General features: G+C 37.1%; 6 protein-coding genes across 6 annotated transcripts in view; 1 reads left to right on the top strand and 5 right to left on the bottom strand.

Moving 5' to 3' along the window:
• Positions 1 to 21,895: 21,895 nt before the first annotated feature.
• Cbr-tag-97 lies at positions 21,896 to 29,156 on the top strand (the record flags this gene model as incomplete). The annotated part of the gene is made up of 9 exons (XM_002645882.2): positions 21,896 to 21,961; positions 26,767 to 26,876; positions 26,925 to 27,134; positions 27,181 to 27,304; positions 27,767 to 27,884; positions 28,070 to 28,570; positions 28,626 to 28,782; positions 28,864 to 28,983; positions 29,033 to 29,156. The coding sequence occupies 9 exons, from the start codon at positions 21,896 to 21,898 to the stop codon at positions 29,154 to 29,156; spliced, it is 1,530 nt and encodes a 509-aa protein (XP_002645928.2).
• A 1,457-nt stretch (positions 29,157 to 30,613) lies between these two features.
• On the bottom strand, positions 30,614 to 34,031 carry CBG07690 (the record flags this gene model as incomplete). Its single annotated transcript, XM_002645881.1, has 6 exons — positions 30,614 to 30,817; positions 30,866 to 30,954; positions 31,168 to 31,345; positions 33,573 to 33,699; positions 33,745 to 33,895; positions 33,944 to 34,031. 6 exons carry the CDS (start codon positions 34,029 to 34,031, stop codon positions 30,614 to 30,616), a joined length of 837 nt encoding a protein of 278 aa, XP_002645927.1.
• A 627-nt stretch (positions 34,032 to 34,658) lies between these two features.
• Positions 34,659 to 37,713, bottom strand: CBG07689 (the record flags this gene model as incomplete). The annotated part of the gene is made up of 6 exons (XM_002645880.1): positions 34,659 to 34,895; positions 34,949 to 35,043; positions 36,760 to 36,937; positions 36,984 to 37,125; positions 37,171 to 37,321; positions 37,635 to 37,713. The coding sequence occupies 6 exons, from the start codon at positions 37,711 to 37,713 to the stop codon at positions 34,659 to 34,661; spliced, it is 882 nt and encodes a 293-aa protein (XP_002645926.1).
• A 2,814-nt stretch (positions 37,714 to 40,527) lies between these two features.
• On the bottom strand, positions 40,528 to 48,282 carry CBG07688 (the record flags this gene model as incomplete). Its single annotated transcript, XM_045240473.1, has 12 exons — positions 40,528 to 40,701; positions 40,747 to 40,812; positions 40,858 to 41,031; positions 42,747 to 42,860; positions 42,906 to 43,109; positions 43,156 to 43,297; positions 45,775 to 45,973; positions 46,771 to 46,886; positions 47,062 to 47,185; positions 47,425 to 47,686; positions 47,914 to 48,066; positions 48,142 to 48,282. 12 exons carry the CDS (start codon positions 48,280 to 48,282, stop codon positions 40,528 to 40,530), a joined length of 1,869 nt encoding a protein of 622 aa, XP_045093464.1.
• A 10,972-nt stretch (positions 48,283 to 59,254) lies between these two features.
• Positions 59,255 to 59,896, bottom strand: CBG07687 (the record flags this gene model as incomplete). The annotated part of the gene is made up of 2 exons (XM_002645878.2): positions 59,255 to 59,391; positions 59,782 to 59,896. The coding sequence occupies 2 exons, from the start codon at positions 59,894 to 59,896 to the stop codon at positions 59,255 to 59,257; spliced, it is 252 nt and encodes an 83-aa protein (XP_002645924.2).
• An 11,103-nt stretch (positions 59,897 to 70,999) lies between these two features.
• CBG07685 overlaps positions 71,000 to 72,089 on the bottom strand; it is a gene marked incomplete at both ends in the record, with an annotated part of 3,251 nt that continues 2,161 nt past the window's right edge. Inside the window, 4 exons of the mRNA XM_002645877.2 lie at positions 71,000 to 71,021; positions 71,242 to 71,347; positions 71,397 to 71,545; positions 71,621 to 72,089. The exon at positions 71,621 to 72,089 is cut by the window's right edge and continues 32 nt beyond it. Of these exons, the coding sequence (XP_002645923.2) occupies positions 71,000 to 71,021; positions 71,242 to 71,347; positions 71,397 to 71,545; positions 71,621 to 72,089 (746 nt within the window). The remainder of the gene's footprint in view (positions 71,022 to 71,241; positions 71,348 to 71,396; positions 71,546 to 71,620) is intronic.

Raw genomic sequence — 72,089 nt, forward strand, 5'->3', positions numbered from 1 at the left:
GTTCTATCTTGATTAAACCAGCTTGAGCCAATGCTTCCTGAATCAAGGTGTTGCAATCTGCGTCTAACGTGCCAGACGACGTAGATGGTTCGGACGTCATCAGAAACGATCTGAACATGAAGGAATGAAAAATTGAAAGGATGGGAATGCCAAAAGATATCAGAGTCAGAGAAAGGTAATAAACCAAGATGGAGCACTGCCGGAGACGAAGAACACAGAAAGGTGGTTGTAACGAGTTGTGAAAACAAAGTGACATGTGGTTTGGATAATAACTGACAGCAGGTAGAATCTTTTTTCTACTCCCTTCTTGTTACTCCTCCCTTCTGTCCCTTCCCGATGGTGCGTCCACCCGCCCCGACTCCTTCGTTTCGTATCGCCAATATATGCGCGTACTTGTGTCGGCTGCACATCAAAAGAGCCTCCCCACGGCCATAACGGTAGTAAAAATTCGGAGAGGTAGGAAATGACTGGGTACCCCGTCCCGGCGGGAACAAGAAGGCGACAAAGCCGCACCCCCGTATATCCACTGGTGGACACCTTTTTAACATCTTTGGATGTCCAAGGACGGTCTAAAAGGATACGGTTAGGTGATTTGATTACAATGTTATCATCACTGACCAATTGGCGGGACATTTGACAGACGGCAATAAACGGATCACGCCGACAAAGTACCGTAATCCAGTAGAGGATGTGCGCGAAATTTAAGGAGGTGAGATGGGTGAACGGATTATGGTTGGAGGGTCCCAAAGACAATGAATGGGAAAATTGATAGTTATCTCAAAAATACTGTAACATCTTTAATAGAAGGACTCACTTACTTTCAACTTCTAGCCAATTTTTTTGGTTCCTGTCGAAGATATGAAAAAGTTGTCAATTGATACATTCTTATCAAAATATAATAAATTTCTGTCAGTTGACACATTTTCGATATCTTGTATAGGAATTAAGATAACTAAGCTCAAACTTGACAGTGTGGGGGCACAGCTGTTACAGGCTTTGCGGTGGTTTCATCTCTTCGAAATTTCATTCATTGTCATTTTCAGCTTCACTAGAAAGTTTCGTGTTTCTCCTAAAAATTCACATTTCAGAAAAAAGCAAACATATATCGAATGAAAAAGGGAGCTTTCTTAACCTAGTAAAATAAAATCTTGTCCCAAAATCTTCAAGGAAACGAAAAAAAAACCAAATTTATCTAAAGTAAAATATCTCCTTTGCGTCAAGCTACATAAAAAATCAAGATTTTTTATTCAGCTATTCTTCTAATAAATCGAAAAATGAAAAATTGCCATCAATCATTAAAAAGGGCAGTGGGAACTAAGAATAATCAAATTTTTTACTCTAAAATGATCACATCCAGAATTTAATTCATCACCTACTCAATTTTTTAATTATCTAAAACGAGAATAATGATGAAAGAAGAGTGCATTTTAGAGTCAAAACACAAAGAATAAAAAAAAAGTAAAGCACATTTCTAAATTTTTCGAAACAAAAGCGGTGATTCCGCCTTAGCAACCCTTTGGTTCATATAAAGTAATAAATCAAAATTGTATACTTTCTGTTGAAAAATGGGAATTTTTGTGAAGTACGCTTGAAAATCTAGACAATGAAGTTAGAGAGAAACTTTAGGACGAGAAATATATACTCTTAATAGCTGAAAAATATAATAATGAGTTGCTGCTTAACGTTCCTCACTTCCTATTGAGAAAGCGCGGGAGAATACTTTGGAAAATTTGCCGGGAAAATTATTGTGAGACTTTTTAGTTATAAGTTCGTTCAATTCGTGAGAATGGTTTCTAAGAAACCAGTTCTCTCTCTGGAAAGATTTTTAGGCATAATCGGTGAATTTCAAAAAAGTTTATTTTCGAAAGAGAAGGTAGAAACTAAACATTCTATTTGAAAATTGGACACAATTGAACAGGATATATGTTTATTTTTGAATATAAACAATTCTATGATAATAAATTAGCACAATATTCCAATATATCCGTTATCCTGAATAAACTGACATTGTTAAAACAAACAAAAAGAAAAACTTTTGAAAAAAAATTGCAACGTATAGAGAAGAGGTAAAAACCGAAACTGACATTGGGTTGTTTCCTGACTGTCAAATAAGGGGACGAAGTGAGGAGTTAATGACAAACGAGAGACTGGGGTAGAGTATATATGGCGGTTGATAGGCAGCGAATCATAAAACGATTTACGGTTGTGTCGCGTCCCTCTTTATAACCCTACACTTCCACATGTTTTACCTCGCTTGTGTCCGTATTTCACATCCTACCTTGGAACGTCGTCTCGCACGCTCGTAACTTGTAATTAACATCCTCCGCATTTTCAGAATGTTTTTTGGTTGAAGTTCCGGGAATGTCCTTCTGATCTGTTCCTGTTCATTGCTCATCTGGTCAGTCTCTGTTCTGTCTCTATCAGAGTCAGAAATATTGTGCTTAAGATGTTTTTTTGCTCTTTTCATGCTACCTAGTCTAATAGAAGTCGCATGTGATCCCTTTCGTGAGACCAGTAGACAGATAATCTCTGCCAACGCAATTACATCTATGGGGTTTTTTTGTTCATGGAATTTTGTTTTGTTCCTTCCGGACCTAAAAATAATCATGTTTATGGAAAAAAAGGGCACGGCATTTCCTGATTCTATTTGATCCATTCTAGCAGAAATGGGTCTGAAATTAGATTAAAACCCAGTTTGAAAAGATTGGTCTTGTTTTTTAAAAGATCGGGCCCAACACTAAAAACTATTATAAATTTTTCTGGAATCGACTATTCTCTAAAATCTGCTTTTTGGCGAAATGTAGTATATTTTAAATTCCTACCTACTTCAGCTTATATATTCATCGAAGCTTCAAATTTACGGGAATTACATATTTTTTCTTTTGTTATATACTTACCAAAATATGGATGTTCTTAAATGCATATGACAGAAAATTATTTCTTTGAACTTTTCTAAAAATCTGATGTCTGAAACCAATTATTTTTTGATTCTCTGATTCAAATGTTCTTAAACTCATAATTTACTGTGTTGGCTGAACTATGTAGCTAAAAATCTGTCCCACAAAACTGAGAAACTTAGAATTAGTCAGACAAAAAACGTTTTTAATTTCACATAGTGATCTGTCAATGCTGTCGAAAGTTTGATTTTGCTTCTGCTTATAAGTTACTACATAAGCTTACATTTAGCAAAATTTTATATAACTTTATAATGCTTCAAGATTTACAAATTATAAACCTAATAGATTTTAAAATTCAGCGTATCCATAATTTTCAAGTTTTTTGATCCCAATCTACTTTCAATTCTCAAATTCACATATTCTAAAATGTATAATTTACGGTGCTCGATAAACTAAGAAAAAATCTGACTAAAAAAATGGGGGAAGTATACATTGATCAGTCAAAAAACTTTTTTTCCGTTTCAAATAGTATTTTGTTAATGCTACGGAGAGTTTATTTCCCAAATTTTCTCTCGCAAAGTTTGCTTCAATTTTTTTTTATTATTCTTGTGCTCCTGATTATCTTTTTTATTAGCTTAACGAAAGTTTGATTGGTGAATGTTCTAGGATATTTAATAATTTATTCCTCAATCGCTAACTTTCATGTGTCAGAAGTACCGTACCTTTTAACGAGTGAATAAATAGATAAATAAGTAGTTCACAAAATTCAACTTGATGATATTTTTCAAATTATTTTGGCCATTTTTTATACAGTTATCCTCAACAAAATATCTTTAAAACTGTTTGGTTAATTCGCATTTATTTCGACCATTTTCAGAAGACTGGAGCTTGGTTGTCAAGTATCCAAAAATTGTTAAATGTTGAAAGGCGTAAAACAGACCTAGATTGAAAAACGTAACAAATAAATTTCTGAAAATTCCCAGTTTTTCAATTATTTGCCGTTATTTCAAAGACGCCCACTTTTTTCAGTTTTTCAGTGCAAAAACGGGAAAAAAGAGTGACTTTCAGAAATCGACAAATAGCTGTAAACTAGAAATATGAACAGAATAGAATTTCTGCCTATTGTTCTAAACTTTTGAAAATGACATATTTCAACTACAAGCTCAAAATATCGCCTTTTTGATCACCTCCTGAATTCTAAGTATATCTTTGGAGCAAATCCCTCGTTTATTTCTTTTTTCGGTTTTAAATTGCTCTCGATCTTCGCTTTCTTCTCGGTCTCGTCACATCGGCAGCCGCCTCCGTCTCCTTCCTCACATGGCGCTTGAAGTTCATTCATCCGTCGCGCCTCGGTTTTTTTCGTCGTTGTCACAACTTGTCGTCGAAAAGAGTCTCTTCCTTCTGTTCAGATGAATAAATTGAGTTACATCCCCTTCCTCCCTTCATCCCTTCCTTCTTTTTTAGTCGTCTTCTTTTGCCCCACCGCTTACGAGCACATTGCTCGATGGACTTTGGTCATCAAGGATGAAGACGAAGGAAGAAGACGGCTACTACCACCAACTAACAAACCATCTGATTCGGAAGGAGTAGAAGAAGCAAATTCTGGAGACGGGGTCGATGCACCTGCCCACCAAACGCCATATCCTCTCTCTCCCCGGAGCAGCAACCAAAAACTTTCTTCTGCAGTGTATTCCGGTCACCACATTTTCCAGCTTCTTGGCTCTCTTCCCTCGACCTTGCCTGACACGGAATAAGAAGCAACCAGTGAGCACATTTGATCGATGATCATGCATTCATAACGAGTGCATAAGCGTTTAAAAAGTAAAGGAAGACGACGATGTAGGGATAGCAAAGAAAGCTGGAGAGAAAATGTTTCAAACAAGTTTCAAAGATTATCGACGCGTCTTGAACTTTTTATTCTTCTTCGTGAGAAAGTTTCCGGAAGACGAGGACAGATTTGGTAGATCAAGCATGCACAATTTGCTGCAGGATTGCGAAATCATAGAAGTTGAATGTTTGGAACAATGGACAACAACTTTAGTCACTTCCTCTGTCCTCCACAAATGACGCATTTCAAAACGACGAACAAAAGTGCCAAAAAATTGAATAAGGAGTATTGTTCTCTTTTTTCTTTTCTCACACTAACGGGTTTCTTAGCTAATCCTTAATCAAATCCTTCCAGAATTCTGAGCTGTGGACAGTCCCATGATTCTGGTGGTGGCAAGATTAGTTTTTTATTCATATTTCCCACTGGTGTGGGATCTTTAAATATTAGTTTATTGTGGAGAGTGGAAGAGAATTTTAGATTAGAATACAAACAAAGTGGGCATGGAGATTTTTTTTTGTGAAAACAAGCGTCATAGTCAGATATTTTCTTCTAAGATCATTGAAATAGGTGCTGCATTTAGAGCATTTAATGGTTTTATTTTGACTCTAGATTGAATTTATAAATTACGTATTGTTCAATTAATATTATTCTCATTTACAGTGCTGGCCAAAAATATATATGAAAAACGTGTTTTTCAGTTAATTTTGATTATTTTCAGGATTCTAGAACTCGGCTGTCAAGTATCCAATCACTTCGAAAATTCTGAATGGTGTGAAACAGGCCTCGATTGGAAACTTTGCATTAATATAGTTTTTTGAAAATTCCTAGTTTTTCAGTTATTTGAAGATTTTTGAAAGACACCATTCTCCGCCTGTTTTCGTACTAAAAACGTGTATAGAAGACATTCTTCAGAGTTTCAAAAAATTTGTGAATGCAAAGTTTTTGAACTTAATCTGTTTCAAACTCTTCAAAATTTTCAAACTGATAAGAAATTCGAGTTGTAGACTTCTGAAAATGTTAAAAATCAATGGAAAACGCGTTTTTTAATATATTTATGGTCAGCACTGTATGTATAACAAAACAATGATTATTCAATTGTAAATATTCTCGTTGAATACTTTTTTCCTAAACAAATAATTAGGAGAATAACTTTGATTTTTTAAACTACAGTACTAGATGAAAATTTGAATAACGTACGCAAAAAATATAGAAAAATGTATATTCTTTAGTTTTCTGGCCTTTCTAATGCCAAGATTTACATGAATAATTCTAACTGTAGCCCGTCATTTTAGCCAAAAATTACCGTAACCATGCTGAGAGATTGCCTCTTCTGTATTTTAACTTTGAGCCAATTTATCTCAATTTCCGTGAAAGATATCAAAAAGTATATCACAATCAACGTGTTTTAGGTTGACTACTTTTTTATATCTGTATTAGGAAACGAGATACATAAGCTGTAAATTGACAGGTAGCGTGCATCTCTATTACATCCAGTACGGTGTGTATTAAATTTCTGAATATGAAAATGAATATCATAAACAAATTTTTCTAATTATCGAAATTTTCAACACTTTCCTACAATCTTGATGCGACTAGTTTCAAAGTGTAGCCACCGTAAATTCAAACCTTTTCGAGACTGTTCCTATTTCTTTTCAATTTAATTAGGTCTGAAATTGTCTGCTTCTTGATTCCAATTTAGTTAGTTAAACAACGAATTCTCGTTTCACTTAAACTTTCAAACGAAACATCAAGAACACCTCCATGTTTTTTTTCTCTGGGCGTTAAGGAGAACAGTATCCTGCTTTGGCTGTATGTCTATGAAAGTACGGTCACAAGCGTTCAATGATCTCGCTTTTTATAACGCGTTTAGTTTTTTTTTGTGTCAGAACGAGGATGTGATGTCTTTTGTGTTTTCATTGTGTTTATGACAGAGAACATTTCTTGGTACTATTTTGATTAGATATTGCTCTTCTTCATTTTTGTATCATTTCAGTGTGGGGTAATCGAGTTTCAGACACTAAAATATTTCGAATTGAAATCCTTCCGCTCATTTTTGGACTCTACCGTGATCCTCCAGATCCATGTTTTACTTCAAAAATCTGAACTGGGAGTCCAGACTGAAACTAATATTTTTTTTGTTGTCAAGATTAAAGTTCTCGAACTTGCCATTTGATTTATTCTTTCTTTTTTTTCCGCTCATTCATACTTTTTTTCTGAATTCCAGACATTTCATTAACTCAGCCTAAGCTTTGATTTTCGAAAAAATACGGTAGTCTGGTAAATAAATTCTCGGGCGGTACGAAGAAAAAACTTCTGTTCAGAACTCTTTGATTCCTCTTATTTTTGCTTCTTCCTCACCATTTTCTTTCGTTTCTTTCCGTCACTTTTGTCTCTCTCCATATTTTTTGACCACTTTTGTTGTTTTTCTTCCTCTTCGTGCTCTGAATACTTGCTCAGTTCCTCCTCCAGGCCATTTCCAGAGTGTTCCATTTTTTCTTCTTTTTTTCTCACTCTTGTTTTTTTTCTTGTTGACAATATATTTTCAGCTCCATTTCCCCCATTTTTGTCTTTTAAAGTTCTACTAGGTAGTAGAATACAGCTTTTTTCTATTTTTCAAAAACCACGGTGAGTGCTTCGAATCATTTTTAAAAGATGAACTACAGTAGAAACACCAACAAGAGTCTTATCGGTCACACTTGCTTGAATAGAGCCCATTGTATGGAAACTCTCACATATCTAATCATATCTATTCAAACGTATATTTCACAAGTTTTTTCACTGATCGTTGAAAACTTCCTTTTTTGTATTGTTCGAAATTTTCTTCTTGATGTTATACTTCAGGTTTCTAGGTGTCTGGAACCCCTCCAATATGTTATTTTCCATATTTTAATGTATTTAATCATATCTAGCTTTTGACTACAATTATATATCCGATACGATTACGCTTCTGTAGTTTTAGTAGTTGACTAACCAAAGAACATGACGAAAGAATCTACAAAAATGCATGTCTCATCCTTCCTTCCAGATCACACAGAAAAAATATTGCATTAGCATATATGCTGAAAAAAAGTTGTTTTCCGATTTGTGGTCGAATAGAAAGGGGGAAGAAGGCAAACGAATTTCCTTCGCACGTCCCTTCCTGAAATGTAGCTGTCAAGAAAACAGGAGTTACAGAAATCCAAAAAACGAGCCTAGCTAGTCCCATGAATTCATTATGAATTCTGAGCGTAAACTCCAAAAACCACTTTTTCCCGTTGATGTCATATATCTGAACTGAATTGAACCTGAAACTGACGCGTTGCGTAGAAGGGCCTGAAACTTCCGATGAACTCTCAATGTCTGACGATCAGAAACCGAGATTTCGAGACGTGCACTTGACATCTGGTGATCTGATTATGTTACTTACACCAAGAACAGAACATCAAGCACAAATCGGATCAGATGATGTTGCTTATAGAAATTTCTTCTAGAGTTTCGCTACAGTATTCTCAAAGTACTGTAAAGTCTGTATTAGATTCTTCTATTGTTCCAAAGTATCTCTGGAGGGCCGTTCTATTTTTTCGACAGTTTTTTTTCGAAATTTTCGCCAAACGATTCGGCGCATTTTTGTTCAAAGTTCATGAAAATTAGTTTCAACAAAAGTGAGCAAGTTTTCCAACAAAACAATTGTTTGAACGAAATTCTGTCAAATTGTGAAATTTCCGGAATATTTTCTGCTGAAATCGTTTGCAATCTTTCAATTTCCAACAACACATTTTGAAGTGCTTTCTTATCCCATTTTACTTTTCAAGCCCCCCTCAAAGGGAACTTTTATTAGAGGAGCCCTTCTATCAAAGGCGCACTTTTAATACAGGTTTTACGGTATTTTTGATTTTATTCCAGTTCAGGGGACCTTTAGAGAAAATGAAAACCCCTATTTAAAAATTTGTTTTTGGTGATTTGAAAGGGCTAGGAATTTTTCAAGATGAAAAAAATAACGTTGGCTGTTTAAATATTTAGAAACCTTGAATAAACTGATTTTTCCTATCTTAGAAACTTCTTAAGGCCCCCAATTTTTCTCATAGCCCCTCAAAATTTTGAGAATCCTAAATTGAAATAGAGCTATAACAATTTCCCCTTCATCAATACACGCAATTCTTATACTACCAGATCTAGAAAATTATGTACTTCCTCTTATTCTATATATGATGATCTTTTTCAGTTGTTCTTAAACGCCAATATCAAATTGACATAACTCAAAAAATACTTTCAATTTCCATGGTACCACTTGCCAGCTTTTTTGCTGAGTGCACACACTTCCGCAGACAGAAAAAACATAGCAAATTTGTGGAAACGAGTGAAGCCGCTTTTTCTGGAAGTTCTGGATCGAGTGTGTGCCGACGCAATTACACCGGTTCATTGGCAATTCTGAGAGTTTTGTTTTCCGCTATTCCCGCGCGTAGCTTACAAATGTGCCTTCTTAGAATAAACTCTCTGGGAATTTCGAGGCCATCAAAAGAAAGATTTCAGAAATCACATTTCTTTTGTTTTCCATTCATCTGAAATGTTTTTGATATATTTCTCGGGATAATTTCATTCCATAATCTTTTTTTACTCCGCGAGAACGATCAGACACCGTTGTTAGAAGCGTCGGTGTCAACTTGGATTAGATTTGTTGTATTCATTCGTTTTGAATACTTGAATACGCCTCCGAAAATGAAAATAGAATCAAATCAGTGATTCTTGACATTCAGAGCATTTCTTTTCCTTCTTTTTCCTTTTTTTCTTTCCTTTGAAGAATTGCATTTTGATCTTAGCTGCTAGTATTTATTACTCATATATTACCCATTCTGCCGTTCATTATTATTTTTTGTTATTTTTGTAGTTTTTGCGTTATTCGTCATTTTTTGTTTTTTGCGAAGAAGACCACAAGTTCAATTTTACTCTATCGAAGGCGAGGAAGCACAAAAAGACTAGTAAAAAACCGAAACGAGAAACAAAAATAGCATACAAAAAAAGGGAGAACCGACAAATCTTGTTAGACTGACGAGGAGTTTATGGGATGTTTTTTCTAAAAAAAACGAGCCATCACCATGACAGCCCATCACGAGGTACGGAAATGTTTGAGCGAGGAGAGGGACCCGGTGAGTGAGACGAGGTGCACATTTCCAAACATAAAGGAAAAACGGAAGCTGGATCATTTTTCTGCTGTGGTTTCCGCTTCTTCAAAACATACTAGTACACTTCTTAGGTCTAACAGGCAAGCAAAGGAGTCAAGGAACGTGAGTTACGGTTTTTAGGAGAAGCTGGAATTTACTAACCCGGATTTAGTGAAGTTTCAGTTATTTAAAGGATGAAGAAAGCATTAGAATACAGTTTTTCTCACTCTCTATTTTTTGGAATAGGAACCACGATTGGTTATTCAATTCAAATTTTAATTAGGACAAATAGGTATTCTCCAGACCGCCTTTCCTAAGATTTTCCGTCATTTTCTTTTTATAGTTTTCGGAACTAGCCATGCCAATTTCAAGAGAAATGAATTGGGGAAAAAATAAATATGTAGACCTGTCAAAAATTCCTGGAAGTTCTGACAAACTAGTACTTTATTTCCTCTTGTAGATTATACTCGTACCCGGAATATGTAGCTGTACTAGGAAATGAACTACCACTTTTGTCTCTATTGAAAGCTAATCTCCTCTGTCTGTTCCCACTGGCTAGAACTTCTGGTTTAGCAAACTTTCTCTGTCTAGCACGATCGAGTTTGTGATGAAATGGACTGTATGAGGTGATTGGATGATTGGTACGGTTATCCTATTAATTCGAAGTTTGTACAATTGGTTTTTTGAACGATCTTATTTAGAGTTCCTCATTTGAATCGTAAAATGAGTTTTTAGTCTTTCCAGGAAATGAAACAGCAAAAGAATTTTTGCGGACAGTTTGCTGATTGAAATCGCGCCAAGCTTATGTAGGTAATCATCGGTTTCGTGCTCGCGTAGCGGCGCTATACCCCTGGTTTGTCTTCTTAGGAGTTCAACTCCCCATGGGGCTTTTTCAGGCAAAATATTCGGAAAACGTTTTTTTTTATGTCTTGCCTTCTTTTGAAAATGATTAAATTGTTTCTCTTTCATTTTTAGGGTCCCCGAAATTTCTAAATAAAATATAGACAATTCCTGATTAATTTTAGCACTAATTAGCTTTATTCAGTTCCGAAATACTACAGTACCGGCTAATAAGATACACAAAAAACTGTTTTCAGTTGATTTCGGTTATTTGCCGGAGTCTGGAACTCGGCTGACAAGTTTCCGATCATTTCAAAATTTTAAAGGGTGTAAAACAGATCAAATTTAAAAACTTTGCATTCACAAAAGTTTTTGAAAATTCCTAGTTTTTCAGCTAATTGCCGATTTCTGAAAGACACCCCGTTTTGGCTTTTTTTGCAAAGAAAACGGAAAAAAGGTTCTTTCAGAAACCGGCATATAGCTGAGAAACTAAGAGTTTTTCAAACTTCTGTTTATATATTTTTTTCCAATTCAGGTCTGTTATATATCCTCAAAAGTTTTCAAAGTGATCGAAAACTTGACAGCCGAGCTTCAGTCTCCTTGAAAATGATCAAAATGACCAGTAAATGAAATTTACGTTTTTCATATCTTATTGATCGGTTCATACTGTAGGTTCATACTTAGTTTGGAAAAATTGATTTGATAATATCGACCTCTATTTTTAATCCTGCGATGAACGTCTAATCTTTTCCGGAACCTTTAATCCTACTTTCTGAGAAAAAGAAAGCCAAAAAAGCTTTTCCTCGTCTAGAGACCGACATAGCTTTTCTGAAAATTCCATTAACCTTTTGATTTCTTTTTCTGCAGAAAAAGATCAGGTTGAACGAACTATAGCTCAGTCTATCTGTCATGTTAGTAGGTCAAATGTCACTTAAAATTCATAGTTCGTTTTTTCCTGCAAATGGCTTCCAAAGCGACTTTGTGACCTTTTTGGTCTCGAAAATAGAATTCCGAACGTCACTTCATCATGCCATTCCGGCTTTGTTTTCAGCAGTTGACTTTTTTCTCTGAACGCCTCACAAAACGATTAAATTCGAGCACGTGAAATTTTGTTCTCTTCCTTTTCCAGCTAAAAGGTGCTTAATTGCTGTATTTCTTTTTCTTCCCTCTTTATTCTGGGAGTCTCAAAAAATAAGTGTCCAGTGTGGCTCCAAATCTCTCTGTTTTGTCACCTCTCGCCTGTTGTTTATCGCCGTTCGTCGTCGATTGTTCATTACCAGGGGAAACGCAAAAATAAATGTGACGCGGAACGAAAATAAAATGATTTCTGATGTACTAAACCTGCATTTAGTGATGATCGTGTTGTTTTTTTTTCTGTGAATAGAGTAGAAAAAACGAGGAAGAGTTGAATCGAGAGAGGAAACAGGGGGACAGGAAGAGACCGGCCACCATCATTTGAATCAAAACATGACGACGAGCATCTAGAAGAGAGACAAGGTCCCCCACTAATAGTCAACTGTTCGGAAACTTGGGCGACCACTGTGTAATCACATGTAACTTGTTATCAAATTTCTCTTTCTTCTTTCTGTTTTCTTTTTTTTGTTCATTTTAATCACTGCAAGAATGAACAAATTGTGTCCCATGAGACCTTTTGATAACCAGTATGTGGACTTGTCAGTCTTCCTCAAAAATAACAGACACTTGAGGGGGCGTTGTCTATTTCCGGATTATAGAATTGAATACATGGAATATTCGCGTTCCGGTTTTTGTTTGAGTCGCTATTGGTCCCATCTTTTGATTTTTTAAGATCTCCCCTGGGTGACATCAACATTCTAATCTTGAAAAACTTGTTTACAGTAGTCCTTGTTTTCTGAAAGTACTTTGTTGTTTGCCACCTTAAGATGTTTAGACTTCAAATTTTTAGACTTTGATTCTTTTACATGTCTCAAATACAGTACCAGCTTAGGCGCGTTTTGATATAATTTTTTCTGGTTTTGTGGCTCTGCTTTTGAAAAAGTATATATAAAGAAGATTTTCAATGGATGTTTTGGCTTTTTCAGGAGGCTAGAGCTTGGCGGTGAAGTTTCCAATCACTTTGAAAAATTTTGAAGAGTGTGAAATAGACCTAAATTCAAAATTTTGCATTTACAGAATGGTTTGAAAGTTCCTAGTTTTTCAGCTTCTGTCAGTTTTGGAAAGAAGCCCCTTTTTGGTCCGATTTGTACTAACAACGTAAAAAAAGAGGCGTCTTTTAAAAATGGGCAAATATCTGGAAAATTAGGATATTTCGAAAAATTCTTTGAATGCAAAATTTTCAACCTAGATCTGTTTCACATCCGTCGATATTTCCAAAATAATCAAAAACTTGACAGTTGAGCTCCAATTGGAAAGTTTCTATATACTGTAACCCATGACTACCTTTCAATCTTGTGTACAAAATTAATTTGAACATCACAACTAAAATTGACACCTATATGACAGTTCTGTGACATAGAGCCTCCAAAGTTTCGTTTTCTTGCGACACAATTTCCAAAATTTCCTTGCAATCTTCGGTCTCTACATAGACTTTGCAGGATAGGATAGTGCCCTTTTTCTTAGGACTTTCTTGAAAACCACAGAGTAAAAAATGAACGTGTCCCTCTTTTCAGAATGCCCTCTCTATTTTGTTTTTCCCAATTTTTTTTTCGGCCACCACTGGATGAACCCATGTCACATTGAGTGAAACGAAACAAAACGAAAAACAAAAGCAAAAAGAAAATATACTGACTGACCAAATTTCAAATTCAGTTTGTCCCTGTTCCTCCCCATTCATTGTAAAACCCAACAAAAAAAACAAGAACAAGATTCTCGATGTTTTTGGTCATCCGACTCATCTCCATTCGGTCTGATAAGCCCCCATCCCTCTAAACTTCCTTCCCTCTTCTCCGTTTTTTCTAGTCCCCATTTGTCACGCCTACTTTTTTCTCTTCGTCCCATCTTCTTATCGCAGCGTCGTCTTTTTCCGGGGCAATCCATCTTTTTCCTGCCAACTTATTCAAGTGAGACGACGTCATCAACGAGCATTGCTCAATGTAAAAGTTCAGGCAGTGCCCTCCTTCCTCTTCCTTGTCTCTCAGCACTTGAATATTATTTTCTATCGTCTCCTTTCTTCTTTCTTCATCTTTTTTTCTTTGGGCACAAACTTCTTTTTGTATTGACCCCCCCCCCTCTTTTTTTCCTAGGGACCACTCACCAAAAAGTGGTTCCCTTCCGCTTTTCTTCCTTCTTTCTTTCTTCATATTATTCGTCAAGTATGGGTCTAGCCGAAACTCTTGTGAGCCTTCTCACATTTCAATTTCTTCTCTCCTTCCTCCTGTTTAAGGCATCTTCGTGTTTTTTTTTTTCGTCTTTTCTGTATAATTAGCCTTTCTTCTGACTCACACGGCTCTTCAGTTCTTCTTCAAGTGTTTCATATCTTTATGCGAAAAATGACGGAATTGAAGAAGACTTTCTATATTCATATCTCTTTTTTTCTTCATTTTTTTGTTCAAAAAAAAAAACAAAATTTGGCGAATGATTCTCTCGAACTACTGAACATCCGTTCTTCTGTGTCAAATGATTTCTCTTTCTCACTTTCTTTTCTCTCTTTCTTTTACCGACAGAGAAAAAAAAATAACTTCCTCACTTCCTCCCGCATTGACCAATCAGTTGTTCACGAGATTTCTGAGTTTTCTGAGCTTGAGAGCTTTCTTGAAATTTCAATTTTTCGAGGGAAAACATGTTTTCATTGTGAGAATTTCATGTATCTTTTCTTCTTCTTCCCTTTCATTTCGAACTTTTGTTTTCACTTTTTTTCCGACTGATCCTTAAACTATCATTGTAATGCGATAAACAAGATACCGTACTACTCGTTCTTCCGTCTGATAAAAAACTGGCTGAAAATCAAATTTTTTAAAGAAACAAACTAAAAACTGTATAGTTAGACAAGATTTTTACACACTGCCTTAGCCTCAGTCTTGTTTAAAAATGTGACTGAAGTTCTTGATAAAGTTGCTCTTCTGGTTTCGTTCTTCTTCCCCTATAGTCTTCTCGTCTCTTTCCCATGGGACCATTTTGTGAAGGGGTCAATGCGCAACTCGTTCTTCCTCTTCCTTTTCTATTTTCAGCAGATGTTTGTGTCATCATGTCTCTTTTTCTTCGTATTTTCCCCTTCTCTTGTTCTTCAAACCCTGGTTTTAGGGAACCGATCACCATTCTGAGGAAAACAGAAAATTCGCTCCTTCTCTCTTTTCGATTGGTCGGTTATTAGCAATAATCAAATCCATTATTTCTCGGTTTTGTTCTGTGTTGTTCGGCGCCTGGTATTATTTGAATGACGGGAACGTTAGGTAGCAGATATTTGGTTAAGCAGATTTGATAAGAAATAGCCTCGTTCTTAAATTTAAAAGCATCCGCTTCTATTTCTCTTCGTCACTTTGAAATCTTTTGAGGGTAGAAAACAGACCTAGATTAAAAATTTTGCATTCACAGAATTTTTGAAAATCACTAATTGTTTAGCTTTTATCCAAATTTCAATCACACCCGTTTTTCAAGTTATCAGTACAAAAATTGGCCGAAAAAAGAGGACCTTTAGAAATCGACTAATAGCTGAAAAACTGGGAATTCTCGAAAAGTTCTGTGAATGCAAAGTTTCCAATTTTGGTCTTTTTCCCATTTTCCAAAAGTTTCAAAACGATCGAAAACTTGAAATCCGAGCTCCAGACTCCTGTAAATGATCGAAATGGATGAAAATGAACTCAACAATCCGTTTTTTATGTCTTATTGACCGGTAGCTTAATCTCAAGCTTTCGTTTTTATTGTTTTAATCGCAGAATGAAATTTTCAACGTTTTTTTGATAATATAATTTTTCACTTCTTCAAGTAATTTTTTTCAAAATTGCCGATAGATTCCTATTACTTCAAATTTACAAATTCATAGTTTTCTAAGAAGACGCTTCGAAATAAACTCTTTCATAGTTTGTAGACATTGTAATATGTTTCTTCCGATCTACTTCACCAGCCGTGGGAGATAGAAGATGAATAAGCTACAGCAAGAAGCGAAAAAAATAACTCGGATACATCACGGCTAACATTCATTCTTACACTGGAATTTTCGTTCTCTGATAACTAGCCAATCAGTCACAAAAAGTGCACTGGGTCGCTTTCGCGTAAAACCCAGGAAAAAGAGGACGGTGAGAGACAAGGAAGAGACCGGAGGAAACTTCCTGGGGCAAAACTTTCTTATCTCCTCGTTCCCGAGACCCTCCTATTTATACACTCTATTCGCACTTTTTTCTTCAATCATACCGCTGCTCTTGCTCTCTCACATTCTCTTTCTTTACTCATATAAATGTTGCAAACAATTTTATTTTTGCCCTGTTTCCTTACACTGATCGTCGTCTTGTGTTGATGTGATTGGTGGTTCGTGAGTTATTGGTAAGTGGTGGATGGTGGATGGATAATAGACCACTTGAAAATCTCAAAAACCTCTTTCGAACAGGTGATTATTTTTGTAAGATTCAAGTTTTCAGCTTCCAGAACATGCTGAAATCTTTTGTAGACGTCATTGAATGATCAATCCAGATTGTGTTTGATTTCTAAGAAGAAAGGTGTATGATTCCACTTTCCTTTCTTCTATCTTATCAAACTTCCTGAATTTAGCCCCATGCCCCCCGATCAGACAAGGGGGATATTTTTTCGCCATAATCTGGTGTAGGACTTGATCACAAATTGTTTGAGATTAAAACAAATCATGCGATGTTTACGAGGTTTCACTCTTTGGGATCGTTGAGAAAGATAGATGGGTGTGAGCAGAGTCACTCAGAGCAAGAAGAGCCATGTGTAGTTATTTATAATTTTGACCTAGATCCATACTAATGTAAGTGCCAAAGATGAAATATTTGGATAAAACATGAAGCGGTTAATGTAGTGTCTAAGAATTGAAGATCGCAGAGTTGAGATATTTCCGGATGAGATGAGATACGTAAGCGTAACTTCCTGAGTTTAGTAGGAGTTAGAAAATCTTAGGAATCATTTTAGCTCATTTTCTCAACATAGATTAGTTTATTGAAACTTCAATAATCAATCAAATTATTTACTTCTTGAAATCTAGTTGTGTCCTTGTTTCTTTTTCAGCCAATAAGACATAAAAAAACGTAATCCTAGTCAATTTTCGATCACCATTTTCAAAAGCCTGGATCTTGGCGGTCAAGCTTCCAATTACTTTGAAAAATTTGGAGTGTGTAAAACAGACCTAGATTGAAAATTTTGCATTAACAAAGTTTTTTGAAAATTCCCAGTTGTTCAGATATTTGCCGATTTTTAAAAGACATTCCTTTTTTGCCGGGTTTCGTACTAAAAATTTGAGCAATTGGTGTATTTCATAAATCGACGAATAACTCAAAAACGAGGAATTCCTAACAAATTCTGTGAATGCAAAGTTTCAAAACTAAATTATTTTTATAATTTTTGAAATTTTGAGAGTGATCCGACGCCTGACAGCCGAGCTCCAGACTCCTGAAAATGGTCATAATCAACTGAGAAACTTGTTTTTGAATTTTTTCAAATACCGTACCCATCGCTCGCTAACACTTCGTTACCGATCTATCACGTATGTTCAGAAACAAGAAACAAATAAATAGGAGAAGTGGAGATCCCGTAGTCTATGTAGATCAGAAATTTCGTCTGTCCCAGACAGATGACTATCTCCTTTATTCGTAATGCTACAAATCGTACAGCGGCTTGATTTTCGATGTCAATTTATATTGATAATTGTACTATGCCTTTTTATCATATGTATATATAATGAAAAGGTTTCAAACAAGGAGTCTTAATTTTAATATTGTCCTGGAACTCCAGAGAGTCTTGGATAGGAAACAAAAAAGTACAAAACTAATTTAATATTGGTGTCAAGTTGCTATGTTTTTAAAAACAAAACGTATTAGTATATCTGAAGCCGTCCGCGCTTTTTTTGTGTTCCTTGAAGTATTTCTAGTTGATCAAGAAACAGCTAGGAAACAGGAGCTTTTGAAACTTTGAGCTCACATATCCTGGTTTCTGTGACAGATATCAAAAAATGGCTATTTAATAAAATGTTCATTATAAATTAAAAACATGTTGTCCATTCACTAATTTGTGATATCTTCCACAGAAACCGAGATAAATTGGCTCAAAGTAAAATACCGAGTAAAATGATTACGGTATCTTGAAAATTCTTCGCCTCTAATTTTCTGTAATGAAGCAATCGGCCCGAAGCAGTTTATAGTGTTTTTTCTTTTTTCTATTTTCTTGGAAAATAAGCTTGTGGACATCAAAATTCGTTCCAAGCCAAACCAAAATAAGCAATCTTAAATGGTAAGACATATAAGGAAAAAACGCTATAGAGCACTTTGGTCCACACTTCCGAAAGCAATTTTCCCATCTTTACTTCCACAGGGGTCCCTTTGGGGTGCCCTTAAAAAACCAGGAAACCACTTCTCCGGAACTCATGGTCCCCAGGCAGCCCCACTCTGTTCTCTGAATAACCTTTGAGACTTTAGTAGAAGACGGCCCCTTCGATTCATTTTTCTTCCCAAACATCTAAGAAGGCGTTGGCTGGCCCGATCTCCCAAGTTTCAACGGACCATTGAGTTGTTGGTTTTTTGTGCGCCACTTTCTTCTTTTTCTTTTTTGTTCAAGAACTCTTTCCGAGTTCATCGAAACGAAAGATTTTCTGGGACATTCGTTTAGTCGTGTAATTCCTAGAACAATGACTGACTTGTAATGAGTATAGTCAGAAATTTTTTATTATTATTATACCAGTTCTAGGTAATAAGTTCTGTTTACCTGAAACTAAAATTCTCAAATAAGTAGATCAAAGCAATGCGATTCTTTAGAAGAAAATCTTGATTTTCGATAATGAACAGGATTACTCTAGGTTAGCATAAACACCTCAAAGAATTGAAACTACAACATTGAGCTCAATTATTTCGATCATTGTGAAAGATATTAGAAAGTTGTCAATTGACAAAATGCTCTTGATATTATGATAAACAATTTATAAGTTGACAATTTTTGTTGTCTTTGACAGCAACCAGGATAATTGAGCTCAAAGTTGACGGTTTGGGTAGTCTTCTAGTATATGAATTACGGTTTTGTTGGTTAGAGCTCAAATTATCTTTTCATCCGTAAAGATTGGCTATCTTCTCATTGAGCCGTTTCTCCAATTTATCACGGAACGTGCTAAACTCTAGTTGTCTAAAAATAATCATACGCTGAACGTCAAAAGTGCAAATTCCCGTCAACCCATGGATCCAGATTGACAGTTGGTCGTACCCCGTGGTCCTCGATTGTAGGAGGATGAATCTTCAATTTACTTTGATCAACGTCTGATCTTTTTTCCGTCCTTCTGTCAGCTTCCTTTATTTTTCATCACCCACTTGTATCTTCCCACTTCTCACATATAAGATCACACCGTTTAGTCGCTTCTGTACACGTTTTTACAGATCATGAACTTTTCTCACACAAATCAGCAACACGGCAACAAGGCCGTGTTGTCTCGTTGGAGACAGGATGTCCTCCTCCTTCTCCCACCCAACACCCTGCATTCATTCGTTTCTCCCCTAGTGAGGGCGTTGCGTAAAAGTGCGTGTAAAATTGATGTCAAGCGGGAAGATCGGCGGGAGGTACAGAATCGGTTTGCCCTTCTTTTTCCTCGTCCATTCTTCTCATTTTCTCACCCACTACAGTTTTTTTCAGTAGTAGCTGTACTAACAGAAAAACATGTTTGTTGTAAAGTTCAAACGATTTTTTGTACTCTCGATTTGACTAGTTTGAGGTAGAAATGAGGAGAAAATTAGATGCAATTTTGGAACTAGGTGATGTTTCTAGAAAACGAAGGGTCAAAAAATGTCCGTTTGCTATCACATTTTGCATCTTTTCTGTACTGTGATTTGCAGAAGTACACAAAGAGTGTAAATTTCTAAAGAATCATGTCATGTGCTACGATTTTCGGTATTGCGTACTGTAACGGTCGATAAGATATGCAAAATCATAGTTTTTTGTAGATTTTCGGAACTTTTTCAGGAGCCTAGGGCTTGGCTATCAAGTTTCCGATCAATTTAGAAATTTTGGAGGGTGTAAGACAAGTTTAGATTGTAAAATTTGCATTTGGAGGATTTTTCAAATAATCCTAGTTTTTCAGCTATTTGCCGATTTCTGAGGGACACCCATATTTAGTACCAAAACGGGCCAAAAAGGTGTTTTTCAGAAAACGGCAAATTTCTGAAAAACTGGGAATTTTCAAAAAATCCTGGAAAAGCAATCTAGATCTTTTTCACATTCCCTGAAATTTCAAACTGAACGGAAACTGGAGAGCCAAGACCCCTGAAAATGGTAAAAATGGCCAAAAATCAACTAGAATGTACATCTTTGCATATCTTATTGAACAGTATTGTCTGTCTGGTATTTTAGTTTGATTTTAGTACAAACACAGACTGTGTTTTCGATTAGGAATGTTATCAATGCATTCATTGGTCTCTGAAAATTTGCATATCAATATATCCATTGTTCGGCTAACATCAGGAAGAGCAGTATGTCATGATACACCTATCTTGTTTGCAATTCCATATTTTTCCTGGTAGAAGTCCTTAAATCTAATCTATTGCCTCTGTAAGTCTGTAAAAACAGCTGCTTCCAAATTGTTCTAGGCTAAGGAAACGGCGTGTTGTCTCCGACCAGCCATCAAATCATCAAGTTAGTTAGAAATATATATTTCCGTTGACATTTTAGATTTCCTGATTGAGAATTGAATCCTTGGAATCCGGAAATTTGAGCTTTCAATAAGTCTGATGTTTTTACTCATTGACTCACGTTGTAGATGTTTTGCAAGTCCTGAGAATTCCATGCTTGATTTTTTAATGAGATTCTCTGAGAGAGAATTTCGGAGGAGCAAAAAAAATCTCTAGAAAACTCTGGAGCATGAAAAAACGGCTCTTTCGCTCGACCAACTCCTTCTCTCTTCTTGATACTAAGTCCTGAGTCACACTCTCAGACACTTTCTGATACTCCTGAAAGCAGGAGAAGAGAGAGAGAGAGATAGAGAAGGAAGAGGTTTAAGAAAGTGCAATTTGCTTCTTCTTCCACTTTTTTTTTGTGTTGTTCCAGTCTTAAATGTGTCCACGATAAAGCTGTCCCGTAGTTTTAGTCAACAATCGAGGGGCCAACAGCTGATTTCGAGTTGGAAATATCGAAAGTTGGAAAAAGCGTGCCAACTGACTCGTGATCTTAAATACATCAGGAATCGAAGCGACATACACCTGAAAAGAGAAGTTTGGTTGACATTTGCAAGTGAAATCCAGATGTTAGTTAAATGGAATTACCGGTAATTTCTTTTTTCAGACATGTTTCCTGAATGTTTGTGATATTTAATATTTTCGAGCGTAGAACAAAATGGTTTGGAAGTAACATTTTGATTCATTTCGGTTCCCTGGAATATTTTTTATGGAAAATGATGTCCAGCCAAGTTACTAGCTGGCGGAGCTATTCATATATCTATATCTATTCAAATTGTTGCCAATTCAAAAAATCCCCGGCAGCACAATAGCAGCCCGTACCACCTACACAAAATCCTCATCATTTTCAGGAAAAAGGCAGTGCCGCCTCTTTTTTTTCCTGTCCAACTTCATTATTTTGCCCCGCTCGCCACCGAGACTCACTCTCGACGCTACTTCCTATCTGATTTTTTTCTGCATTTTTATTCCTTCCCTTTTTCCTTCCTACTTTTGATTCCATTTTGAATATCGTGGCTGGTTTTTTTTAGTCTCACTTTATTTTTTTTCCAGAGAAAAACTTTGAGATGACGTTATTTTCTTTTTGAAGACTCCTTTTTTCTCGTACAACTCATATGAATTTGTAAACGACGGCTGGTTTGTGATCAGTAGATTAGCATGAATAATTAGAAAGTTCAGTCCAGCGTTTCTTGTTTCCTATTCCTCATTTCTTTTTCATACTTGCTCTTCAGATCCTCAAGAATTTATAAAACGATGAAACTTTTTTTTCAGAATTCGTGATATGCTCACACTGACAAAACTTGGATAAACGCAAACAACTACACAAAAGTTTTCAAAACGGATTCCATAACGACTAACGCTTTTTGGGAAAATTTCACTTTTCCCAAAATTTTTGAGCTGCCCGTAATGCGAAAGTACGAGCCACGTATCAGCGACGAAGAAGAGGAAAGCACTTCGGATCTGGATCAAGCGGTGAGTGCACTTTTATTTATTATTAGGATAATATTCACTTTTTGGTTTGCATGTGAATGGCTTCTTGTATAATTTTTGTTTTCGATTTGTGGGTTTCTTGAAAAATCATTATTTTAAAAATGGAAGCCAATTTCTTGGGACCAAAAGCAAGCTAATCATTGTTATTCCATTCTTTCATAAAGGTCATGAAATAAATGACTGAATTTTTTTTCGAAAATTTGCATATTGTGTTGTCCTGTTCATTTGTTGTCTACTGTACCTTTATATACAGTATCGGTCGATAAAATATTTAAAAAAAAGTATTTTTAAGTTAATTTTTGGCTTTTTCAGGGGTCTGTAGCTTGGCTGTGTTTCCGATCACTTTGAAAATGTTGAAAGGGGCCTAGATTGAAAATTTTCATAATTTTTTTCGGATTTTCCTATTTTTCAGTAATTATTTGATTTCTGAAAGACACCCTGTTTTTGTACTGAAATCGGCAAAAATAAGTGTTTTTCAAAAATCGGGAAATAGCTGAAAGAGTAGGATTTTTAAAAACATTCTGTGAATGCAAAGTTTTTAATCGAGGTCTGTTTCACATTTTTAGAATATTGCAAATTGATAGGAAACTTGCCAGCCGAGCTCCAAGCTCTTGAAAATGCTTAAAATTGCCAAACGATGGCTAAATATTACGTTTTTGCATATCTTATTCACCGGTACTGTACATTTCTGGTTTGCAAAATACCAAAAACCAACAGGAAATCTTTCAATCAATATCCCTCTGCTCCATAACACCCTGACATCATCCTCTTCATCATGTAATCTACAACTCCTCCAGTTTATCATAATTTGAGCTCACTTGAGATCATGAATAGATTCGTGAGATCCGCGCGGATTAGATTAGGATGTCAGCGCATTTTTTCTAATGGATAGAAGTTCTTGACGGATAAGAGATTAGGTGGGAGAGAGAAAAATCTGGCAACGATTTTCAGGGATTACGATGTACGGATAAAAATAGAAATGCTCTGGATCTTATTGATTTGGATGGATGGGATTAAAAAAAGAATTTAGAAATTGATCGAAGGGGGTTTTTCGGAAATAAAACAATAAAATACTGTAAATAACTATAAACTATAAACACAAAGAAGTGTATTTAACAATTTCAAAAATAATAGGTTCAACAGTCTTAGTCATTGTGCTCTCTGCTTGGGTAGGAACCACCCGATCAACAATGCTCCTTTCTTTCTCATCACATACGAAAATTTCTTTACGTTTTGCCTGTATGTGACACTCCGCCGAACGTGTGCTGTTTTTGATTACCAGTCTGTCTCGACCGACCCCGCGCTCACACGGCACGCACAGTGGGGCAAAATGGGGAGGGAAGTTATGAAGGGAAGAAGAGAACTAGAAAGAGCCAGAGAGGTAGAGAGAGTGAGTTTCTTTATTTACTCTCACCGTCATTTCAATTCAATGGGTATTCTATAACTTTCTATTAGAAGATTTTTTAACGCCTAGAGATTCCAGAATTGCACTTACAGCTCGATAACATCTACGAGAACGTATTTTTCTGTTGATTTTTGGCAATTTTCAAAATTCTGGATCTCGGCTATTAAGTTTCTCATTAATTTGAAAGTTTGGGAAGTTTTAAAGCAGACCTAGGTTAAAAACTTTGCATTTACAGGATTTTTTGAAAATTCCAAGTTTTTCTGATCTTTTTCGTTTTCTGAAAGACCCGCTTATTTGGCTTCTTTTTGTAATGAAAACATGAAAAACAGCTGCCATTCAGAAATTAACAAATAATTGAAAAACTAGGTAATTTCAACAAATTCTGTGAATACAAACTTCTAAATCTAGTTCTGTTTCACACCTTCTTGAATTCTCAAAACAATCTGAAACTCGGCAGCCGAGCTCCAGGCTCCTGAAAATGGTTAAATTAGCCAAAGATCCACTGATAAACACGTTTTTGTATAGATAATTTACACTTATTATTTCACTATTTTACTTATCACTATTATCACTATTATCTTTTCACTATTATTTCACTGTAGATCTCTTAAAAGAAATTTTTTCAAAGTACAGTAACCTTTTTTGTGCCAAATCTAGTTTTCGCTAACTACGATTTTTAATACTTTTTCCTGTGGTGAGGGGAACGACAAAAACAATTTTGATTTTTGAACACCTTTTTGTGTAATCTTCTCACAAATCTATTTTTTTTTCTTTTTTTTTTGCCAACACGACCACACACAAATTTTTATTGTAAAAACAATTTATTGGAATTTCTCATTTTTCTTCTGCCCTCTTATCTCTTATCTCTCATACAAGCTTTTGCAACAAGCTGTTGTAACATTGACCTCCCTGAAAATGCAATTTAACAACTGTCTCGGCCAATTTCAAAGAGCAAAAATATTTTTTTCAAAGAGCAATCTCAGGGACCACGCCTTGCAGCAAATGTTCTTATCACCTGCGAGCACATTCTTGAGCTAACACAACTTCTGAATTATCAATGAATAGAATATGATTTCTTTTCAACCAGCTGCAGTCGACCAATGCTCAGTTGTAGTCTCCGTCTACTAGTGAAAAAAAGAAAAATTGGAACAGAATGAACTCTATCTCTGATCCCTGAACCTTTAGCATACAATGATGTGTCTTCTTTTTTTAATTGTTACACCACAAAACTCAAATAACAAGGAAGTGTTTTTTATTCATTTTTCACGTTTTACCCTCTTCTGTCTCTTCGATTCCTCCACTTTGTAGCCATCAAAATCGTTATCTTTGCCGCCCAATCAGGCAGATATACGAGGGCAGGCGTCTCTCCTTGCGAAGGATGTGGGGGATATGAATTATCGGTTGCAACAAAACGGGGGGAGAAGAGTGTTGTAGGACTGTAGAGACAAAAGGTAGGAAAAGTATTCCCTGTCTTTTTTTCCTCCTTTCATTCACCAAAATTATTCCGGTTTGAAGTTTGTTGCATTTCTTTTTGTTTCTCACGCTGACTTTCCTTGTTCCTGGGTTTTATTGGGATTATACTAACTTCCTTTAAATTTTTAAGAGACTTGCTTTTTGATCAGCTGTAAACTAGAAAAATCGCTAACCTGAATTTCGCCCATCTTCATATGTTTATCTATTATCTCTAGTCATCACTTCACAATTCACTTCCCACTTCCGAATCGGGGGTTTGAGGTCAAATGAGAGAACAACAAAAGACATAAAAATTAGAAGAAGACGCAGAAATTGTTACAAGATTGAATACAAATTTTACAAGTTTCCATTGCTTTTTCAAAATTATACGCTATTTGGCCTGCGAGCAAAGAATTCTATATTTGAGTAGTAACTAGAGCCAATTTCATGGATATTACGTCAAAATAATTAAACTTGACCGGTGTTTCAAACTATGTGCCTTTGATGAAAGGGCAGTAGTATTACGAAGAAGCACCCATCAGAAAGCCAGAATTTTCTCTTCAGAAGACGTGTAGTGTTAGAAGAGAGGGTGTACGCCCCTCAGAATGCACGCTTCCGGCACCACACACCCCGACGCAGGGACCTCTGTCTTGTCCATCTCTTCTTTTTCTTCTTCTTTTTGCTCTGCTCTGCTATACTTTCTTTTTGCTCTACTCCTCTCTCACTTCGTCTTCTCTTGCGTGTTTCCCGTGTCTATCAATGTCTGAATGCATGGATGTGTCGTATAAATATTCTGTATTAGTCTACAATGCTCAGGACAAGAATTTTTGAAAATGAAATATTTTTCGACCTTCCTATAGTTTTTCGACCTTTAATAGTGTACAAAGTATTCCAGACGTTTTCTACTGCCTTTTTTAATTTTGTGCCTTATCAAAAATGTTTAGTTCCTCTTCCTTATCAATTGCGTCTACCTTTTGTGTACGTTTAAATGTTACAAACAGTAAAAACACGCAGACACATACAAGGAAAATCGAGAAAAAGGAGAACAATATTGATTGAATAACTGAAAAAAAAGTGTATTTAATTCTGTCTTCTTTCCATCCATCCGTCTCCTGTTTCCTGCCTTCATTTTTTTTTTCATTCGCTGGTATATATCTATCACACACATTATATTATATAACATGTGGCAAAACCAGACTGGCAAAACAGCAGGAGAAGAAGGGGGAGAACAAAAAATATACATGTATCAATTTTTTCTTTTTTTTTCTGCTTTTTGAAAAAAATAATCATTGTTTTTTAGCATTTTCTTGAGAGTAGAGATTTGTTGCTTTCAAACTGATCATTATAATTTTTATTAACTGTAGGATATAATTAATCTAGACATTCGTACATAAGACGTATTTTCCAATGGATTTTCGGCCATTCGAACATTTTCAGGAATATGAAGCTCGGCTGTCAAGTTTCCGAACACTTTGAAATTTTTGTAGGGTCTAAACAGGGCTAGATCAAAAGTTTTATACTTACAAAATTTCTTGAAAATCCCTAGTTTTTCAGCTTTTAGCCGATTTTTGAAAGACGCATTTTTTCACGTTTTAAGTACAAAAACAGGCCAAAAAAGGTGTGTTCCAGAAATCGGAAAATATCTGAAAAAACTAGGAATTTTCAAAAAATTCTGTAAAAGGCAAGTTTTTAATCTTGGTCTGTTTCACATTCTTTCAAGTTTTCATAGTGATCTGAAATTCAACAGCGGAGCTTCAGACTCCTGAAAATGGTTAAAATGGCCAAAAATAACTGAAAAACACATTTTAATCAATTTCATGAACTGGTACTGTAGACGTTTGGTTTTTTATCATTGTGAATTGTAATTAATCTTGTTATCTTGATATAAATATCTCATGAATGTTTTTTTTTGACAATTCATATTTTTCAGAATAGCCCGGCTTTGGCGTGTCCTGCGCCAATCTTCGCCCCAGCGCCACAGCGCGGTTCCCCCTGGTCGGCATCTTTGGGCTCGCCCCAACCACTTGTCACATTCAACAGGTACCTACCTCAACCAAAATATTGTTGATCTGATTCTCTATTTTTCAGCCCCACCGGTCTTTCATCATCTGGTCCGTCGGCGTTCACAGCGGTCTCACCGACCAACCCGGCCAGCTCACTGACAACATCAACGGCCACCATCTACGATCAGTTAATGTGCATACCGAAACTGTTGCAAGAGATCTCGAACAACAATCATAAAGTCCTTCGGACCAGGATGAACAATACCGCCTACAAGCCGATTCCGAATAGTGAGAAGTGAGTTGGACCCATATCTTTTTTTATATGAATTCAAATTTTTTAGAGTCGATCTTGCTCGATTTCGGGTGAAAGACCCCAATGAATGGTTATGCGACGATGTGATGGCCTGGGTTTTGGATGTCGCCAAACGGCACAATATCCCTTTTGACCAATTGAATCTGCATGGAGTGAGTTTTCATATTTTTTTTTCCTATTTATTTATTTTTATAACTGATCAAAGTTCAGGTTTTAGAAGGCGGAGGAATTGTTGATATTGTTCTGGCGAACAAAGGTTGTATTTTTGGCAGATCATTCCATTTTCTTGCTCTGTGAACACCTAGTCGTCATTTCATAAAGATTAGGAATCAAATTTAGCGTACTAGAAAATTAATTATTCCGCTAGCCCGCGCGTACGTAAGAAAAAGAAAATTGGGTTTGTTAGAGCGCAGGTGAAAATTTCAACGAGTTTAAGCTCTACGCCGCCCGATTTCCTATGATATCAAAATTGGATTAGTGTTTGAAGTGTTGCTCACTGGTCAGCTAGTTCTGGCATTTTAAATGGAATGAATACATAACATCTTTTTGAGACCGATTTCAAGGGCAGCAAATTTTCTCTTCAATCTTAAATTTTAAAAAATTCTTTTTTTCAGTTCTCAACGGTTTCCGGTCAAGAGATGCGATTAATGAGCGAGCAGGCATTTATTGAGAAAGATAGCTCGAATGGAAATTTGATTTTCAACGAATTCCGAAAATTCGTTATCAATGCAGGTGAGCCTGGCTCAGAAGCCTTTATGGTTTATGACCACTGACTTTGATAAGACAGCAGAACATTTCTCAGAACTGGTCAACAAGAGTTCACGTGTAATTCAAGAACGATTTCAGATGTCTTTCAACAGTTTATTGTTTTGAATCAGGACTACTGATTTACTATTTTATTTTGAAAAAAATTTCAGAAGACACCACTCTGGACACAGTGATCAGTAAATTCGTCGATGATGAAATTGCAACTACAAGTGCATCAGCGCAGTGCATCGATATGTCCTCTTTGGGATTAACACCAATGATTAGCAACATCACATCTTCGATCCAACCACCAATACCACATCCGGCTTCACAGCTTGGCCAACTTCCGGTCATGCAACATCAGTTGAACAATTTGAGCAGTTTGACACAAGTACTAACCCAACAATCATTCAACCCAACAATCCTGACGCCTCAGCAGACCGCCAACGCCGTTCAATCGCTTAACCAATCGCTAACCCTCAACAATCCCTTGAATCAATCTCTGGCTTCGAGTCTTGCCGCTGGATTGACAAGCGGTCTTAGTCCACTGGGCGTCAATTATTTACCCAATGGCTTGAATCCGACGTCACCTCTTCTAGCGACCCAAATCCCGCAGCCCAAGATGTCACCAATGCTCAAATATTCGTGCTCGATCAACTCTGAATACGAATGTGAGTTTCTTCAGTTTCCTCATGTTTTATTCACAAATATCATTTCTATTTTTAGTACCCGAAGAGAGGTCAGCAGAGAGCTGTGATCTGAAAATCAAGAAAAACAAGGATGGCAAGCCGAGAAAACGCTCGCAACACACCAAGGGAAATAAATTATGGGAGTTCATTCGTGATGCGTTGAAGGATCCATCAACGTGTCCGTCTGTAGTGAGGTAAGCGCTTCTGAATATTAAATAGTGATTAAGAATCTTCAATGAGAATCACATCATGCTATACACACAATTCTTTTTCAGATGGGAAGACCCGATTGAGGGAGTATTTCGTATAGTGGAGTCCGAGAAGCTTGCCCGATTGTGGGGCGCTCGAAAAAACAATGAGAAAATGACATATGAAAAGCTCAGTCGAGCAATGAGGTAGCTTTATTATCATTAACACATCAAACCATAAAATTTCGTTTTTCAGAACCTACTATGAAAAGCAAATACTGGTCCCCGTTCCTAAAACCGGTCTTTATCCTAAAAAGTTGGTTTACAAATTCGGACCAGGTGCACATGGATGGGAAAATGTAAAAATCGAACGAATGTAAACGGTGAGCTTTAGAGCATCCACTTTTCATTGAAAATTCTATTTTCAGGTTCCAAAGAAGCGTCTTTAAAAAAATCAAAACTCAGCAGAAAAATCCTCAAAATGATCTCATTTGGTCCTATTAATTAATAAGCGGTATTTTTTGTAGTGTCATGGGAACACAATTATTTAATATGGTTTTTTCTCTTTTCTTCTGTTATCCTTGTTATCATCATCATCATCATTCAGTTCTACAGACTTCTAAGAATTCGAATTTTGTGATTTCCAAATTTCCTTATCAACTTGGTTCCTAGTAGTCATACTTTGTTTTTTCCCGCCCCGTTTTTTTTTCATTTTTTGTCTTCTTTTGTCTCTCTCTCTCTCTCTCTCTCTCTCTCTCTCTCTCTCTCTCTCTCTCTCTCTCTCTCTCTCTCTCTCTCTCCTCTCTTCTTCTCATCTCCTTTTTCTTAATTGGTCCTTTAAATTCTCCTCCACTCCCAGTCAATTCAGCGTCATTAAAAACTTATTTTCATTTTCTTTGTATATTAATAACATTTTCGTTCAAAAACTGTGTTTCCATTGGTTCTCCATAAAAAAATGAAACTTGGTTAAATTTTTATTACATTTAAAAAATGAAATTCGTTGTGACACGAGTAATTGAAGTGAATTTTGACAATGTAGCACCAAAAATGAAGGCTACCCATTCAGAAAACACAGTTCAAGCCATGAAAACACACAGAACAAGGAGATATGGGCAAAAAAAATTATGTAGGAGTCACCAAAATTTTTGAACTTAAAAAGGGCACATAAAACGGAGGGTACAACCATTCGGGGGTACAATAGGGTACAGGGGGCACACTATCTGCGATTCGGCGGTACGAAATTCGATTTTTCAGGTATTTTATACTCCCGAATTAAGAATTTTCAGCTCCTCAATAGGTTAATACCTAAAGGACCCCTAATTTTTCGTACAATCCACAGTTTTCATTACAAAAAGAGAGAAAGAGAAAATAAGAAAAAAGCAGTATTACCGAGAATTAGTTTTTTTTTCAATTTGAAGAATATTTACAAACCTGGGACAATTAAGGCTCTGAGACATTTCGCCACCTCCCATTGCGCTACCATACCTTTTGCTAGTAATACAGGCAAATGGATAAGTTTCAAACAATACAAATAGTTTCAGGGTTTTATAATCCGTTTTTTTTTTGAATTTACACTATCTGAAATTCAAAAATTCAAACACCGTTTTGAAAAAATTCGAAAAATTAAAATTAGAGTTTTTTGACTTTCAAATTCCGCACTACTGTATCAGAACAAACATATAAAAAAACTCCTTCATTATTTTTATAGTTTAAAACCTATCCATTTGCAAGTGTATATAATGGTACCGAAATGTCGCAGTTACGAAATGTCTCGGAGCAAAAATTACAATTTAAACGTTTGGGATTAATCGATGAATGAGAAGCGAAACAAAGACCATTAGAGCATGTAGCGTCTCCTACGGGCTAGGAAGCTGTTTCTCGCGTTTTGGAAATTCGCGTTTTGCGGAACGACGAACTCGCAGGAGAGGAAGTAGAAGTAGGTGACTTTCTCCAATTCCGGCGCAAGGGTGATGATGAAGATCATCTGGCACAAGACACAGAACCACTGGCTGGTAGCAGAAATTTGGTGCATTTTGAAACCCTGGAAACGAGTTTTCGAATCATTGTTTAAAACGAACAAAACACATACTGGCTGAGTTCGGTTACATGGTGGAGGAGTTGGAACTAATGGGAAGACCGCTTGGAACTGGTTAATTGCAATAATTTCGCAGGTCACAGCTGAAAAACGAAGCTCATTTTGGATGATTTGATAGGTGAAGGGGCATCAATTATATTTTTTCTCGATTTTTCGTTTATAGAAAGTTTCAGTGCTTTGAGATCGAAATATTGAGGGTGCCACGCCTCTACTGGCTGAGCTACAAGTACAAAAAATGGGCTGCCTAACGGTAGTCTCCTCAGAAAACTGTCCTTAAAAACGTTTAAAAGACTTACTTGAAATAAAAAAGATGACCGTCAACCAAGTCATGTACAGGCGGGTGTAATAAATGCTTTTCTTGATGTATCCCTGGTAGACGAAGTACGAGATATACGACTGGATAATCATGTAAACTGTGAATCCTCCAAACGCCATGTAAATGCCAACTTTGTGAACGGTGACACATGCGGTTTCCTGAGAAATATTTTCATTAATTTTTTTTCTCAAAATTTCTAATTTTAGATTTTTCGATACCTAGATTATAAGATACAGCTGTTCCTGGATATCTTGTTTACCCGAGTTTGAAATCCAGAATTATTAGATTTCTAAACGTTCCAAAAATGTCCTAATCACATGCAAATGAAAATTTTTCGCTTTTTCTGAAATGGTCTTAAGATGGACCGCCAGCTCCATCGTAGGAATGCCGGTCCCTCGATAACGGTCCCAACGTTCCGACCATTGTCCCATTAAGTACCAACGTTCCGGAAACGCTTTAATATTGATAACAAATCACAATGAAAAGTGTATTAAGTACTTTAATCGGAACGTAGGGGACCGTGAGCAAAACAATAGTAAATTGTTGGGACTGGCGTTCCAATGATGGGACCGGCGGTCCCAGCTTGAGACCGTTGTTACCGGAAAGATCCAAAATCTTCAAACAATTTTTCAAACTTTGATACTTCTAAACTCTTAGGGCAGTATGGTTTAGAAACCTGTGTTAGTTGGCGTTTGAGATATATTTTGAACCCAGTGGGTGAAGCGTTTTTAACGTGCCAGTATTTAACGTGCCAGTGTTTCTGGAAATTCTAATGACTGATAATTCATACAATTTCATCGAGAGCACCTGAACATCTATTTCTGGGTTTAGCTTATGTCCCAAGTTTTGATCGTCGGTCTCAAAAAGATATCCCCGGCCCATAGATCGTACAAGCGGTATCAACATTATGTCATGGTCCTATCTCTCTGAGTATGGTCCGATATCTCTGTACATGGTCCCATTTTTCGAGCATGGTCTCATCTCCATTTCTCTGAGAATAGTTCCATTCCTCTGAGCATGTTTGTATCCCATGATCTGAGCATGATCTAATTTCTTTGTGCTTAGTCCCATTCCTCTGAGCATGGCTTATTTTTCTGAATATCGTTCCATCCCTCTAAGAATGATCCAATCCCTCTAAGCATGGCCCTACTCCTCGTAGGATGGTTGCCCGTTGCTCTGAGCATGTTCCTATCCCTCTGGGCATGGTTCTATCCCCTCTGAGAATGGTGCTATCCTTCTGAGCAAGGTTCCATCTCAATAAGCATGGTCCCATCCTTTTCAACATGGTCCCATCCCAGTGAGCATAGTACCATTCCGTTGTGATTAGTTAAGTTCTTCGGAGCATGATACCATCCCTCTCAGCATGGTCCCTTTTTTCTGAACATGGTTCTATTTTTCCGAGCAGGGTCTACCCCTTTGAACACGGTCTCATCCCGATGAGCATGTTCATATCCCTCTGGGCATGGTTCTATCCCCTCTGAGAATGGTGCTATCCTTCTGAGCAAGGTTCCATCTCAATAAGCATGGTCCCATCCTTTTCAACATGGTCCCATCCCAGTGAGCATAGTACCATTCCGTTGTGATTAGTTAAGTTCTTCGGAGCATGATACCATCCCTCTCAGCATGGTCCCTTTTTTCTGAACATGGTTCTATTTTTCCGAGCAGGGTCTACCCCTTTGAACACGGTCTCATCCCGATGAGCATGTTCATATCCCTCTGTGCATGGTTCTATCCCCTCTGAGAATGGTGCTATCCTTCTGAGCAAGGTTCCATCTCAATAAGCATGGTCCCATCCTTCTCAACATGGTCCCATCCCAGTGAGCATAGTACCATTCCGTTGTGATTAGTTAAGTTCTTCGGAGCATGATCCCATCCCTCTCAGCATGGTCCCTTTTTTCTGAACATGGTTCTATTTTTCCGAGCAGGGTCTACCCCTTTGAACACGGTCTCATCCCGCTGAGCATGGTCCTATCCCTCGGAGCATGATCCCATCTCTCCGAGCATGGCCTTATTCCTCTGAGCATGGTCCTGTCTCTCTGAGCATGGTTCTATCACCTCTGAGAATGATCCTATCCTTCTGAGCAAGGTTCCATCTCCCTAAGCATGGTCCCATCCTTTTGAACATGGTCCCATCCCACTGAGCATAGTACCATTCCGTTGTGGATGGTTATATCCCTCTGAGCATGATCCCATCTCTCTGAGCATGGTCCCATTTCTCTGAGCATGGTTACATCTTTCCGAGCAGGGTCTACCCTTTTGAACACGGTCTCATCCTGCTGAGCATGGTCCTATACCTCTGACCATGGTTCCACCTAATCTTTTAAGTTTAGCCCATCATGCGCCAACTTGGAACCCCCTTTTCTAGAATGGATCCTCATCTCTTACCTGCACATTAGCGACAATGAACCATCCAATACCGGAGAACCATCCAAGCCATCTCGAGATTTGATTCCAAACGATGAAATGAACTTTTCCATCAAAAGTCGACAATGTTCCAATCACCTGCTTGTACCTTTAAAAGATACAATTCACCTCAGCAAACATTCATATCTCTTACCGAACGTAGACGACTACCATCAGAAAGAAGGAGATGATGTTGGTGAACATCGAGAAAATGCATGACTGTGGACGATTATCAGCAGAAGTGGTAATAAATGGGAGCGCTTCGTCAATCTCACCATTGAGAACAGAGACCACATAGACGAGGGCTGGAATATTGGGTTTTTGAGGTACAGGGACAGTTATGGCAAACTCACCTGTTTCCGCGAAAAACAAGACACCAATAGATACTGGAAGAAGGCCAAAGCCCGCTTTACCCATACCCCAAAGGGTCTCCCAAAGCATTTTTGGTTTTAGGAACGACTTATTTCACGAAATTATACAGAAAAGTGGGGAAGACAATGGGAGAGACACAGGGGAACAAATGGGAGAAACACTGAATGATTCTAACAGGCTCTGGGGGGATAGGGGAACAACGAATGATTAGTCATTCCCATTGGGATGGGGTCTCGTGAGGAAAAAGTGGGAGGAGCATGTAAATTTGCAAGAAACAATAGTAGTGACTCATATTAATGCTTCTTATTCATCAGAAAAGCAATCAAAAATGTGCAAAAATACAAATCATGAGGTAGAAATGCAAAATATAATTGTTTTGCATCATTCTTTGGGGGGGGGGGGGGGGGGGGGTGATATCAGAGAAATTGAAAAATAACAAAGTCAGAGAACTCACATGGAATAGAACCCATTTAGAAATTACCAGAAAGAAGTGACATGAAAAAAGGCACAAAGATAATGAAAACCAGGTAAAGCTAAACGTCAGGATACAGGTTTCTATGATGGAATAGGAATGAATTATGAAAAGTTAGGATTTATGCACAACGGGGAGGAATATGCTAATCAAGGAGAAATCAAAATCAAAGAATTATGGCAAAAAGAGAGATGAAACAATTGGCACCATAATTTTGAGCAGGTTTACGGTCTGTCATGAAAATAGATTCTATGACGGCGCTGAAAGCGGCGGTCCTCTTCGTCTTCTTCGTACTCGACGAGCGGAACGTCGTCTGGCTCAGCAGAGTTGATCTCGTTCTTCCCAATGTAGCCAGCCGAATAGATGTCTTCGAATTCTGGAGTGAACGATTGCATGAAGATGATCTGAGAGAAAGCGCACAACCACTCAGCAGCCGCAGAGATCTGATGGTATCCGTATCCCTGAAGATAACAAATAATTGTTTCTTTTCAAGAATTGTTAAAAATTCTCTCACCGGTTGGTAGATTTTGCGCGACCAAGGACGGGGAGTCGGCAAATCCGGGTAAACGCTGTGGAAAACTCTCGAGGCAATGATTCCAAACGATAGTCCTGAAAAATTTAAACATTTTTTACACATATTTAAAAACACATCATCAATCTGGAATCAGTGCAGAAACAAGTTATTCTTAGGACTGCTCATAAATTTTCAAAGTATTGCCGTTTTCCGAAGCCGCGATGAAATTTCAGGGACCTTCGGAGTTTAAGCTGAGTTCCGGAGCTAAAACTAAAACATCGTGAGGAGGTGAAGCTAGAATTCATCAGAAGCTGAAGAAATTATCTGGAGCTAACACAAGAAATCGTTAGAAGATGTAACCAGAAGTCATCGGTAGCTGAAGAAAGAGACCCTAACTGAATTAGGAAGCATTCAGAAGCCGGAAAGCGCTTCGGGCAAGCTAGGATTCTAAGCTGAAACTAGATGTCATCCCGAGCTAAATCTAATACTCTAACCTAAAACTAGAGAACGGTGAGAATCTGTGGCCAGAAGTCACCAGGAGCTGAAACTATCATCTGAAGCTGAATCTAGAACTCCATCTGGAGCTAAAGTCGGAAGTCATTAGTAGCTGAAGCAAAGAGCTGTAACTGAATTGAGAAAAAAAAAGAACCTAAAATTTGGTCAAGACTTAGACCCGAAATTTATAGAAATCTGAAATTACTATCTGAAACTGAGCCTAGAGTCCAAACGGAAGCTGATATCAGAATATCTGTAGATTGGCTTCAAAGGTTGAATTGGAAGTCGGAGAGCATCAGTACCTGAAGCTAGGATGCAAAACAAAAACGAGAAAATCTTGTAACTTGAAAGAATTGTCAGATGATGAATCTAGAACTTGATCGGGAACTGCTTTAGTAGCTGCTGATAGAGGTGGTTTCAGAAAAGAAGTCTCGGGATTCTTCTAGGATTCAAAGCGAAAACTACGAAGTCAAGCTGAATATGAGGCTCGATGGGGAGCTGAAGCAGGAAAATATCCGTTGCTGAAGCTGAGCTCGAAAGCTGAAATAAGACACCGTTCTGAAGCTAAAATCTGAAGCTACAATCTGAAGCTTAATCTAGAATTTGATAAGGAGCTGAAGCTATAATGAGAAATACACCAGAGCTGTAGAAAACAACAGTAGCTAAAGCTAGGATACAAAACTGCAACTAGAAGACGCCAGGAGCTGAATTGGAGAATGTCAGAAGCTAAAACTATGATCTGACGCGTTAATCACAATCTCGCTGGGGAGCTGAAGCCGGAAATCATTTGAAAGTAAAGACTGAAATTGAAACAAGAAGGAGTCAGAAAATGGAAGGCGTGCAGGGCTAAATATAGAATCCGAGACTAAAACAAGAAGTCATCCTGAGCTGTATCTAGAATTCGAATGTAAACTAGTAGTTGTTAGGAGATGTAGCTTGAAGCCATCGGTATCTGAAGCTAAAACTGAAACTAGAAACTGACAAGAGCTTAATCCGAAAATCACCAGAAGCTAAAACTACAATCTGTAACTGAATTTAGAACTCAATCGGGAGCTGAGGCCAGTACCTATCAATACCTGAAGCCAGGAACTAGAGTTGAAACAAGAAGTCAGAAGCTGAGACCGGAAGACTAACCTAGCTAAAACTGGGATTCGACGCTGGCGCTAAGAGTCATCTGGAGCTGCTGCTGATCAACTTCAAAATAAAGTCATTTAACGCTGCCTTATCCAACACAGATCACAGATATATGTCCATCGTTTCTTCGATTCACTTTCGGGAGACAGCTGATTGATTTCTGCGGGAGAAAAAAAACTCACCAACAACGAAAAAGATGGCCGATAGGACAGTGAAAACCAGTCGGAAGCGGAACACAGTGATGACAGTGATAACTCCAGTGAATTTATGGGTCAGATAGCACTGGAAAATCATGAAGATTGTGAATCCACCAAAGGCTAGAAGAGCACCAGTGATGTGAAGAGGGATGATAGCTGTTTCCTGCAAATATTCGATTGTTTCACACTTTCGAAAATTTGTTAGTTACCTGGACATTGGCCACTATGAACAAACCAAAAGCCGAGATATATCCCACTAAGCTTGCCCAGGTATTCACACAAAACAATTTGTTCTTCCATGCCCGCCAATCGTCATCGTATGTATTGAGAACGTAATCGATTTGGGTTTGTCTGAAAGCAAAGTTTAAGAAGATGATTCTGGCAATGAATTAATACCGGACATGAACCATCACAGCGATTAGGAGGCTACTGATGTTTGCTCCCATTGCAAAGATACAGGATTGTGGCTGTTTGTTGGCCGCAGATGAGATGTATGGCAGGACCGCATCGACGTCTTTTTTGAGAACCGCGATGACGTAGACGATGACTGAAATATATTTATTTCAGGAGTTTTATATTCTGAGAAGAGTGCCAAAGCTCTACACTTCACGAAAATTCTTGTTTCTGGAAATTCCAGTTATTTCAAATCCACCATAAGACAGCGGAGGAACGCCCCTATCTTTTCAAGTTGGGCCAATTTTTCTCGTTTTCTGTTTTCCACAGAAACCAAGATGAATGAAAATGGGTTTTTGTCCAAACGAGTCGGTTTTGACCCTAAGGTTCTCAATTTTTTTGACCAAAAGGTCTAGCCCGCTCTTAAAGAGGCACTCATTCTAAAGCCTCAAAAATTGAAAACTCACTCATTTGCACCGCGAAGATAAGTCCGATGAAGGTTGGCACAGGTCCAAAGCCTAATGGTGGCCGGCCCAGTCCAAGCATTTCTGAAGTTCAATGAAAAGTGTACGGAACGGATAACTAAAGCGATCAAAAACAAAAATTGGTCATCTAGAAAAGATGGATGGGGGGGGGGATCACGTGAAACGACGACTTTTTTTTCAAAAAAAGAGTGTTTGTTTATGTGTTCTGATTTCCTATCTACAATTTGTAGCTGATAAAAAAACGAAAATAACGGAAAACTGAGAAGAAACAAGAACTAAAGTGAGAAAATCGGAATCAAACATTTTGAAAATTATGTTCTCTAACGTTAGCAATGTTTTTACCAATTTTAACCAATAATTTTTATTAAATTCTGTTCAGGTAAGCTTTCAAAAAATTTAGAATCCAAAAAAACCTAGAAAAAGCGCCTAATTCTAAAAATAACTGATTATAAAAGCAGAATGGGCCCAAAAAATTATGGATAATCATGCGCGTACGCTTCGATGCTTCGAAAGTCCGTAACTGTTTTGAATAGCTGTGTAAACACACACTCTCGCGCGCGCGTTCCCCCCACGTGACCCGTATTCGAATGGAGGACAAGAGAAGAGGAAGAAAGAGAAAGGTGTCTGCCGAGGAGAGAAACAGACGGCGGGGGAAGAGTAGGTCGGGGAGTCTCGAAAAACACAACACAATGTGAAAGGCTAGACAACAGATGTGTTTGGCAGACAGCACAACTCACGTGTACTTGTGAGGGGATTAGGTACTCAGAGAGATAATAAACGCCTCCTTGGCAGAGACAAGATGCAAACCATCACATTAGAAGAAAAAAAAATAACAAGAGTCAATGAAAGATGCTAATATGGTTGGCGCGCCTTTGACGCTATTTCGACGCTCCCCTTTTTTTGCTTTTCGAGACTAAGATTCAGACTTGTCAGACCCAAAAAAAACGGAGTGATGCATATAGAAAAACATAGAAAAGAGAGTTCATTTATTTATTATGGTAATGGTGATATTAGAATTTCGAGAATTTATGGAAACAGAACAACCTGTTTTGAAAACCAGTATCATAATTGTATCATAGTATCATAAAAAAGCAGTATCATAATTGTTCTTTTAATTGGAACAACTACAAATGCATTGCAGAAACTGTCATCAAAAGTTCATTGCGGAGAAATGCTGTTTGTTGATAAAAATGCCTTAACTACCGTAGTTCTTCAATTAAATGCTACATTCGCACTTTGATCCAATTTTTCTCGATTTCCAAGAGTGATATCAAAAATCTGTCAAATGTGAAAATGTTGGGGATGTTATGAAAAATATTAAATTAGTTGGCATATTTTCGAAATCTTTTTTCAAAACCGAAATAATTGTATACAACGTTCAACAATAGAAAAGTCGTCATACTCGAAATGTACGTTAACGAAACAAATATCATTTGAGAAAAAAAACAGTCAAAAATCGAAATGATATAATAGAAAAGTGAGCAGAGTTAGTGGTATTACTGTAATACGTTTAATTATAAGAGGAATTCGAAAAAATTGAGTTGTGTTTTGTGGGCCACAGTGGGTTTCTTATGTCTACGAAAGTGCTTATCACTTATCCGTTTCATCTAAAAGTTTCAGAGAGTATAAACAAATTATGAAATTTCATTTTTGTAGTTGACGACTTTTTTGTACAACCACTTGCTGGAGAGATACATCACGTCAAACAGATAAAATCTCACAATTTTAAATTTCTCACTGAAGTTGGAGAAAAAAATTGGGTACAAGTGCTTCAAGCACCTTATCTTCTTGGTAAGCAATTGTACGAAAAAGTAGTCAACTACAAAAATAGATTTCTATTTTTGTTTTATAATCCCAGAAATTTTTAGACATAACGTCCAAGTGATAAGTACTTTTGTAGATAACCAACGTTGACAATTTTTCAATTATTTGGTCATTTGAAAATACAATTTTGGCCACCACTGCAGGAAAAATCGTCAAGAATGATTTTGTTATCGTTTTCAGTTCTACTCGAGCTGAGAATTTTCAAAATTTTCAGCCGCATAGAGATAAAATGGCATTATCAATGCTCTATTAGCAATTCTTATGTATAACCCAAATGAATACGGAAATTCTTGAATTATTTTGAAATTTGAGCAACACTTTTTCCAAGGAAACAAAATTCCCAGTTATGCATTACCGTATTTACCGGGTGTGCATCCTTGAAAAAACAATAACTGCGTACAATACGGATTTATTATTTCAGCAAGATTACAAATTATATTACAGGACAGCGAAAAATAGACGGGGTTGAAAAAAGAGACAGAGTTTCAGAAATTTGTGGGTATTTTAAATACAAGAATTCAATTGGAACGAGGGTGCCAGAGAACTGAGAGAATGTGTGACGTTGTACCACCAAATACAGGGTTTCAGAGCACGAAAATGGACAATTTTTGGAAATTACTAAGACAGGGAGAGGAAGGGACAGGAGGAATGAGATGGAGAATTATATACCAGCAACTATAACATACTTTAGAATGTGGTGGTGAAAACTACGTTGGGAGGCATACAAAATATTGATTTTTTCTGATTAAAAAAAGTGATCGATGCAAGTGTGCAAAAGATTTCGTTGTAGAGGCAAAGGCGATTTCGAATCTTATATGATTTTAGGAGAATGTTTTTGGTAATATCCGATACGGAGTTTTCTCGCGATTCGGTGTTTTAAGGAGGTTTTTTTTTGAGATCAACGAAATAAATCAACTAAACAAAAAAAATCTGATCACGAGAAAAAAATGGGTTGTATGGCATGTTTTGACAACGTCAGAATTAAAAACAGTAGCTGAAATATCCGGTGACAGCAAAAAGTAAGATTTAAACAGACAATTAAACAATTAGTTTAGTGTTTATGAACACCGCACACAAGGAGGCGAATGTAGAGTGCTTCACGAATGTGACTGTTGTGCGCCTCGTAAATCTGCGATCCAAGAATCTCGACAGCACTTTGTTGGTCGTAGTTTATCGTGGTTGCCAAATGTACGAAGCTTTCTTCGGTCAGGATTTTGCTGAGGTGCTGAAATATTGGAATTATTCAATTTCTCGATTCAGATTAACTAACATCAATCAACTCCACATCCTGCTTATCAATTGCAAGGTGGACAATTGTTTTTCCGGTTCCGCATTCCTGAAATAATGTTATTTTTTGAAAAACACTTTGGCATAGAAAAACCTGAACTCCTGGGTCGGCTCCTTTTTCCAATAGCATTGAGAGGACAGCTCTATTGTCAATTTTTTGATGAGTATCCTCATCAATCATTCCATGCATTTTAACAGCGCACATGAAAGGAGTTTGTCCGCCGTCGTTGCTTGAGTTGACATCGGTTTCTCTGCAGTTGAGCAGAGCCTGAAAAGATTTATTTGATTCTTGATAGTACAGTTCAACAAAATATACAAAAGTGCATTTTTGAGTTTATTTGTGTCTTATTTGAGCACTTTTCAGCAGTCAGGAACTCAGCTTCAAGTTTTCGATTATTTTCTGAAATTTTGGAGTGTGTAAAACAGATCTAAACTGATAACTTTGAATTCGCAGAAGTTTTTTTTTCAAATTCCTAGTTTTTCAGATGTATACCGATTTCTGAACAACACCTTTTTGGCTCATTTTTACACTGAAACGTGGGAAAACAGGTGTTTTTCAGAAATCAGCAAATAGCTGAACAACAGGGAAATTTTCATAAGATTCTGTGAATCAAGTTTTTAATTAAGATCTGTTTGACCCTATCAAAAATTTTCGATGTGATCGAAATCTTGACAGCTGAGCTCTAGCTTCCTGAAAATGATCAAAATCACCAAAAATCAACTTAAAAATACACTTTTTTGTATATTTTATTACTGATATTGTTGGTGATGTTATGAACAATAATTTAGCTACGACTGGGCTACAACCGGTTTAATTGAGCTACAGTAACTGCAATAATGGTTTGATATCAGCTGCGACTGTCTCTTGGGAGAAATTAGGGTTATTGCCATACTTGTAACGGGCCGGGCCGGGAATTTTTATTTTTCCTCAGGCCCGGCCCGGCCGGGAATTTTACAGGTATAGTTATTGCCGTTTTTTGGGCAAACATACGACGCCCTAACTTCCCCCTTTTGGGGGAAGTTAGGGCGTCGCCACCTTTTGAGTTAGCTTCGGCACCTTTTGGGCAAAAAAAACGTTTTAGGCAAACCCAAGGCAAAGGTAGAACCTGTTAGGCGAACCCAGGGCAAAGCCAGTCAGCTTTTGCTCTCGTTTTTGCCACCTTTTGAGCGCTGTTGGATCACCTTCTGGGAAAATCCCTAGCGGAATTTGGCCAAACATCACCCAAAAGACGACAGTCGAGGTACCAATTTTTTCCCAACTACGATAATCGTTCTCGCCTACAAGGTCGAACATCGGCAACACTACCGTTTCGAGCGTTCTTTGAATCTTATGCAACGTATTTTGTTGTTCTATTTTATCCACTTGTTTATAAATCCGCCGCCTACTTTCAAATCGCCACTCCCTTCTACCGTAATCCCCCGGTGAAAGGTCGTTTGAGTAGTTTTAAACCCCAAAACTCAGTGTATTACCCACTAATTTGCCTCGTATGGCGCCACCAGAGAATTCAACAGCTCAATTGAACTTTTGATTTAGATTTTTGACCTTATTGATAATTTACTGATCTAGATTCCGCTATATGTGATTTGTAGCAATAATTAATGCTACAACAACTACAAGATGGCCGATTTTGCTTCTCTGATTTTTAATCTTCAGGCAATCTCACGCAGAACTACTCTAATTTGTTTCCGGGTTTTCTAGGTCATTCTAGAAAAAGTGAATTTAAAAATTCGAAGAAAAGAGGTACAAAAAAACCGTATTTCCTCCTGCTGCAACTTAGAGCTCAATTATCTCAATTCCCGTTTACAATATCAAAAACTTGTCAACTGAGAAATTATTTATCAAGATATCACAAATATTTTATCAATTAAAAACTTTTTGAGTTGACAGTTAGCTTCTACTAGAGAAACTACAGTATCCTTTGTTTTACCTCATTTACATTAATTATGGTTACTGAATCATTTTACTAGGATTTCTTAACTCACCCTGACTATATTGACCATTCCACGAGAAGCAGCAAAATGAAGCGGAGTATCTCCAAGAGCACGACTGCTATGTCCGTTTGGAGAAGCGCCACATTCCAAGAAATATTCAACAAGCTATAAAAAAGTTGTTGGGGTCAATAAATTAATTTTAGGATTCACCTCAAGATTTCTCTGTATAACAGAAACATAGAGTGGTGTCTCGCCGTAGTTGTTGCAGACGTTGAACATGTTCTCCTCATTCTCATTGCTAGTCTTTTTCAGGGTCTCGCACAATCCGAAAATCTTTCCATGGTCATGATGAGCGACAACAATGTGGAGTGGGGTGTCACCATCAGAATCGCGGTTCTTCAGGAGGTCTCTGATCTGTAAATTGAGGGTTTTAATCTGAAATTCGTTCTTGAAAACTTACAATAGTGCAGCCCCAAAGTAATCCAGTTGCCTGATCATGTTCAGGGATGAGTGCCTGAAGGCGTTGTTTGGCAGTGACAATGCCATTCTCACTGGTGCGCGGGCTAAGATGCGTTTGGTTGTACGATGGCGTAGTAGGGCCACTGAAATAGAAGAATCGTTGGTCGTTCTGTCTTGTGCCCAGTGGAGAAAGCCCATGACACCTCTTAAGATCTTTCATCTCGTTTGCCGACCAGAAATGAAGACCACCTTAGGATATCAGGCCTAGGAGTGAATGGGATGTTCCCGGGGAATGCAGTTCGCAGTTAGCAGTTCGCCCCATTTTCTTCACGGAAACTTTTAGACACGGAACTCGACAAGAACCGGTTTTCAGGTATCTTCTTTTTTCCTTATCATGCCAAAAACAGTGTAAAACTAATCGGAATCGCGCGTTCGACGTAGGTAGGTAAGTGGCGATTCAATTTTTGCAGATAGCACGATTCGAAATAACAAACCTTGCTTGATACCATTCGTCTATCATAGAACCGCCGTTGAGAGTCTACCTGTGGGATATGTTGTTTAAATTAGTTTTCTGCAGGAACCGGAAAAATAGTGTGAAGATCAAAAAATAGAAGAAGAAACACGACAAAAGCAGAGGGGGGGGGGGAGTATGAAACGCGCGTAGGAGAACTGAATAAGAATACAACAAGGAAGTAAAAAGCCGCGCGGGGGCCCCTAGTGCAGATATAACACGGTTTGATTTGACCTCGAGAAAAAACAGTGTTTTGGACGGCGGGTAAAAATGGCTATGGACGGTAGAAACTATGCAGCCGAGGAAAAAAACGAAGCTGCTAATTTTCCATGTTATCCAATCTATCTGGGAGGAGAAGACAGAGAATCGCCCGCAGCATTTCCGCGCGGGACAACGATCTTTATCATGATAGGGCGACCCTTTTCACCGTAACCCTACAGTAAAAAAAGCCCCAAGATTGACCGATCGGAATTTGAGCTTTGAAACTTTCAAGATTGGATTTTAAATTGAAAAAAATTGTGGTAGGAAAATTGTTCTAGATGAAACAAAAACAAAAATTCTCGATTTTTTGAACTCGGTTGCTCTATGGGTCGAGTCTCTAAAGAATGGTTTTGGAAGAAACACTGATTGTTGGTAATCAGTGAAACTCAAAGGGTGATAACTGAGAGGCTCGTTAGTTCGAAACTATACGAATGATAACCGTAAAAAAGAAGAAATCGAGAACTGAAGTTTGATTGTATATGAGTAGACCTACGGTCAAGGTGGTGACTGGAAATGAGAACTTTTCTATAGGTTTCGTCATATGATTCGTTTTTAATGATTTACTGCAGGTTCTAGAATGTCTTCTAAAATGCCATTAAGAAACTTATTACAAATGATCTATGGTACTAGAGAATAGAGTATTTCAGAGTATGGATGTCGCTGAGCCTTGGGTTTTTAGACAAAAATAAATCAAAAAATTACGCGAAATTCATGACATTTGGGCTCACCATGTCAACTCAAAAATCCGAAAATTCCTCGTTTCATAGATAGAAAACCGTATACACTATTATAGAGTTCTACCCGAACCGTCAACTTTGGGCCTATCTATCTCATTTTCTGTAAAAGATATCAAAAATATGTCAACAGATAAACTGCTTGTAATATTGTGGTGAACAATTTATCAGTTAGCAACTTTTTTTTCTCGGACAGGAACCGAAATGATTCAGCTCAAAGTAAAAGCTCTGGGTGATCTTCTATTCTTGGAAATACGGTATAAACTTCAAGGATAGTTTTTTTATGGAATGACTAAAAGTTTTAAGGGCATTATGTTTTATGGTAATTCTATTGAAGAGACCATAAGAATAATTACAGTAGTTTCAAAACTATGATCAATAAAATTTTAAGTTTGATAATTTCAAATAAATCCTTCATGAAGCTGCACTAACGTTACCCCAATTTAAAAATTCAAGCTAATATAAAGGGCTCTAACTATATAAATCTGAAATATATAGTTGACTAGCCCCTATATGATTCTTCCTATGAGGAAACGTTGATTCGCAAAATTATGTTTCTACCACGCGACTACCGTAACCCTATTTGAATTTTTGAATGGCTTATGAATGAAAGGTTTAAACCTGACTGTGTGGATGCTTCTAGAATGTTTATTGTTCATAAAGCTTCACAAATCTTCACCGTAACACAGAAGAGAAAAGCATGAGCTGTTTGATGCTACAGTATCCCCATTAAATTAGGATGTGGTGATTTTCAAGGGTGATGATAAACAAACCAAAAGAACAAATGCAAGATACAAAACTTTAAAATTAGGAACCTCGTGGCTAAATGTAAGCTCTCTTGGTTTTTGACTACCTGTTAGAAGAGAAATGAAGTTTGTTATCAACTTCATCAGAAAATCGTACTATTCTTGACGCGCGTAATAATTGTGTGAGTGGAGTTGTTATGAAGCTACAAAAATTTCCCTGAAAACAAAAATGCTGAGAGGCTAGATATCAACATCAACCTATCCCCCATCTCCCTAGATACCTCCCTAACCTATTATATTCTTGCCGAGTCACGCGCTTTTTCTGGCTTTCCAAGATAAAAAACTATCGATTCCCTGAAATTTCTTACCTGCAGGTTCCTTGTGGGACTTGTGGAGATGCATTGGGTGCCGAACGAGCCGACATTGGGGAGCAGACTCCCGAGTCGGCGCTTGGAGGGCGTCCCTTGACGCTGTCCTCTCTGGTGTACTGATTTGAGTATTGCAAAATGAAGTCCTGCAGGTTTTCTGGCAATTCGTTGTTCTCCGGAGTCAAAACACGAGAGGTGTCTGGAAGATAATCATCAGATACTGATACCAATAGATAGTAACTGTCTGAGCGGCGTTTGACTATTGGAACAGTCCTGGATCATAAAAAGAGAATATTGAAACTGCATGGCACATAATTCGGAGGGTACAAAAATTTTGGAGTCATTAGAGTACAAAGCAATTCAGAAGTACAAAGTACTCAATTCTGGGGTACAAAATACCTGTAAATAGTATAACGTTGTACCCCTGAAGTGTGGCTTTTGTACGTTTGAATCACTTTGTACCTCGTTGTACTCACGAGTCGCTATACCCGCCGAGTTATGTGCCAAACTGCACGCATACCTTCGGGATTATACCGAATTTTGAACAAATTCGGTTAGTTTAGGTTCGAAAATCGAAATTGGAAAAGGAGAATATGCGATTGTTGTGTATTTATCGAATCCGATTAGAGACGACACCAACGTATTCTACCTTTTCACTTGATATCCGAACCGCCACGTTTTTCCCCTTTTTTTTGTCAATGTGTCCATTTATTGTGTGTTATCCCCGAATGAGAATCGAGAGTGAACTAGTGGAAAGGGTACAGTACACAAATTTGGAACACACACACAAACATAATGAAATTTCCATCTTTGAAAGTTGAATTACTCTACCCGATCCTAATATTATTAGGAATCATCGAAACAGTGTACTATCTATTATGCCTACTATCTATTAGTGCAAAGAGGAGAACATCCGTTCCTTGACCAGCGAACCAACGCGCAATGTTTCTAGTTTGGTCTTTTCATTTATTGTTATTATGTTGAGGACGAACTGACCAGCCGAGGAAATCTCCGAGAATGGGCTATCCTTTGGACTAATCTGCTGAGGAGACGAGGAACCGTATCCTTCCGATGACAGCACGGTGTCAGGAGTTGTCGAAGCGGAGATCGACCTAAAAGAAATGATAGTTCCCTCATTTTTTTTTGTAAAATACGCTGCCAAACACTTTTTTAAACCGGGGACGAGAAATCAGAAGAAGAAGAAGAAGAATTTCATCTTTGTCTTCTTCTTTCTCTCACCCTTTTAACAGGAAAAAATAACGAAAGGAAAAGTTAATCAATTCGTACCCAATGGTGGTGTCTGGACTAAGCGACCAACTGCTTCCGCATTCATATCCGCTACCGTAACCCATGTATGCTGAAATGTCTGCTGATGGCGTTTGAGCAGTGCATCCGTATGGAATTTGAGGTGCTGGAATAGGAAGGGTAGGAATAGGAAGGGTCATTCACATCTGAAATGGGCAGGGCCAACGGGTAGCCCACCTCTCAATAAGAGAGTATTCTAATGAATCAAAAAACGATCGCATGCTTGATTGCCGAGCTCTAGAATCTTGAAAACTGTTAAAATAGAGGAAAATCTGTTAAAAATACGTTTTTGTATATCTTGATGGTACTGCAAATCACAAATCAAGACACCTGAAATTGTTTTACCTCTTTGATATGGATGGTGTCCAACATTTGAAACACGGACATTCTGTACTGGACCTCTACCAAGAAGCTCCCCATCCTTCACCTCCTCATTTTCCTTCTCATCTTTACCGGCGACTTTCTGCTCGAGTTCCTTTTCTTTTTCTTTGTCGTCCAACTTTTTGTCTGACTTTTTCTCTTTGTTTTGTTCTGACTTTTGTTCCACATTCTTCTTTTCCTTTCCTTCTTTTTTCTTTATCTCAACGTCGTCTTCATCTTCCTCATCCTGAAAGACACGAGAGCCTTCATTAATAATAATTGCTCATTTCTCTCGATGTATGAAAAATTAATTTTTCTCTCGTGCTGAGAGAAATGTGAAAAAAGAAGCACAGAAACTACATTTTTAGATCAAACGAACTGAAACATCTGCTTTTGACGTGAGAAAAAGAAGACAACTAGAAGGAACTAGAATATATGAGTCACTCCAAAACTGATTGGATTTCCAAAACTAACTCGTACACTTTGTTTGGGTGGGGTCAAGTCGGCGTATAGTTTGACACCATCGAGTTGGAACTTCGCGGTTTTTGTCTTTTTGGCCAATGCAGATGAGCGGATGTTCTGGATGTCGCGGAAGTCGGATGGAGTGACGGCATGAGTAGATTCAAACTGAAATAGAGGGTTACTGTAGTTTACATTTATATAATAATGAAATCTTATGATCAACCAAGCACACACACACACCTTGTTTGCGCATTTCGGGTCGCCGACGGTCAGTTTGCTCAAAAGACCACTGAGCACGTCAGATGACGGAATCGCCGCATCAGCCGGAATGGCTCGAGCAACAAGGCAGTTTCCCTTTGGAGCAGGGGCAATAGTTGCCATGGCTGGAATATCTTGATATGATAAAAAAGATGGGGGTGGGGGTGGGTGAGGCGGAAAAAAGGAAAAGAGGTTCAAAGAGAAATTGTGTTAAGTACAACAGAGTCTAGACAGACAACAAATCTCCCAGGAGCATCCGTATATTGAAATAGACAAAAAAAAACAGAAAAAAAACGTCTCTAGGGAATCGAGTACCAAAATGGAGAGAGATAATAGCGAGATAACAACAGAAAATACATATGTGTGACTATAGACATGAGATTATTGGTGACTGACTTTTTATTGCCACATTACAAAAGATAGAGAAAAATCAATCGATAGTTTGATGCAGCTAAACAATTTATTTGACAAAAAAAATATGAACATTCGAGCTGATGTCAGAAACTAACCTGACAATGACATAGATTACCGGTAAATAAAAAGCCGGTGATATACAAAAACGTATTGTTCAGTGAATTTTGGGCCATTTTGACCATTTTCAGGAGTCCGTAGCTCGGTTCTCAAATGTCCATTCGACATTTTGGAGAGTATGAAACATATTTAGATTGAATACTTTGCATTCACAAAATGTTTCAAAAATTCCTAGTTCATCAGCTATTTGCCGATTTCTGAAGGACACCTTTTTTCCACGTTTCCAGTAAACAGCGGGTTTCAGAAAACAGCAAATAGCTTGAAAAGTAGAATTTCTTTGAAAATTCTGTAAATGCAAAGTTATCAGTCTAGATCTGTTTTATACTTTTCAGAATTTTCAAAGTGTTCGGACACTTGCAAGCCGAGCTACAGATTCCTGAAAATCGCCGAAATTCAACTGAAAATTACATTTTTAAATAACTCATTGACCGGTACTGAATGAAACAAAATGAAAATAATTCAAACCTTGAGAAGAAACTAGAATACAGTTGAACGGATCAATTAATTAGACTAATTAAATCCAAAGAAAAATCCGTTTCAAAATTGGCTTCACTAAGATATGAAAGTAGCATCAAATAGCAGAAAATAACTTTCTATGAAAAAAATGAGAGAAGAAAACGAAGAAGAAGAAGAGAGGCTACAAGTGTTTGACTTTAACAAAAAGGACCATTCAATTGTTCTCAAAAATATTGGTATTTGCAAAGCTCGGGTAGGTTTGAGAAAAGTTGGGTAGGGGTGAAAAGAAGAACGGAGACAAATATTTGAGCATTATGGTAAGGTTGAATCGGGCGCGCGCGGCGGCCCAACAGTAAGAAAGATGTTTATCTGTCACAGACACACTCACACGCACACACAGATCCTTACTCCTTGCTACTACTGCCTATGATTAGTCAACTTGTGGCCGAGCCGAGTCGCTTCTTTTTCATCTCCATCTGTGTGAGGCTTTTTCGTTTCATTTGACGGGAAGTGGACGCGACGCAACCGCGTCGCAATGAATGCCCTCTCCCCCGTGGTAAACGTGGAGCGAGGAAAAAAAGAAGAAAAAAATAGAAAAAAGAAAGAGGACGAGGGGGTGAAAAAATAAAGAGACGCAGAGAAGACATGGTGCTTTTTCTTTTTCATCTCTTTCATATCTGCCCCGCGACCTTCTTTAGGAGTTTTTTCTTTCTGTGCTTCCTCTGGTGGACCGGCTGTCCTCGATGTTTTTGAAATAACACGCTATCTTCTCTTCTCTCTACCCTACCTCTAGGTTTTGCCGTGTGTGTGTGTGTGTGTGTGTGTGTGTGTGTGTGTGTGTGTGTGTGTGTGTGTGTGTGTGTGTGTGTGTGTGTGTGTGTGTTGCGTTTCTGTGCGACGCGCGCGATTGCCGTCCAGTCGCCGAGAAGACGAAATTTTAGTTCCTGGTTGGGTTTGAGACAGTGAGGAGATAGAGAATTCTGAAAACACTGGGAGAGAGAATGACAAGCAGCAGCACATCACACGTTATGTGGTTTCGAGTCAATTTCTTTTTTTTTCTTTGCTCGAAGCTACCTCTTCTTCTAACCTACCGTTGGCGCCAAACGAACGAAAAAACACTAGGGGCAAATGACAAAAAGTGGGCGGAGTCTGACTGACACATATGACATATTTGGTAGCAAAAGGAAGAAGAAATTATGAGAAAGAGACAAAGAAACAAAAGAGTATGTTACTAGAGGTGAGAGGGCATTCAGAGAACTGAGGCCAGAAAATATTAGAAAAACAGAAAACAACTGTTTTTGGGAGAGTTCTCTGAGTGGGCGTTTTTCTGATAAACAACAATGTTAAGTCAATTTTTGACGAAAACCACAGACTGACCAAAAACTGAACTTATTGGTTCCAACTTTTCGGTTTCTTGGCTACAATGAAGTTAATGAATTTCATCCTTTTTGAAAAATGTATCTCTAATGAAACGAATCAAAAAACGTCCGACACTAACCCACATGTTTTTCTCCGTCCGATTATAAAGTACATGTAAAAATGAGTTATCACTTTTACATGATTATCGGATTATGAGCCTCAGTTCAGACAACCCGCAGAGATCATTTTTCTACTTGGAGAATTTATTGGAGCGGAAGATAAGACTCAAAAGATCAAATTTTGTTGGTGAACTCGAGAAGGGACTAACAAGGGACCTCAACCCAGATTTTGATGAAAATGTCAGGACAGGTTAACAATAACCTGTCCAGATACCTCTGAAAGTTGTGGAATCTATTAGCTAGTTTCAGCAGAGTTGTATCAGTTTCAATGCCAATAATCACGTTTTCAGTGCAAAATAGGGATTTTTAAGGCAATTATCTCAATTTCTAAGACGTTTTTGAACATGAAATTTGTTGTGTTATTCTTGGAAATAGCTGAAATTTCGAAAAATTTTATTTTTTGAATTTTTAAACTAATTTCAAGAATTATTAGAAAACTGAAAAAAATCTATAAATTATCGGAAAAATGAAATTTCATTTAATTTTAAATATGACACAACAAATGTCATATTCTAAAACTTTCTAGAAGTTGCGAAATTCCTCTCCAAAAGTTGCTGTTTTGAACTGAAAAGGCAACTTTTGAATAGTTAAAATGATATAACTCGGCTGAAACTGGGCAGAGGGTCATAACATTTGCAGAGATGTCCAGATAGATTATTATCAAGCCAATCCCGAGCTTTTCATGAAAATCTGGGTTGATGTAGAAATGACATGCGGAACATGAAAATTGAATTCATGTTATTACTGAATAGTTCATACTTGAGAATTGCTAAAAAAAAAAAGCGAAAACAGGAAAAAGTGCAAGGACGGACTCATAAAGTTAACCCAAGATTTCTCCATGTTCTTCTTTCTTCGAAAAATAACGGAAGGCACAAGACTCTCACACGTCAGAAAAATGTCGAGCTTCTCTAGAGGGCTGACAGAACGGAACTTCCCGATTAGGGGCTCGCCGAGCTCACGGCAAGGTTTATGAAGAATGTCTTCGAGACTCTTTTTCTAGGAAAAACAAAACAACTGTGCCCCCGAATTCGGGGTACATTTTTTTCTAGACCAAGAACTTGAACGCCTGGACTTTGAATTTTGATGCCTTACTGTCTAGAAGTTAACAGGTATCTCTTATCAATAGTTTTTTGTTCACAAATCGACCAACAGAGAAGTTCGGATTAAAGTGCAAAGGTCGAAATACAGTATGCCTCTAAAAGATTTGTATTTTAATGCGACACGGTAGCGAGCGTGTGTTAGAGATATTACATCAGAATCGCGTAAGAAACAACTGAACGTGACCTGAATAATTGAACGACCTGTGGGAGAAGTTCCAGACAGGTTCTCACGAAAAAGGAAGTGCAAAGAAGATAAATTAATTGGTAACAAATTATGTTCTAACACTGATAGCTCTGCGGGGGAAAGAAGGAATACCGAAGATCTTGCTGAAAAAAGATCACGCGGTCCGACAAAAGGAAAAAAACACACACTCACGCAAAAACTGAAAAACGAACGAGTAACATGACAGTGGAGGGAGGGGGGGGGGGGGGTAAATGGAGAGAATAACATGGGAACATGTTTTTTCAGCAGCAGCATTTTCAATTGTTTCTTTTTTCATGGCGGGAAGAGAGAAGATTGAAAACTATGAACAAAATATATGTATGATAATCGGGATCAAAACTTTAGGAGAGGAAAAATTTTGAAAGACTAACATGTAGTTGTGGGTGGGGGAGAAGAAATAGAACTGAAAAAAAACAAAACCTAAATTGGAAAACGAGAGAAAGGATGAAGGAGAGGAATACAAAGATCCGTTCCAGGTGGAAGAGTGAATCACAAGGAGGAACTAAAGACTATTGGTTTTTAATAGAATCCCGATTTCAACTTCCGATGCTTTTCATCTTTTCAATGATTTCTCTTGTTTCTCTTTTCTTTGTAGTTTGATCAAGAATACATAATTTGAATTGTAAGAAAAACGAGAGCGGAAGTGAGAAAAGAGAATTTTCTCGCTTTCACAAAACATAGTATTATCACTTTCTGGTTTTTAAGCCAAACATCACAAAAACTCGTTTTTCAAGCAATAACACTTCTTGAAGAAACTCGCACTAATTAGTTCGACACACGCTTTCGGGTTTCTCCGAATTCAAAAAGTGTAAGTAAGAGGAAAATAGTCCTCTGAAAAAATATTCTCAAATTTCCCGTATGTGGTGAAAACAACATGACATGTATCGAATACAAAAAAGGAGATGTTTTTGGCTGTATGTCAGAAAACCTCTGACAAATTGGAGATAACCGCATTGTGATAAACAAAACCTTCTTATGATCTGCTCCATTGAGTTTTTCAGATAGTGTTAGTGGCTGAGCCGAGAAACATGCATTAAATTATGAGGAAATAAGTTTGAAGGGGTAAAGACAGAAGCTTTTTTGGGTTTTGTGGAAACTACGGTATTCATTTTGACTTGACTATGTACAGTAAATATTATTTACACAGCGCGTTTCTGTCAAGCATCTTTCAAATATGACATCAGTTGGTCGCACAGCTTACGCCACCGTATCTCAGCCAGTAGCGCGCGGCACTTTTAATGGTGGGCCCGCAAGTTCAGCTTCTCTATGGGATTGTACGAAGGAAATTCCGAGAAATCTTTGAACATGAAAATGTTGCAACTATTGAATATTTGAAGCTATTTATTATCGCGATTCTTGAAAAGCAAATTCAATACGATGCAATATGATTTACTACTTTCAATTGACTGTTTTCAGTTAAAAACGGTCAAATCTCTATTTTTGATGAAAATATCAAATCACACTTTTTTATGAAAGTTTTTTTTTAAACGAAAATATTTTTTATTACTGAAGTCCAGCCAAATGAATACTGTAGAAATAAGCATTTGAAAACTTCAAAAATGGCCTTCATTCAATTGTTCTTTCAAGAAAAAAGGTTGAACTTCACAGCACTCAACTGTATCAAAGACTATTTGAAAAATAAGATGAGGTGAATATGATTTTAAAAACAACACAAATTTAATTTCGATTTTTGAGAGCCAACTTTATGGAGCATATGGAAAAAAATTTAAAAAAAGGAGAATCTAAAAAAACTATGATTAATATGATTTGAGACGAAAATGTTAGAAATTGAAATACAATAAATATTCAAAATATTGAAACTGAAAAATTAATGTAAACATCATTCAAAATTGAAAATTGAAAGAAAAAATTTTGAAAATTGAAATTTGTAAAAGAGATAAATTCAGTAACAATTTTTTTAATGTGAAAGCTTTTGGCAATTTACATAGAATAAAGCGACTATCTTACCGTGAGTACTCTAATACAATACTCTCAAACTGTCAAATTTGAGCCAACATATCTCATTTCCTGTGAAAGATATAAAAAAAATGGTCAACTGACAAAATGCTTATTATAATATTAAGCGCATTTTGACAGCTAACCACTTTTAGATATCTTTCACAAAAACCGAGATACACTGACTCAAAGTTAGAAGCTAGAAGATCATTCTATTAGAGTGTTAACAGAAGAGTTTATCTATAATGATATTCATAATTATAAGCATCAACTAATGATAATTATAATATCAACGCATTTTTAAATAAAGCTCGATATTTCTAATTTTCTGTTTTTGAATTCACTAGAAAGTTAATTTTGTTATTTTCAAAAATTTTCACTGAATAATTTCTCTGCAAAACTTTTCTGAAACAACAGTTGAAAATATGTAGACAACTGTGGTCAACATATTAAATGAAAAATATTTTCCAACTCCCAGTTCTTAGTTTCCCAAAACTAGAATTCCAGACAGACAGGAGGATTACACAATAGTAGACTGTTTTTCAAAAAAGTGGAAAAAAGTTTTTCGAAGAGACGGCACAATGAAAATTTTTGCTGAAGCTACAGTAGGTAGATGCATAAAATTCAAATGCAGCATTTTTTAAAAAATGAATTAATATAAATTTATAATATTGGATCAAATGAAAATGAATTATTTGACCAAATTAACTTCATAATTGAATTTCAAGATAATTAAGTGCAAAAATAGCATTGCTGAACAAATCAATTAACAAAAGTTTACTCACTATAGTTTTATTACGAAAAAAATACAAAAATATATACATCATAAAGTTCTGAATATCATTCAAGGGACAAAAGCAGATCTACGTCAGCGTTCCAAAACTCATAATAAGAAAGAAAAAGATTAATTCGAGATAAAGAAAAAAAAGCCTAAGAAATAATAACTGCTCGAAAAATTGCTCAAGGTTCCCCAACCGAATTTCCAGTCGGCTGAATAACAACATGCTCACGTGCTGCTGACAGCATTTACTAGAAAGAGAGAACCAAATAAATATTTTCATTATGGAAATTGGTTTTCCATGTTGGTTTTCTAAACTGCTTCATACGACAATGAGAGTTTTCTGACCACGCTGGTATATTGTGAAATTCAAAATTAACAGAACAATCAAACAATAATAAAAAATTTCAGTTTTAAGGGGGTTCGAATTTAGATACCGTAAAATGGAATGTCTCGAAACCTAATGGAATGTCTCAAAACCGCCCACTTTGAGCTCATATATCTTATTTTGTGTGAAAGGTATCAAAAAGTGGTCAACTGAAAAAATGTTTATCTAAATAAAAAAGTATTTTCACAGTTGACCAATTTTTGAAAATTTTCACAGGATGCCCGATAGAGCAGCTCAAAGTTGAAAGTCGAAAAAGTCTTTTTATTAGTGTTTACGCTGACCTGATAAAGAATGAAAATGGTAACTCTGAAAAAATGCGAAGAAATTCTGGTGTGACGGTAAAGAAGAACAATTTTAATATTAGATGTTTCAAGACAACGCAATTCTGGAATTTTCTATCGTCTCCCCCATGTCCCAATAAATTTAGATATTAAATAAATACATCATCTATAATAGAAATTTTTACAAATCCTTTAATATGAAATCATTCTATAAATTTAGTCTCAAAGCTTTCGTATTTTTGACGATATGCAACGATTGAATGAGATCAAATTTTAAATAATAAGCACGTGCGAAAAAAAAACTTAAAATGGGATGCCTGAATTTTCTAGAATGGCACGACGACCGACGACGACGGCATCAAAGCTCAACACGTCTTTTTCTTTGCTAACATGATGATGTATGAACTCCAAGTTTGCTCACTTGAGACCATCAAAGGACTTCACATACATTAGCTTATTTGAAATATTTCATTGATCAAGGGGCAAGGGGACTTGGATAATTGAATTTTTAATACCATAGCTAGAATTGTTTTGCAGAACATTGCATTAAAGAATCCTAGAGAGTTCTAATGTTGAATATCTACATAGTTTGAAAGTTTTCAAATTATCGATTTTAGATTATGAAATTGTATCCTGTCATTTCGATCCCCAACAAATCATTTCCCGAAATCTGAGCTTTTGGTGGTCGCCATTTTTCGGTCGACAGGACATCCGATGCGCATGCTGGTATCTTCTTCTTCTTTTTTTTTATGACACAAAGACGATGCACAGCTGGATTTGACGTCATTATTTCCGCGACCCTTCAACCCCTGTCGGTCATTTACATTAATGAGTCGCGGCCCTATTCACTGGCAAACAATCTGACCGGTGAGGGACAAGGGAGGACCGAGAGACAACAGGAAGGCGTCTTATTCTCGGTTTAACATGACGTCATGTTTCATTACAATAAATTATAATGAGATGTGCGGAGTGTGTCGGAGGTGCGGGTGAAACAAAAATGAGGCTCTCTTGAGCAATTTGATGTTGTGACGTTGGATGTAATCATGGTGAAAAAAAATAAAGGAAATGAATTCAGTCCCTAAAACTTAAAAATTTTTAGAAATTGAGCGTAGGGGGTCGAATATTTTCAGGCTGAGAAGTAAATAGCAATGAGGGAAACATGGATTTTTTAAGTAGGCGATAAATTTATGAAACTTTGTTTATCAAAAAGAGATAATTCCAGAAAATGTTGAAATTCTGTTCATGAAGAATTGCAAAATATTATCAGAAACTTAGCAAAAAACAGCAATAGAAGAAAATAATACATATACTTGAAAACTCTATTTTTTCATACATTTTTCAGAGCTTTATGCAAGTAACTACGAATATATTTGAAATTTGCCTTGTTTTATAATGTGTCATTTTCTATTATTTTAAGTTACTGTAACAATAGGGAGTACGAAACATTTACCGTAAACTTATAGAATGACCTTTCTTAGAACAAGTTTCTCTTGGTTCTTGGAAAAGATATGAAAAAGTGGTCCACTGACAAAATGGTATTAATAATATGATGAGCGTTTTGTCACTTGACCACGTTTCAATATCTTTTTTGGGTAATGAGATATCTGAGCTCAGAGTTGATAGTTTGGAATGCATTACATCAGAATCTTTAAGTTATTGGAGTTGTGATTTTTTCGGGGTTTATTTTTAAAAAACAGACAGAAGGAAAATATTGTTTTCATTTTACAATAAATGTTATAGCCTTCTGAAGCATTCACAAATCAAACTTTTTGGTAAACTAAGACAACCGTACTTCCTCTAATAGAAGACTACCCACACAGTCGGCTTTGAACTCAATTATCTCGATTCTTATGGAAGGTATTGCAATTTTGCCATCTAATAGATCATTAATCAAAATATTCCTAATAATTCATCAGTTCACAATTATTTGAAATATTTCACAAAAATCCAGATGAAATAATCTCAAAGTTTACGGTTTTGGTAGGCTTCTATTAGAGGGAATACGGCATATTTCTCCAATTTTTCCCTCAAATTTTTCCCTAAAAGCACGTATCAAGTTCTTTTCTTAATCTTTCAACCCACGACCCTTGTTATCTTTTCTTGTATTATCATCATTATTATTTTCAATATAATCAACACAAGTGCAAGCTCAATATATAGGTCAAAAAAATTTGATTAGCCGTTTGTTATTAGTTCATTATCTTGAGCTTGTTATTTTTTACACGAGCTATTTTCATGGGAAGCACATCATGATTTTTTCTATGTACAAGGAAATAGAAATTCCAGAAAATGTGGAGCCTGGATTTGTATACTAATGGAATGAATAATGATACAAAACCGGAAAAATAGCAAAAAATTTAGCCATTTTTTGAACTAAAAATGAGAAATTCACAGAATGTTTTGAAAATTCCTAGTTTTTAAGCTATTTGCCAATTTCTGAAGGACACCGGTTTTAGTGCAAAACTGTACCAAAAAATAGTGTCTTTCAGAAGTGGTCAAAAATGGGAATTTTCAAAGACAGCCTAGCTCCAGACTCTTGAAAACAGTCAACGTCGCTGACAATCAATTGAAAAATTAGCTTCCGTATGTCGTATTGACTGGTATTGTATATTGTCCTTCTAATCAAAGAGGAGAATTTCGACCCCCCCCCCCCCCCCCCTAATACTTTTGTGTGCTACCAGAAAATTCCAAATTCCAGTCAGAATTTGATAAAAAAACGACAACAAAGATTGCTCATCTAGATTTCGTTCATTAATCTTTTTTATGAAAATCCAACGGATATGCGTTCTAAAATCCACAATTTCTAATACAAATCCCGTTTCGCGTTCCCGACAATTTGAGCATGACATTCTCGAAATATAAAAGTCCACGTCACCAAAAAAATCCCCACGCATTTTCTATATAATTTTTTCTGTCGCCGAAAATAATCTTATCAAGGTTATCCAATAAACCTAATAAAATCAGTTGGCCCACTGCCAAGTTTGTACAACCCTATCTTCATTTAACCTATCTTTGCAGGTAATGTCACTACTTGTCAACCGCTACCACATTTGAATCTATTGTACATATTAGTCTTTCAAAACGCCTCCAACGGCGTTCCCAGTGATGTCACCGAATGTGTTACATCGATGGATGGCGATTCTTTTGACCCTTGCCGCAACAAATGTTTACGGAAAAAGAAGAAAACGAAACTGATAAAAAAAACGTAGAGTGAAAAGGCACAAACACGCACATATAAATTTATAATATCACAAGACCAAACTTATTTTTGCTGAAAATATGTTCGGCTGAAATTTCGGGAAACCTGAAACAAACAACTTTGCCCAGGTGTTATTGACTTGCAAACGCGATATTTATATAATCCGTTTTATTAATTTATTAACAAAACCAAAACAAGTGACATGTTCTACTAGTGAGAAATAATACAATTCAATTTCTACTAGTGTACAGTACAATTCAAGTCTATGAGAGTGATGAATGAGTTTTTTCTAACCGGGAAAGAATAAAGGAGGTGAAGAAATGCAGTCTATTTACAGCTAGAAATATAAGAAATGGGGATAGGAGAACACCCTAATCATAGTGACCTGAAGGTTTGTACACTACGTGTCTTTTCTGAGATTTCGAAGTCGATTCAACTTCTATTTACATGTAATCAAAATGGAGTGGACTGTAATTCGGTGAAACTGGTAAAATGATAGAAACATAGAAAAAAAGAAAAGTAAAAAGTTCAGAACTTTCAGAAATGAGTAGGGTATAGGGTCAATTTTTGGCTACCAAATGTTTAGCTAGAGTCTAGCTCTTCAGATCATTGTCGAAATGCGGGTAAGACGAGATGCGATGGGACTTAATAGTGGCGGTAGTTGAACGCCAAGGCTGGTTCGCTGTCCTTTGGTGGGTCCGAGAGTTGGCGGTAGATGTCCACTCGTTGTTGGGCGGACATTGAGGTGTTGATAAAGAGTGGGCGGTCAACGGGTACTCGGTCTGGAAATTTTTCAATGAAAATCGAATTGTGAATTTTTTGGGGATGTTTGGGAATATTTTCTAGGTTTTCTCAGTTTTCTAGGTTTTCTAAGTTTTCTATATTTTCTAGTTTCTCTAGGTTTTCTATACTTTCAAGGCTTTCTAGGTTTTCTAGGCTTTCTAGGCTTTTTAAGTTTTCTCAGCTTTCTAAGTTCCTAAGGCTTTTTAGGCTTTTTAGGCTTTTTAATCTTTTTAGGCTTTTTTGGCTTTTTAGGCTTTTTAGGCTTTTTAGGCTTTCTAGGCTTACTCGGCTTTCTATGTTTTTTAGGCTTTCAGGCTTTCTTGACTTACTAGGCTGTCTAGGCTTTTCAAATTTGCTAGGTCTCGAAAAAATACCTTTGAACAACTTACTATCGCTGGAGAAGGATCCATAGGAGCCATGTCCGTAGCTATTATCTGTGTGTCTATTCAGAGAGGAATTGTGATCCATTTGCTGCATATTGTTACGGTAGTAATCGGTCAACATGTTGTTATCAGTGGTGTTTGCAGCGGTTGCAGTGTTCTGATTGCCTGCAAGATGAAACCGAATTAAGTTGATGGGAGGTTCGGAACGGAAACTTCGAGAAGCAAAAAAAAAGATAAAGATAAGGAATGGGTGGGGGATGCTGTTGTGAATGGGTTAGAATTGATGTATGGACTGAGGGAAATAGAAGGAAAATAGATTCTATCAGAATTGTTTTGTACCTTATCAGAAGTGGGGATCGAAAACTTTGACCTCAGCGAAAAATATGTCGATCGAGAAAAACAACAGCGCCTTCTACTTGAAATCAAATCTTTCTTTTCAAAAATATTTTTTTCATTTTTTCTCCACGTCAATTCCTCTCTACTTTCGAAAACAGACTCTTTCCGAATGTTTGAGCTTCTCATCTAACAGAAACGCGGAAGCTCTATCTCGCAGGCCCTTGTGTGTTTACCATGTTCTTGTCTTTAAATTTTCTGTTGTTTTCTTTCTATTTTTTCTAGAAGAAAGGATTTTTTTGTCTGAGAAAGTGAGTCTCAAATCTGCGGAGCTGTCCAGCACAGAAAGTAGAAAATAGACGGCGTCCGAAAAAAAAGGAAAAAGGAGGCGAAAAAAAAGAAAGAAAAACGAACAGACAAGAAGAAAAAAAGAAGAAAAGAAGAAAATAGAATATAGCACCACCACCATATGCTCAGAGCCATTGCTCCCTTCCTCTCTCTTTCTTTTCTCCTTCAACCCCTTCGTTTTTTTATGCTCTGTCCCACTGGCCAAGGCCGACCGATTCGTCAACCACGCGCTTCATGCACAAATAAGGTCCCTCATCAGCACGCTCGTCGTTTTTTTTTCCGGCCCCTTCTCTTTTTTTTCTCTCCTGCTCGCTCAGTTGGCTTTCAACGAACCCGCATTCGGCCGGTTTCAAAGATCTCGTGGACCGGGAAAAAGGGGAAAAAAGAGATAGAAAAAAGGAAAAAAAGAAAATATTCACAGAATAACAAGCTCCTGAATAGAATCTCATTTGGCTCGGGAGCGAGCGGAAACTCTTTCCAAGGCCACGGTGGGAATGGAAAATGCTGTTTGGCACTGGGGGGAAAACATACATAAGGAGATCAAATCTCAAGAAAATAGAAAAATAGATTGAGCCGGTAAATTCGGTTCAATAGCCAAAGGATTTGGTTCAATTGAAAGAAGGGGAACCAAAAGTTTCTTAGCTTTTGTTTTCATTTTCCTCAGAACCTATCAAAAGAGGAGGCTAAAGCTTGAACACGCTTTCTTGTTCTCAAAATATACTGTTGGGTGGGTAATTGAATGTTTCTCTAAGATATAAGAAATAAAAAAATGTTTTTGAAAGGAATGGAGCAAAACGAAATCAATAAAATAGAATCAAACTATTTTTTTTTCATGACTCTAAAAGTAAAAAAAAACAGAAAAATATCACCTTCATGGCTCATCAACTCCATTTGCTCCACTTATCTAACAGACTGACCTGACTTTCGGAACTTACAAGCGTCTTAAATATACGCCTCGTACATAAATAGAGGTGTTTATTCAACAAAGTGGTTTTTCTAAAATTAAAACAAGTCGGAATATCTAAATCGAGCGAGAGCTGCTAACTGATAGGGCGGAGCCGCCAACGGCAGTGACCACGTTAGGGGCGTGGCTTGGCAAGCGGGAGAGGAGGTGGCAAAAGGTTAGACGATCATGTGCGCGCGCAGGGGGGGGACGCGGCCACGATGCAGAAAGTTTGTTCTTTGATTTATCTTAACAAACAGTTGAGGATAGCGAAAACTGTTTCGCGAAAAAAGCTAAAACTCTAAAACTCTATCGGGAGAGTGGTTTCGGGAGTGGAATGAAGTGTCTTGCAAGCTGAAACTCTCAAAAACCAAATTGATAAGAACGAAATGATATAAGGAAAAATGCAATTGAAGGGTTAACGAAGTTTAAATTGCATGAATCGAGTAGAAAGTTCTCTTACCTGCTGTAACCGATGCGTAATCTGGTGCTCGTGTTGCTATCAACAATTCGGGATTGAGAATCTGGAAGAAAAGCATTGTCTCCGCCTTTATATACAATATGATTTGTTGTTATCACATGTCTGTGTGGTACATAAAGTGATGTCACGATCCTCCATTGATAACGGGAGGGACAATCTGTCTCGTTCGCTTCTTTTTTCCCTTCCGTCCGAATTAGTCATTCTCTCAGGAAACCGTCAAAACATCACGTTTCCGGAATGACCTTGCCACAGAAAAAAAATGGATGGGAAGATAGGAGAGACAGTTTCATTACTTTTTACTACTACAGTCAAATGACCAGTAGGTAATCTTATCAACTTGCCGTCAATCAAAAACTTCTCTTCAATTTCAAATTTTCAATTTTATTAGTTTCCAACTCATCCGATTCCTATCGTTTCATCAATACCATGGCAAAGTGTTTTAACATTTTTTTAGGCCTACTTCTCTCTGGTGGGTGACATATGACTGGTCTCGACCCGACCTTCAGAAAACATTAACGATCGAAGAATGGCGGTAATGTGTGGACATTGCGCCTGTGGCTTGGCAATTTCGTTTTTTCAAAAAATTTTGGGAAGAAAAATGGGACAGTTGAGTACAATCTGAACCTTGACCAGCGATGTACGGTATTTCGCAATATGTTTGCCAATACTATTATTAATAAGGAGGGAGACCACTTGCGGGAACCTTTAGAGAACTTTCGAGAAAAATACAGTAATCTAGGTCAGCTTCCGAAGATTATACTAAATGTCTAGAGGGTCAGCTGACGATATTGTTTTCGAAATAGTTCGTAAGAAGCATAAATTCGAGATCTCATTGATCAGATCTATTGGGAAGGTTATGGGAACGGAGTGGGAAAACAACAGAATATTTAAGTTTTACTCTGAAGGTCATACGTGCCTATGGATCTTTTAGAAATGGATATCTGGATGTCAAAAGATTTTTTTTTTAATTTGAAATTTCATAATCGATTCTGGATGAGTCTTCTATGATTAAATGAGGATTTAAAGTGCTCTCATACAGTATAAAATAAACAAAAAAATTTGAAATGATTTTCGGCTATATTGACTATTTTCAGATGTTTGGAGCTCGACTGTCAAGTTGCCGATCACTTTGAAAACATTTGAGGTTGTAAAACCCATCTGAATCAAAACTTTACATTCGCAGGATTTTTTGGAACTCCTGGTAATTCAGCTATTAACCGATTTCTGAAAGACACCTCTTTCAGTGAAAAACGGGCCGAAAAAGGTGTCTTGTAGATCTTGGCAATTTGCTAAAAATCTAGGACTTTTCAAAGAATCCTGTGAATACAAAGTTTTCAATCTAGGTCTGTTGTACACCCCTTCGAAAATTTTCAAAATAATCAAAAGCTTGACAGCCGGGCTCCAGATTCCTGAAAATGGTGAAAATGGTCAAAAATCGAAATTCCTGAAAATTCAATTTTTGTTAGATTGTTTTGAACTTTGGTTTTTTTTTCTGAAATTGAATAATGTTCAGAAAACAACTTTTAAGATTTAATTCAAAGGTCCATCTCAAAAACTACAGTATTCCAATTATTTTTTCGAATATTCAGAAATTTTTAACTTTCCAATTGAAATTGACCTTGTGAAAATAGTTTCTCGAATATTTTATCAATCGGTACTATCTCTATATTAGAACGATGCCAAAAGTTAAAAGATTTCACTCAAACCTTTGTGTTTCAATTTTTCATCCTAAGTTGGCTCACTGTTTTTTAAAACAACTCACTTTTTGAATATTTATTTTAATCATTTTGTTCTTTCCTACACGGCAAAGATTAAAAACAATGATAAAAACAGCTTATTCTAGCGAATGTGTTCTGCCCTTCACCTGCCCGGGGCTTCTGCTGTTCCGTTTTAATCATCGACACCCCAAGGCTTCCCCTCACTTTCTTTGTTGTGTCTACCCTGTACATTGGCTCACTTTTCCATTAACCGCCACTTGAAACAATGGCCAATGGTTTTCAGCGCCCGCAGCACCGTCACCGGATGCGGAGGCCATGAATTGCGGAAGCACAGGAAGCATACGATGAATATTCGATTCCTGCGAAGGAAAAAAAAACAATTTTTTATGGTTGATTTCATTTCCGATTGAATTACTTTGAATGTCTTCTGGAGTGAAACATCGAGAGCATTGCATATCTTCTTCTCCTTTGAAGTTTGTAATATTCTGAAAAAATGAGAAGGATGATTGATGCTAATGGATTTCCGATGTTTCCGACCTCGTGTTACTAAAAATGTTCTGGAGATTGCAAAAGTTCTTCTCCAAAAGATACTGTAAGGTGATTCGAAGAATGACCGCTAGGAAAACAAGGAAGATTGCTGAGAAAATACAAATCCATATCAGCTGTAGAATCTGTTCATTGTGTATCATCTGAAAAAAATTCCGAGATTTTCTCTTAATTTTTTTTTCGTCAATTAATGAACCCCCAGACAACAGCTGTTTCTAAATGAGTGGGGGCCACACGAGGGCACGACGCAAAAAAAACCCCTCTTTCTCTTCTTTCCTTGATACGTTTTATTGCAATAGAAACAAAACGTGAGAGTGTCAAAGTGGGTGTAACAGCTGTTGAATGGAGATGAGGGATCTTGCAATTGATCTTGGGTAAAAAGTGACAAAAAACCAAAAAAACAATAGAACTCAAAATAAAAATAAAATTCCGAAAATTTTTTTAATGAAGAGGAAATTCTGAGAATTGTGGGAACATTATTTATTATGGGAAATTGGAATTCCATTTTTTCCATAGTTCGGAACATGCTGACAAAAGATTTTAAGGAGATTTCAAAGTTTTATATGTACAGTACCAATCAATAAATACAAAAAAATATTGTTCAATTGCTTTTGAGCAATATTGACCGTTGTCAGAAGTCTGGAGCTTGGCTGTCAAGTTTCCGATCATTTGAAAATTTTGGAGACTGTAAAACAGACTTAAATTAAAAACGAAGTCTTTCAAGGATTCCTAGTTTTTTGCTGTTTGCGGATTTCTTAAAGACACATTTTTCACAATTTTCGTACAAAAAAGGAAAAATAGGTGTTTTTCAGAAATCGGCTATTAGGTGAAAAACTAGGGACATTAAAAAAAATTCTGTCAATGCGAACTTTTCATTTAGGTCTGTTTTACACCCTCCAAATTTTTCAAAGTGCTCGGAAACTCGGGAGCCAATCTCCAGGCTTCTGAAAATTACCAAAAATCAAAAAAAGTACGTTTTACATATGTATAATAATGACCGGTACTGTATGCGGTCTCGGCTTGAAGTTCAACACTCCAACAAAAAAAGCGGAGAAAAGTTTCAAAAAGTTTTTGCAACGGAAAAATAGGGAAAAAAGTATGCAGCACAACCGTCAAAACACCAACGATTTATGGGTTGTGAACTTTGGCTGAATCGGAAATTTTAGAAAAAAATCGTCTAGAGACGATTCATTTTGAATCTAAATTATAAGAAAGTAAGAACAAGAAGTTGCGGAGAGCACCACGCGGCACACATTTTGCCGCGCACCCACTAAATTTTTTGATAGAAATGTTTGTATGTCATTTTTTTCTCTTTTCAGTGTACATAACCCCGAGCGCTTCCGCGCGGAAAGGCAAATTCCACCCCAGGAATTTTTTCGGGTTATTTAAGCACTCAACTAGATATTAGATATAAGAGTAACTTTGATAGCAATCTAGGCAAAGTTGGAAAACGCGCGGCAGCAGAAAATACGGTTTGAAAAATGCGCGAGATCGACGGAACTAAAATGGAGAGAACGAAATTGGCGGGGGGTTTAGAATACTAAAAACAGGAAAATCTGCTCTCCACTTTTCTTTTCTAGACAACAAACTAGAACCCAACAATTTTAGGCTCATGTTTGAACCTAATCCAAACTGACATTTTTCAATTTTTCGTCCAGACCTCCCTTTCCCGTTTGCCACAATTTTTTGTCTCTCCTTGTTTCACCCCGCATGTATGTATTTTTAGAGTTCATTTTTGGTCTCCGATTACAATTACATATTGTAGATTACCGTGATTCGAATACAGGTAATGTGGTTTTCTCTCTCCCGTTTTTTTTATCCGTGGCTTGCTGTGCGGCAAGTCACTTGATGCGCAAACCAATTTCGATTCCTACTTTTTTTTCGTCTGTTTTTGGAAATAAAACGTTGTTTTGGCGACTGCCATGATGTGTTCAAGGTTGAGAAATGGAATAACAAACAGCAAAAAACGGTCGTACCGATTTTTATTCCCTTTTTCGAAATCGCGCTGATCTAATTTGTTGTAATTGCGATGTTCAAAGATTGAGGAATACATGAATATAAAGAATAAGGAAGTGACATTTGTTTTTCAGAGTTTAGTTCAGATGGACTTGGAAAATGGGACGGATAAATGAAGATGTTTTGTGTTTTGATGGACTCACCTTTTGTTTCAAAATAGTGAGATTGATCGGTCTGAAATTAACCATTGACTTCAATTACAATAAGATTGGCTATTGTATTCAGAAGGGATGAACAATATTGAAATTGAGGGATCTTCTAGCCTATTATTGATTAAGAAAATCTAAATATTTCTCATTTGCCTATATTTTCAGTCTTGTATGAATTTTGGAAATCTTCAAAATGTGAGGCTCCAAGTATGGCTGTTGTTAAGGACCTAAAATACTAATTTCAGAACATCGAAAGGTTCAAATCAGCGTTTCTGAAAATTCGATACATGTTACTCTCTTGTAACATGGTAATGAAGATACCGCACACAGTAATACCTCTAAAATTATTTTCAACCTTGAGCCAATTTATCACGGATGCTGTGAAAGACATTAGAAAATGGTCAACTGACAAAAAAACTTGTGATGTTAAAATAAACATTTTGTCAGTTGATGACTATTTGATATCTTCTATAGGAAATGAGATATATGGGCTCAAAGTTAAGATATTCTATTTGTGGTTGCGGTAACTCAATCATAGTTTTCTTTCCATTTTGCGAACTCACAATGAAAAATGTACACGTTCCAAAAGAGACTTAATTCTGTATTCGGACAGCCGGCTGGAAAGAGTTCAAAAAAGCTGAGCTTGAAATAGAATGAAATTTCATTCAAAAATAAGTTTAACACAACCTAAATCATAATTTTACATAGTTTTTCTCTGATAAAACAAAAACACACTCTGAAATTGCACTTGGCCTTAACTAATCTAATTTCTGTAAGCGAATAACTAAAAATCATGCCAGACATTTTCTAACTGGTTTTAATTGACATATTCGAAACTGGCTGCAGTGCAAGTAAAAATGCGGCATTTCCCGAAATACAGTAGATGCACCTTTTTTTCCAACAGTTCGGAAGCCTCCTAGTGTGCATTTTAGAAACCCTGATTAGATCTACAAGCAACTTTGTTTGAGAAGAAAATAGCTTTCGAAATACGGTACTGACCAGCAATTCAAAATCTTATAACAATGGCCTTCAAAGTTTTCCAAGTAGTAATAGGTCCAACTATACGAAATTAGAAAGAAAGGAGGATGAAATGGAGAATGGAGTTGTGGAAAAAATTTCGTTTCGAAATTTGCGAGAGTCCACAACGTGCGTTTGTCGCTGTGGAAATTGCACCCTTCAGACATGTTGCCAGGTTACCGAGCCTATTTTCAAAATGAGATTTATGAAGGAAATTTAGTGTTTTGTTTTTTCCAGACAACTTTTTATTAAAACTTTTTGTGCTGTTTGTCTGAAATGAACTGTGCTGAAAATGGTGTACGACCACTAGAACTCTGAGGCTCCAAAATGCATTTTTAAAGGTTCATTGCAGTTTTTTTTGTGTTTTCATCCATCATCTTCACAAATTGTTGTCTTGTTTTCCCATTTGCGTCAAACAATGCTGTCTAGGCACTTGACACTTCAAAATTCGGCCCCGAACACTAGCTGCCACGCAAATAACTGTGAGTAACTATGTATATCTCTTAGCTTTTCTGCAACCGACTTTTTTGAGTCTTGTCCTGCAAACAAATAGTACACATTTCATGAAAAAGTTTTGAAATCGGTTCACTTGATCTGTTTATTCTGTCCAAGAAGCTTTTTTGTTCGGAAAAAGTTAAATTTGGAGCATGAAGTCTGCGGGAATTTTGTGTGTGTGTGTGTGTATGAGTGAGTGTGTGTGCAATTTCGAGCATGCAAAAGAACACGTTAACCTAGGGCGCTTGGCGGTTGGCACTCGTCGCGTACACAGTGTCAGTAAACAGTATGAACAAATATTTGAAGTTCGTTATCGGCATTTTTCTCGGAGTCAGGGATCGAGGAGAACTGAAAAAAATATCTAAAGAAGCTAGAGGGAGAATTCAGACAGGAACGATGTTTTACTTGGGTTTTTCTCTTGGCGAACGAATCGGAAACTTCGAAATAAACGGATTACGAGTTCAAGTGCGTACACTTCAGAGTTGTTGATATTTATGAGTAAGGTGAAACGAGAGAGTTAGAAAATATCTAACCGTAAATAACAGTGGAGAGAAAGAGAGAGGGATAATCCTTTTTGTTATGATAAGGTGAAACCTTTGGAAAATACTTTTGAAAGAAAAGTTTTTCAGAAATGAATCCAAGGGAAAATAATTTGGGGGTACAACAGAGCCCTGGGCGATTTAGGGGTACAAACTTTGATTTTTTTCAGGAATTTTGTACCTCAAATCGAGCTATTCTGCACTCTCCTAATTATTAACCAAAATTTTGAAACGTGGTTGGAAATAAGCATATCATATTTTCTCTAATAGCAGCCCATCCAAACTGTTAATTTTGAACTAAATTATCTCGATTCCTGTAGTTGATATCAAAAAGTTGTCAACTGATAAATTATTGGTGATTTTATGATAAATAATTCAATAGTTTTCAAAAGTATGAAACTATAATCAAGTTACCGTAAACACTCTAGGAGAATCCTCCTACTTCGAGGTATCTTTTACAGAAACCGAGATAATAGAGCTCGAAATTGACAGTTTGGGTGAGCTTCTATTAGAGAAAATACTTGTTTGGAAAACAGCTTGGAAAGAATTAAACTGTCAATAACATATGTTTCGAAAAGTTATAATTTTCAGTATTTTTTATGTTTCATTCTTGCAAACAAATTGGCTTTGTTCTACATAAAGCTACGATTTTGTAGACCAAAACCAATACATATACAGTGCGTAACATAAGTATAGGGTCACCCCAAAATCTAGCTATAACTTTTTCAAATCACGGTCTTTTTGAAAATCTAAAAACAGAATCGTGATCAGCATCCAAATTTACCCCAGGAAAATGATTTTTGTAAAATTATTCATAAAACTGACCGGATGCCGGAACAAAAGCTAAAAAATTGGCTTCTGTAAGCATAACATAAGTATAGGGTCACTTTAGGAATTAGTGGCTGGGCACCCGAAAAACGCGAATCCGGTCAACCAAAAATCATAATTTGAGTTGACTGTCACTATTCGAATCATGATTTCTCAAAACTACTTTGTCTGGTTCCGTCAGATGGGTGCACGCCGCTGTTTTAGTTCAATTTCAGTTGAACCGTCTGGATTGTCAGCTGGAAGATCAGAAGTTTATATTAGAGAATCTCTAGGACCTCGATATCAGTCCAGTAGACATTTCCTAGGTTCACTAACTTTTTCGGGTTCATATGAAGTACCCAACCGTGTTTCCGGAACCATGAAAGAGCCAAGAAGCTTGCGAGAACACAAATTCTGGCAGTCAGCAGCATCATGGTTGCTAACCGAATCTGAGAAAGCAAGATGATAACGGATACTGCTAAACGTGTGTAAGTCATCTGCATGCGTTTTAGCTTGGAGCTTCAAATACCACCGGAAAACCTTATCCTGGAGCAAATCTTAATGGCCCTCTTACAAATTAGGAATAGAGTTTCCGGCGATACTTCAGTTGGCTGATTGGTCGTTTGGACATGTTTTATTACAGTGGCCAAGTCTGACTGCATAACCGGAACATCCTCATGCGCTTTATTTCGAGTTTTTAAGACGGTTGTTGTTATTTTCTCCAAACAGTGGTTGTCTTGTGGCATTTGAAGCTTCTCCCTGTCCCATATCCGGTTTTCCAAGCTAAAACGCATGCAGATGACTTACACACGTTTAGCAGTATCCGTTATCATCTTGCTTTCTCAGTTTCGGTTAGCAACCATGATGCTGCTGACTGCCAGAATTTGTGTTCTCGCAAGCTTCTTGGCTCTTTCATGGTTCCGGAAACACGGTTGGGTACTTCATATGAACCCGAAAAAGTTAGTGAACCTAGGAAATGTCTACTGGACTGATATCGAGGCCCTAGAAATTCTCTAATATAAACTTCTGATCTTCCAGCTGACAATCCAGACGGTTCAACTGAAATTGAACTAAAACAGCGGCGTGGACCCATCTGACGGAACCAGACAAAGTAGTTTTGAGAAATCATGATTCGAATAGTGACAGTCAACTCAAATTATGATTTTTGGTTGACCGGATTCACGTTTTTCGGGTGCCCAGCCACTAATTCCTAAAGTGACCCTATACTTATGTTACGCTTACAGAAGTCAATTTTTTAGCTTTTGTTCCGGCATCCGGTCAGTTTTATGAATAATTTTACAAAAATCATTTTCCTGGGGTAATTTTGGATGCTGATCACGATTCTGTTTTTATATTTTCAAAAAACTGCGATTTAAAAAAGTTATAGCTAGATTTTGGGGTGGCCCTATACTTATGTTACGCACTGTAGGTTTTTTTCCAAAAAAAACATTTTGACGGAGCATCATTTTAAAAAAATCCTGTGCAGCTTCTTTGACTTTGAAAAAAACTGTTTTCCTTATTATTTTCCAATTAATTCAAAAGTAGTGAAACAAAAGTTTTATAATCGATAACCCAGTCAACGAAATCAGATTAAAAACAAGAGAAATCAAGTGAAAATAGCCTAGAAAAAACACAAATTTCAAACTTCAGAAACAAATGGAAAGTGAAATGCAATTATTAACCCAATATCAGACCGTCGAGAGCAGCTTAAAACTGAAATTGAAAACAAAAAGAAAATAAAGGAAAGAGAATCCGGAAGCACGAGAAATGTAGATGTTAGAGAAATTAGAAAACCTTTTCCGTTGAACCAAGATCCGTGTTAGGGTGCCAATTTACGCTTCGTTTTCAGTGAGTCTGAAAAAACAGAGGATATTAGAAAATTGCACACTTTGAGTCTGTCATCTGGAAACGTTTTTATAATATTACTGTACGTTTATTTACACCACCACCATAACGCAAAACTGACGGTTATCATTCCTAGTGGATTCAAATAATATCACAGACATATTGGGGATACATTTTTAGGAAGGGGGATGATCACTATTCTAAACACGTAGTGATGCATTTCAGCCACCTTCTTCGTTCTGGAGGAACATCGGTCATTTCCTCTCCGTTTTGCTTGTGATGCGTGAAATCTGCTGGCTCATCTGTGGCGAAGTAGCAGAAAATCACGTTACCAACTGAAAAAAAATTGTTGGGAAAAAACTTGAATGAGAGAAAAGAATTTACCGATTAGAAGAACTCCATGAGTCAGGAAAACAATTCTCCATTCTTCAAGAGTGTTGTTAGCGCAGATCAAGTAGACAAGAAGTGGTTCGATGAACATTGAGAGGCACTTGATGAACTGAATTTGGGAGAGGACGAAGTGAGAGTGTTGTCTGAAAATTAAGAGTTTTAATTTTTTAGAAAAATTCCTGAAAAGTTCAGATTTGTCTTATAAAATTCAAAATTACCTGGCAACAAGAGTAGCACATTTGTAAAATCCTCCGCAGATGAATCCTGTGGAGCATTCAATAACGAGAAGAGCAATCACTGAGAGATGGGCTTGTTCCTTTGGCAGATATCCAAGAACACAGAAGAAGACACCAGAAACCATAAGAGCAATTGTATTGAAGATTCTCATTTTGGTTTTCTCGGACCAGAAATGAATACGGTCACTGGCAATTCCAGAGATAACCTTGAAGCCCAAGTGAAGAGCACGTGGAACAGCGACGAAATATCCAGTGTGATTGACGGCGAATCCAAGGACTTCTTTGAGAAAAACGGATCCGTACATGACAATGAATTGGGACATCATCAATTCTCCGAAGGCGGAGAGCCAGACGGCGAGCATCACAGAGTTGGTCATGATTTTGGCAATTGGGGCAGCTTCATGCTCCTCGACGTCTCCTTTTCCGCGGTGGATCTTCTCGAGTTCGATTT

The sequence above is a fragment of the Caenorhabditis briggsae genome (genome assembly GCF_000004555.2).
Source record: "Caenorhabditis briggsae complete genome, chrX, whole genome shotgun sequence".
Lineage (NCBI taxonomy): Eukaryota > Metazoa > Nematoda > Chromadorea > Rhabditida > Rhabditidae > Caenorhabditis > Caenorhabditis briggsae.